General features: G+C 47.0%; 1 protein-coding gene across 3 annotated transcripts; it reads left to right on the forward strand.

Annotated features, from left to right (window-relative positions):
• Positions 1-6,959: 6,959 nt before the first annotated feature.
• Positions 6,960-51,673, forward strand: PDGFRA (platelet derived growth factor receptor alpha). 3 transcript variants are annotated; one of them, XM_080927778.1, is made up of 23 exons: positions 6,960-7,093; positions 16,711-16,768; positions 18,133-18,450; positions 22,551-22,811; positions 23,626-23,756; positions 24,912-25,083; positions 25,170-25,359; positions 27,810-27,925; positions 29,335-29,461; positions 31,021-31,214; positions 31,941-32,035; positions 32,234-32,366; positions 34,140-34,244; positions 34,982-35,092; positions 35,284-35,437; positions 36,411-36,577; positions 39,377-39,492; positions 39,806-39,928; positions 41,739-41,850; positions 43,632-43,731; positions 43,837-43,942; positions 47,784-48,025; positions 50,144-51,673. In XM_080927778.1, the coding sequence occupies exons 2-23, from the start codon at positions 16,723-16,725 to the stop codon at positions 50,289-50,291; spliced, it is 3,267 nt and encodes a 1,088-aa protein (XP_080783904.1). In that variant the 5' UTR covers positions 6,960-7,093; positions 16,711-16,722; the 3' UTR covers positions 50,292-51,673. The 3 variants fall into 3 exon arrangements, with proteins under 3 accessions (XP_080783904.1, XP_080783905.1, XP_080783903.1); XM_080927779.1 differs by lacking the exon at positions 6,960-7,093 and adding an exon at positions 8,248-8,288; XM_080927777.1 differs by lacking the exon at positions 6,960-7,093 and adding an exon at positions 10,799-10,922.
• The last annotated feature ends 19,619 nt before the right edge of the window (positions 51,674-71,292 follow it).

Consider the following 71,292-nt stretch of genomic DNA (forward strand, 5'->3'; position numbering starts at 1 on the left):
ACCCTCCCCTCCCCCAGCAGCATCCTCCCCTCCCCCAGCAGCACCCTCCCCTAGCAGCACCCTCCCCCAGCAGCACCCTCCCCCAGCAGCACCCTCCCCCAGCAGCACCCTCCCTCAGCAGCACTCTCCCCCAGCAGCACTCTCCCCTCCCCCAGCAGCACCCTCCCCTCCCCCAGCAGCACCCTCCCTTCCCCCAGCCTACAAAAAGGACGAGAGAGAACCAGTATATACATTTTGTTATCTATTCTGCTTTTCTTTTGTGTTATACTTACTTTCCAAAGATAAAGAAGCGGGCACAATGGTGTATGCCTGAGATCTCTGGTCTTAGGAGGTCACTAAAATCACAAGTTGGAGGTCAGTCTCGAATACATATTGAGCCCCTGTGTAAAAGAAACAAAAAAAAAGGGGGGGGGGAGAGAAAGAAAGGAAGGAAAAAAGAAAGAAAAGAAAAATCAAACTAGTAAACAACTCCCTCCACTTAAACAACGAGGAAACCTGAAGAGAGAAAAGGAAGTCACGGGGAAGAAGCAGAGGGCCAGCAAGCGCGCGCTCAGTGACAGCTCAATCTGTAAAACTCTGCAGAAAGTGTAACAGCGACAGGGCCAGATCAACGGCGGCCTGGCACGCTGTGGGTGCCGCTCTCCGTGGGTGCAGCTCTCTGTGGGTGCAGCTCTCTGTGGGTGCAGCTCTCTGTGGGTGCAGCTCTCTGTGGGTACAGCTCTCTGTGGGTGCAGCTCTCTGTGGGTGCAGCTCTCTGTGGGTACAGCTCTCTGTGGGTACAGCTCTCTGTGGGTGCAGCTCTCTGTGGGTGCAGCTCTCTGTGGGTGCTGCTCTCTCATCTCCAGTTCCTTGTGTTTGTTTTCTGAGTGAACGAGGGGGGCTGTGTCTGGAGTTACAGTGAGTGAACGGCTTCTGATTTAGGTCAGTTCGGATCAAGTGGGGGCTGTAACAGAAAACTTCAGAATAAAGGTTTTAAGATATTATTTGTGTCTGCAACCTTTTAGGTCTGGGTGGGCTTGGGGCTGTGACATTCAGGGAGCCCCTCCTATTAGTTTTATCACAGAGGATTGTTTGAGTTCTCAGGGTGGCCTCAGTCCACAGCCCATTGGAAACCTTAAGTCACATCTTTTTGTTTTGTTCGTTTTTTCACAGACAGGAGAAAGGTATGAGAAAAGTGTGCCATCTACTTTGAAGGACACCCAGCATGTCCTTTTGGCTAGAACTCTTCTTCAGGGTCAGATCTAACTGGAAGCTGAGTCCTTGAAAAGGAGATAAGAGGAAACACACAAACACCTGAGCCTCCAGAAACTATTACCCGGGAAGAGAAAAAGGAGAAAGTTAAGTGGAGGGGAAATATGCAACCTTTGTCCCTGGAACCAGGCATCTAATTTTCTATCCCAGAAAGTGAGCCTTGTCTGTCTCCCCAGGGTGTGGGTGTGGCCATCAGAAAGCTAGAACTCAGTAACCTTAGGACAAAGATCTTGTAAAACCCTGCTGTGGGCCAGCCCAGTGGGTCAGCTGAAAATAAAGATGTGGACACAAATGTCCATTTAAAAGTAGGGGTGAAGGAGAAGCAATTTCCTCCCCTTCCCCAAGTCATGTAATAGCTTAAAGTGTTCCCATTTCATAGAATCTTAGTTTCTCTCAGCTGGTGCTGCCGGGGCTTATCTTGTTGAACCTGGGTAGGAAGTACAGCCATATTCAAATGATCCCATTGTCTGGACCTGTATCTAAAATGTTCCGGAGATAAAGACTGGGGGGGGGTGGTTTCTTCCTTAATGGCTTCTTCTGAAAAAGAAGTCCCCCTCTCCAGATATGTCCAAAGTTCTACCTTAGAATTTTCTGTTACTTCTTTTCCTAAAGTCTCTTAAATAATCCTGTGTAAAAGTGATTTAGTCAGGGCTGGGGGCTGAAGAGGTGGCTTAGAGGTTAGGAGTAGTGGCTGCTCTCCCGGAGGGCCCAGGTTCAAGTCCCAGCACCCACAGTGTGGATCATAACTATCTGTAACTCCAGTTCCAGGAAATCTGATGCCTTCTTCTGGCCTCTGTCTGCACCAAGCATGCATACATAGTGCTTCTACATGCGTGCAGCAGGCAAAGCTTTCATACATATAAAAATAAATAAAATCGTAAAAAAACATCCTGACTTCATCAGGTTTGATCCGAGCTGACTCCTGCCTTCCAGTGAAGGCTTAAGCATGTGACTCCCTCTCTGAGGCCTCTCACTGCCAGAGGCATTTCCTCTTTGCTGGCCTGAAGTGGTACCCTCCCTCACCTTCAGCTAGGCTTCAACAGTTCCTCCCTCATCAATCTGACATATTCTTTTTTGTTTTTATCTATCTATCTATCTATATCTATCTATCTATCTATCTATCTATCTATCTATCTATCTATCTATCATCTATCTATCTTTGAGATTATCTATTATCTATCCACCTATCTATGATCTATCTCTATCAAGACAGAGTCTCCTGTAGCCCAGGATGGCCTTAAACTTGCTGTGTATTCATAGAAGCTTGCCTCAAATCCATGGACAGCACATAGTCTACAGAGGGCTAATTTTGCAGATGTGAATCACTGTGTCCAGCCTAGAAACCCTCTAAGATCCTTGTTCATTCCCAGAAGGACTCTAGCGATTTCTAGTCACTTCATGCCTCTTCTGCTGAGCCCCCGGAGATTTCTCAGTGAGAGCTTGTTCCTTTCCACAGGAAAGCCCTGCCTCAACACCGGTTTGCTTTTCAGCTACTGAGTATGGGGCATGAGACTAGCTCCAACAGGCCTCTGCTGTTCCATTAATCCTGGGAAGGCAGACTTGAGACCTTCCTGCTCTGGCACAGAGCTGGAGACATCTTCTGGTTTAGTAAGACTCCATTGTAAAAGCCTTATAGGAGTTATAGGCCACACACTGGAATGTATTTATTTTGGATTTTTTTTCCCCCAATCGATCCAAACAGCCAGTTCGACTGGTTCTTCGTTTCACAGGCTTTGTCTGCCCAAAGCGCAAACAAACAAACAAACGAACAACAGAACACCTCACAAGACCCTGCCCCACTCCTGGGACTTGCCGAGGACAAGGCTTTCTTCAGAGGCGGCTGACCAGCCCTCCTCCGAAGCCACAGCTGTGCGCTGGGAAGCTGGATGGAGGAGGCCCCTAATAAAGAGCAGACCTCCCAATCGCCTTCCCTCCCCCACCTCTCACATGGCGTTTCAAATTAAAAGTTAACTAAAAACCGAAGGCCTAAGGAGATGGAGAGTGTAGTGGGGCATCCCTAGAAGGAGGAGGCTGGTCTCTCTGCAGAAGAAGATTCTGGAAGACCACATTCCCTGTCCCGCCCATCCACAGCTCTTCTGAGAGCAGAGGAGAGCTGGTGGCCCTCGTCGTCTGGGGTGTACTAAGGAGACCAGCTCTTATCTTTAGTCAGGGCCTTGTATTAGGAACACTAGAGAGAATGCCCGGGGCCACAGTCTCAGGGAACTGCTTTCCACACACCCCTGGAAATCTCACGAGGCCCTCCAGGGTAGGAGTAAGCTAGCCACGGCCCGCTGAGGAAGTGGTACAAGTCCTGGAGAGAGGGTTACTAGTTATACAAGCCGTGTGGATTCTGCAGAGCGCCTTTCCCTCTTCTTGCAAGAGTGGGCTACCCCGAGGCTCTGGCCGCTTTGGGGTTGGGGTGGAGCCCTGCTGCCTCTTCTCGCTGGGACTCCAACATCTGGTGGCCCGCTTCCCCAGCCTGCTCCAGGCTCCCCAGCCCTGGGAGGAACCTCCTCCCGATGCGATCAGGAGTTAAAGGGGCAGTCAAAGGCCTTTTCTTTTGCTATAGACCAAATGTCCCTTTATTTTCAAACAAGAAACCAGACTCCCCTGCCCCCCCCCCCCCGCATCTCGTCTCATGCGTTGTTAACTTAATTTGAAAGAAATTAACAAGTTTGTTTGAATGTGAATTTTCACAGGTGACGACTTTGATGGCTGTAACTGGTCTTCAGCAGGAAGACTTGACTTCTCCAAGGAAGGTAGAATTAGTGGGCAGTGCGGACAAGCAGCGGGCAAGGCCAGGCATTGGAGCAGGACGTTCTGATTCTAGGGTGCATGGCAGAATGTGTTTCCCGTCAGTGACCATTTTGATGTGGTTGTCAAAAGTTCAGGGGGGGGGGGGACTAAATTCTCTAGAAGTCAGCGCCTCTTTATACCCTTGTGCAGTGTTTCTGGTCACCCGCAGGCCATGGGGCGTAAGGCCAGGGTACGAACTGTGGGCCCCTTCCATCTGATTCCCCATAGTTCCTGGCCTCGCATGAGTTGGGCCTCCTCTGGTCCCAGCTGCTGAGCAAACCTCAGTCTCCAGGGGAAAAGACAAAGGGCTGACGACCACAACCTGAGTGCAAGTTGGGTTCTTGACCCAGTCACCCAAGCAGAAAGCCATTCCGTTAGGCTCACCGAGTGACTTGGTGCCCCCACGACACCAGGGACGGAATGTTCAGGAAGGGAAGAAAAGACCTGGCCAGGCACTGGTTCTTGCCTTCTTCGGCTCGGCTCGGAGACCACCCAGGACCCGAGGCGTCGAGGGAGCAATCTGGAAGGATTTTGGAACAACCTGGCAAGAGCTAGGCTGCCCCCCTCCCCTGACACCCTGCGCTGAGTGACGGCCACAGACCGGACCTTTCCTACAGCCCCAGAGAGTGGAAAGCGGAAAATGAGATTCAAACCCGCCTATGAGCCTGGGAGGGCGGGGTCAGGACCTGGTTTCAGAATCCAACCGCCTGGGCTCACAGGCCTCCTGGCCGGAGGTTGCTTCAGACCACTGCGTTTATTTTGCTTTTGCAGGGAAGGCAGATGCTTCGCTGAGTCCCGACTCAGCGAGATCTTCGCCCAACCGTTTGCTTGCCTGCTCCACCCCCTACTGGGGCACTATCCCTGGAGACAGCTCTCCAGGCCTTTAAACCTTAGGGGATGTCACACATGGAAACCTTTAGCAAATGTTTGTTAATGATCATAACAAAGACATCATTTAAATTAGGCAGGTAATTACTACCAGAAAAGCAACTGGGTGCTCCGATACCCCTCCATTTCTGCACTTTAAACTCCCGGGGAGTTACTGCCCCAGGATACCCGGGCCTGCCGGCTTTTCGGACCCCTTTAAAAAAACTGCTCCGAAATGAACTGTGAAGTTACCATTTGTGGGAGGAGAAGCCAGGGGCCCTGCTTGAGAGAGAGAGACTGGTGGGGTAGAGCTGCTAGGGGTGTTTGCAAAGCAGACCCTCTGCAGGATCTCAGCCTCGGCTTCGCCCTCCTTGGGTATCTGCTACAAAAACCTACATCTTGACTTGCTTTTAACAGCAGCTGAGAGCTCTCCACCCCTGCTCCTTGTGTTTGTGTGTGTGTGTGTGTGTGTGTGTGTGTGTGTGTGTGTGTGTGTGTGTGTGTGTAAGCACGCTCGCAGGAGCCGTTAGCATCCTGTTCATTATCTACAAACATTACGGTATCCTGCTAGCATTCCGAACAAGGGGCTGTTCATACATTTCGCCTTCAATGATTTCCTGAAGGAACATGTGGAAGTAATAGCAAGCAGGGTAGTCACCCGAGCTGAAGAGACACCAGAGGCGGGCGTGCAGAAGGGCGGAGGAGAATTGGGGCTCGCAGCCCAGATCCTGGCATCCTCTTCCCGAATCTGACACCCGCAGGGTCCGGGTCCGGTCCCATTTAGGCATAGCACTGGCATTTCAGGGAATCTGCAGCGACTCACCCCAGCCTCAGGTCTACTATCCTGGTGAATTAACCAACGGTTATTCCACGTTCAGTTACCACTTGGCCACCTTGTTCATTTTAATTGTGATGTGTGAGATGAAGGTGTGTGTGTGTGTGTGTGTTGGGGGGGGGGGGGTAAAGGACTTCTCTCATCTTCTCAACCAAAAGCATTCAAAAATAGAGCGCAAGTCGAAGGTCCTCCCTTCCCCCACCCGCTCTGGGAAGGTCTGGTTCCTGGAGTGTCAGCGCCCCCTTTCCCTCGCCAGCAGAATCGCCGTGTCCCAGCCGACTGGCTGGGTATCTTGAGTTCCCTGGTTTTGTAGCTCAAACATCCCGAAAGCTTTCCTAGGGTACGTCGCGTGGGACCCACTCGGAAGGGTGGAATTTAGGAGGGTCAAAACTACTTCTGCTATCAAGATGCAGAGTCACGCCTAGCCCGAGCCTTTTCATATGAAGATAGAAGACGCGAGGACCAGATAACTCCGAAAACAAAGGCAGGACCAGATAAGTGGCTTCAAAGGGATAAAGGTCGTTCTCCGGGAGACCATCCCAAAGGTACGCCGAGCAACCGTTATTTGCAAACCATCTTACATCCAGCCTTTCAAAAACTCGTCATCTTCCTATTAGACTCCACCGTTTCCTAATCCCATTAAAGAATTAGCAACCACTCGGCACTTTCCCTTGAAGATCCCCCCCCCCCCCAGTTCTCCCCAGGGCCATATTTCTAGCGGGAGCCCGGGACTGTCTATAGAAGGGATAATTTGAATTCTAGATTTATATTCGTTTTAGAAATAAGCATCAATTGTACGTGTATTTTTTTTTTTTTTTGGAAGAGAATACAAAACAATAGCACACCCCCACCCCCATTGGGAAGTCAACTCATTTTGGAAACGATGGCCATTTGTAGTTTCATGAAACCTCTTTCCCTGCAGAACGTCAACACCTCCCCCTTCATCCACCCCCACCCCATCTGGTTTGCTGCCCCCCCCCCCGTTGTTGTTGAGGTCTGGGTGTTGGGACTGGCCCCCCTGATTGCATAAGAGCAAAAAAGCAAAGGAGAGGTCTGAGCCTGAGAGATTCAGAGAGCAAGGAGTCCGAGGGAAACTTTTATTTTGAAGAGACCAAGGGGGGGGGGGACTTCATTTCCTGACAGCTATTTACTTTGAGCAAATGATTAGTTTTAGGAGGATGGACTATAACATTGAATCAATTACAAAATGCGGGTTTTGAGCCCATTACTGCTGGATCTTGAGGGAGAGAAACAAACAGAGGAGCTGCGGGCGAGGACTGGAGGCTTGGGGTTTACTTTTTACTCCGGGTATCGGCTTTTCCTAGCAAATTGACATAGGAGAAGGTAAGGGAGAGGGGGAAAAGCGACTTTTGTTTCTAAAGAAGGTCCCCGATCATAACTTGGGGCTGGAAGAAGTTAAGTAACTTCAACTTTTGGGCAACGAGGAAAACAAAAACAAAAACAAAACAGTTGGATTCAGTTGTGTGTCCAGAAAGTAACTTAAGCTGAGAAAACTTCACTGGGCTGGGGGGTAACCGTTAGAGAGTCAAAGATGAAAAAAAAAAAAAAAAAAAAAAAGATTCCAGACCTATTTTTAAAAGCAATGTTTTTCTACACAGTCCTATAGCTTCCCAAAGAAATTGTTAGGCTTACATTTTTGAGGTTTTTCTCCTGGGTGGGGGCGGCATTCGTGCTTACTGGGACGAACACCAAGTAACACTGGGGGTGGATGTAGCGGCGTTTGGCCTCTTGGCAGTGGGTCACGGAAGAAGACAGGTTTTTAATGAGTATTTTCATTCGTCGCCCGCGGTTTGGCGGGACTACGCTGTAGCGCGAAGCTGGGGAGGGGGGTACACCAGGAGAATTGGGAGGGGGTAGAAAGGAGGCTCCGAGTGGGGCGCGGGAAAGGGCTAGGGGGAAAAATAGGGAGGTGTGAAGGGCTCGGCTGGAGGAGGTCGGACCTCGGATGCCGGCTGGGTGCACTCGGCGCCAGTCGATCCCTGGTAATTACTGGACGGCGCTGCTGCTGGAAACATCTGGGGCCAGACTTGAGCGCGGCAGTGGCGGCTGCAGCACCAAGAGAGGGGCGCGCGGGCGAGGGGGTGCCTGCCCCGAGGGTTCCGGAGAGTTGGGAGCGAATTACGTGGGTGCCAGAAGCCCCGGGGCCCGAATCCGCTGTGCGCTCGCATCGCGCGCCTCTCACCGGGGCGATGCAGGCGGCGGCGCGGACGAGCGAGCTGAAATAATGACAAACACATTTGGCCCAGAGTGAAGAAGGCGTCCTGGCCTTGCATTCCAGCAACTGGGATTTGAGGAATTTCGAACTGCACTCCGAGGGGCCCTCATTGTGCTCCGTAGTCCCCACCCCCATTCTGTTCGCCTGCCTCTCCAGTGGAGTCTTTTTTTCAGGGCTGGGGGGGGGGGGTGCTGGCTGTCGCTTAGTCCTGGCTGCAAGCTGCAAAGAGGCAAGATCCCTGGCTAGGAGCTGACCTCTTGGGTAGAAATCGGGACAATTCTGAAAGAACAGACGTGGGTGCAGGTAAGCAGAAATGTTAAGAGGCCGACCACTCTTGCCTCCTGCCTACGGAACTTTGGTTGCCTCTCTGCCCTGGGATGGTGGGTGCGTGGCACTGGCCGCTTGAACGCAACGTTCAGTATCCTGTAAGGCTCCGGAGTGGTCTCCGCACAGCCTTCGCTCCCTCACCGTTACCCCCTTGGAAATCGGTTTATACAGGAGAGACTAGCTACCTTCGCCAAACTCCAGCCGGCCGGGAAAGCAGGCGGCCCGTTCACTTGGCTTTGAAGCTTCTGGGGTCGGTGATTCTTTCTGTTTGGAAGGGGTGCGGGCTAGTCTGCAGAGTAAGGCAGTGTGGCTCGGCCCGGGTCTGCGGCAGGACTAAGCCAGAGCCTCGCAGCCAGGTGTGCAGGAGTTGCCAGTGACTTGGCGACCGGCCGTGGCGAGAAAGGAAGTGCTGGCCCGTTTGTCTGCTTTGGGGCGCTCTTGCAGGACCCGCGCTTAGAAGCTCCCAGCTCTGCTAAGACCTCTAGATGGAAGGAAAATGCCTGGAAGACCTTGGTCACTCAGCACCCTCCCCGCGCGAGGGTGTGCGTGGGGGAACCCAAGCTGGGGAGGGGGCGTGGGTGGCACTTTTTAAGTCTGGACTGCCCAGCATCGGACAGAGCTGCCCAGAAAAGCCCCAGGCTGGGCGGTGTGGGAAACGGTTTTTTTGGCTTCGTGGCGGAATTGCTCAATGTTTTGGACTGAATTGCTTCGGATCAATCTTAGGCAGCCTTGAGGAGCCGAGGAGGCCTCTAGTGTCAACCCGCACTGTAGTTCGCAGCCACACAGCACCAGATTGAACACCCAAAGTCGCAGAAGAGGCGCGGGGCTGAGGGCGCTCCTTGGGGTGCCCTTTTGCTGCCGTCGCACTGGCGTTTACATAACCTCTCCTTGTGCTCGGATTTTCCCCGGACCGAGGTTTTCCATCTTCTTCCTTTCAGCCTCTTTCTTTCCAAACTCTCCTTGATGAGGACTCCTTGGATTCCCCAATAGGAGTGTGTGTGTGTGTGTGTGTGTGTGTGTGTGTGTGTGTGTGTGTGTGTTTGTTTGTGTGTGTGTGTGTGTGTTTGTGTGTGTGTGTGTGTGTGTGTGTGTGTGTGTGTGCGCGCGCGCGCGCCCCTGCCCGTGACACACCAGTTGATTTGCCTCTGTTCAGTTCTGCTTCGGGACTTTCGCAGAGGTCCCGTTTTTTTTTTTTTTTTTTATAAAGCTCGCGGGAGAGAGAAGGGCCAACACAGCCCAAACGTCACTAGTTACTGTCCTTCGTTTCCTTTAGTCTGCAGACCCCCAGGGATTAGACTCAGAACCTGGCCTCCCAGTTCTGGGCCCAGGGGCTTCTTCTGTCTTCCTGGGCGCGGGCTGGGAGAGATGCAGGGGGAGGGGCTTCAGGCCGAGCTTCCAGCTGCAAACGCGTCAGGCGCCGAGGCGGGCGGGCGGGATTTCTGCCTCCTGGGGACAGGACCTAGACTGCGCGCGACCTGGGGACGTGGTGACCAGCCCTCTGCCTGCTGACCTGGAAGGGTGGGACCCCCTCTGGCCTTCAGTGAGTAGCATTCAGGTTAAAGGTAGTTGAGCGGAGAGTGGCAGTTCTAGACGAAGGGCTGAAAGCTGGATAGGTGACTCAAAGGTGAGAGGTTCTGCGACAGTCCGGCCCCTAACTGTTGGGCTGGCCAGAGGCATAGGCCTTGGGGAGGAGCAGTGGAGGGGGTCTTGTAGGATAGTACTTATGTGCGATGCTGACACCGGCAAGCAGCGTTTCCTGACTGCATTCGGACCCGCGGCCTCCTCGGTGCGTGCTTTTTGTTTTGTGTTTTGTTTTCCTGAAGTAGTTCAGTGTCCTTTTGTTTTAAACTGAAGGGCGAACCACGAATAGGAGCTGGGAAATTAGACGGTAGGAGGGGATAAAAGAAAGCCACAGGGCTTGGGGACTCTCTTCCTTCTACTTCAGTTCCCTTCCTCCCGGGAGGTAGAGGAGCTAGAGGCTTGAAGGGGAGCAGGGATGCCCAGGGACAGGGCAACAAAGGGGCAAGGTGGGCGCTCCAGACCCCCATCCAGAACTTGGTCCAGTCTTCGGCGTTGCGGGCGGCGCTGCCTGGCCTGCAGGAGGCGCTGTGGTTCGCCTGTAACCCTAAACCTGGCCCCCTCCCTCTACCCTGCCCAGTCTCCTCTCAGGTCGCAGTCGAAAACAATGCAAACGCGGAGCACCGAGCCTGGGGCGCGGCGGCCTCCGCAGCCCTGAGCTGGGAGGGCAGGGGCTTGGGCTGGGGATCGCCGGGTAGATCCGTGTCGCCTCGTATCTGGTGGCGATCCCTTGGTGCGGGGAATTGAGGGAGACAGTGGTAGAGAGGGTGTGTGTGGGAGGGGAGACAGAAAGAGAGAGAGAGAGAGAGAGAGAGAGAGAGAGAGAGAGAGAGAGAGAGAGAGAGAGAGAGCAGACAGACTGACGGACGGACGGACAGACACAGAGACACAGAGAGACAAGAGACACCCAGAGAGAAGGGGCGATCGGGATCCGGAGAGTGCTAGCGCCGAACCTGCGGGAGAGACAGCCCCAGTGCGCCCAGCGCTGTAGGGGACCAGGAGCCTGAGCTGCGAGCGCAGCCGGAGCCACGGGTAAGATCAGCGGGGTTGCCGCGCCCTCTAGTGGCTCCCGTAGCGCGACCCTTGTCCCAGGAGCCCTGGGCGGGCGAGCGGTCCCCCCAGCCGGGAGCCGGGTACGCCCGAATTTGGGTTCAGCTGGGTCGCTCTTGAGTTTCCCTGCTGGCACTGCGTTGGCACAGAGACGTGGACGAGGGTGGGCTGAGGGTCCGGGTTTGAGCTGGAGAGTTGGGGTGTCTTAATCCAGCAGAGGGTGGTGGGATTCCGGATCCAGCGAGATCTTGGGGGATGGGGGATGGGGTGGGGGACAGTCGCCGGCTTGTGCGTTCCGGGCAGGCTCAAGCTCCCTCGGCTTGTTGCCGTTTGTTTTACGACCCGGCGTTACCGAGCGATGGCAATCGTCCTTTCAAACCAGCCAGGTTGCAGGGACCCTGCGGGGGCGGATTTACGAGCGGCGAGAACGGAAAGGCGTTGTGGTTTCTCTTGGCAGGGTCCAGGTAATCTTCTTGCCTGGAGGGGTGGAGAGTCAAAGGTCTTCCCTCCGCCCCACCCCCAAACCCAAGTGACCAGTCCTGCAACGTCTTTGAGGCCTAGTCAACAGCGCTAACTTTCTGGCTTTTAAGGCACAGCTGCGTCGCGGTCCCTCCCTGGGCAGTGGTGATGATAATTATGATGATGGTGATGCTGGCGTTACTTTTGTTCCTCGCCGAATTCTCTTGAGGTCCCCAAAGAAATTTAGCATTTTAGACAGGAGTTTTGATATTTCTGCTTCCACGCCTCGGAGTTCAACTGCAAGTCATCACGAAACGTAAAAGTAAAATTTGATCTAAGATACTGAAAAAGTTGGGACATTTTTTAAAGCCAGAATTGGTTTCGATGGCGCCTGCAGCTCAGAGACTGCCAAGGACACTGGTTCTTGAACCAACACTGCCATCTGCTGTCTATTCTGAAGAACTGCATATGCCTCTGAGTGGGCTTGGCAAATTCCAAACAAGTATTGGTAGGAGGGAAGTTGCTTCCTGCTCCTCTCCCTCTCCATTTCATTCCTCTCTCCTTCCCTCCCCCTCTCTCTTTTTCTCTCTCAAACTTTTGAATTTTAGTTCAGGTGATGGGTGTTTTTTGATTATGTATATACGAGTCTTGTGCATGCCTAGTGTCTAAGGCCAAAAGAGGGTGTCAGGTTCCTGAGTCTGAGCTGCTGGGCGGGCGCTGGGACTTGAACCCAGAGAACACTCAGTGACCTTAACCACTGTGCTTTCCCTCCATCTCCCCTTTGCTCTAGAGGAGCACAAAGATGATTTTACTATTTTATTCTTTCCTGTGAGCCTGCAACAGTCACTGGAAGAACAGGTTGTATTTTTCAGACATTTGTGTAGTTTCTAACTTGTTGCTGTGTTGTTGTTGTTGTTGTTGTTGGTGGTGGTGTGTGTGGTCTAGATATCAAATTGAGACCCCCCAAATGCTCAGTAAGCACTGACTGGCTGAGCTACATCAAGCCTTAATTGCTATTCCTTTACACTTACATAATGAATAGTGTTTATGTGAGCAGACCTGTAAGAAAGGGGACAGAGATTTTTTCCTTCTGTAAACCCAGTGTGGGCTGGGTGACTTCAAGTCACTGACTGATTTTTCTATTCATTTAGTGACAATCTGAAGGAAGTGTTACTTCATTCTTTCATATATCTGGTGTAAAGAGACCAGAAAAAGGCCAATGAACCCAGGCTGTCCCTTAAAATACTTGTCTGTAAAAGTGTCTCTGCCCCTTATTGGAACATCTAATAGTAGGCCCTGGCAGATCAAAACACCACAGATCCTGGTGGGATACAGGTCCTGGAAAATATAATTTGGGCTAGAGGGTGCAGAACTGGCCACCATTGCAGACCCGCATTTAAGCTACCCGTTCTGAGACTGACTAAAGAGAGAGGAAAACCAAAACAAAAACCGAGATGTGTTATTTTCGTAGTTAGAATTAACTTAGGAGAACTGCAATTAAGCAAACCTGGGAAATCTGAGTCTTGAAGGGCCTCCGTGGCTCTGGGGCTGAGAGCCTCCCGTGGTCTTTAATTGGGACAGGGTGGGGTGGATTTCATTGCCCAGTGGTTGAGCGCGTCAGGGTTCCTGAGCAGCTGAATCCCAAAGTTTCACCCTTACTGTCAGGGAAACTGGCCCCAGCCTCAGGGAATGGTAGCTCTTCTGGAAGAAAGTGTGCGTCCTGCTTACCTTCCAACCTTCCAGTCTTCCAACTCCGGTAAGAGACTCACCTTCGGGACTTTTCAGTTTTTCGGTGGGATAACTATGAAGGTGCATTCCTCTGCAGCAGGAGATCTTGAGTTCAAGGCCAACCTGGGCTACGTCGTGCCTATGGAAGAAGTAGAAAGGGAGGGAAGGGAGAAGGGAGGGAGGGGAAGGGGGTGGGAGGAGACAGTGGCCACAATCAGTTTGACTTCTGTGTTTTAGGACTGTACGTGTTAGTTAAAGTTGCAGAATTGTCACAGCGATACCAGCTGGAGGCTTACATCCTTTTCCCCACTGGGCAGAAGGTATCTAACCTCGTCTACATCTTAGGACTCTGCTGTAAAAGCCAAAGAGCACCAGGCACTTTGAAACGGTCTATGCTAGAGGACACAGGGAGGCAAGCCGGCAAGCCTGTGATGGTCGGTTTCAAGTTAGAGACAAGACCTAAGTTCAAAGGGTGGACAGAGTGTCAGAGTTGGAATGAGAATCTAGGCTGATGTGATGCGTATGTCTTCTGAGAAGAAATGAAAGCAACAGGTTGGAGCTGTCCCGTGGCCCCTGAGAGTGAGCAGGGAAGCAATCTCACATTCTGGCTTGTTTCTCCAACTGTGACTTGTTTTTTAATCTGTGAACACGGAAGCAGGAGACTGATGTCCAGCGTGGAATCAGCATGGAAGCAAGAAACAATATTTATCTATCTATTTATTTGTGATTAAAGTCTCTGGGGCCGGAGAGATGGCTCAGAGGTTAAGAGCACTGACTGCTCTTCCAGAGGGTCTGAGTTCAATTCCCAGCAACCATATGGTGGCTCACAGCCATCTGTAATGAGATCTGAAACCCTCTTCCGGTGTGTACTCAAGAGGAACAGTGTACTCATATTCATTATATAAATACATCTTTAAAAAAGAGTCTCTTAGAGCCCAGGCTAGCCTTTTGGCTCTATTTCACTATGCCCGACTAATAAGTGACTTAATTTAAAAAATACGTTTATGTACTTATTATATACTTATTATCTGTGTGTGTGCTGCAGTGCATGTGGAGGCCCGAGGACCGTGTGTGGGACCATTTGAGTCTTGGAGCTCTAACTCAGCTCAGGGAATCAGGGAATCAGCGTCAGTACCCTCCAGGCTATCTCACCAGCCCCATCAATGACTTTTAAACACAAAATCTGTCATTCCTCCTTGCAAAGTGTTTCGGGCCCCATCTCACCAGCTTACAGTGGTGTTACCAGCCTCGGATTTTGTAACCTCGGCTTCTTCCATCCGTACATCTGACCTGTGGATGTGCCCGAATGCTAACTAAAGAATAGTACTTGCAGGGTGGGAAAGCACCAATAAAACCAGGACTCCCTTCCGGAGACCTTCGGTAGAGCAACCACGGGGAGTCTCTTTCTCCCCCTTGTACTCTCTGTCTCACAGGGACAGAGTAATTCATGGCTGGGTTGTCTGCATCTCAGATGAGTAACGGTATGCACCTTCATAAATACGCCCGGCTTTTCTGGCCAGGCAACTGCCGCTATCGGAGTCTGGAGTTGGAAATCTTAAGCAAACACATGTGGACATTCGAATCATTATCACTCTCTCAGAGGCCCTGTTTTCACGGCCCGCTTTGAACACCAGTAAATCAGCATCCCTGGCAACAAGTCCACCGTATCTGGACACACAGAAGGAAGCTTGCTGGAGCCTGGCTGGGGCAGAGCTTTCTTCAGACACTGCCCTGCCGTGGACTGAGTTCTTTCTCTTGAGCTCAGTGGGGCTTGAAAGAGCCATAGCTGCTGGTCCTGGCTGGGGAGCTACAGGATGGGCATGTGATAAAACCCCAGCCGGCAAGCTGGCGCTGGGAGCCGCTTTGGAGCTGGCCAAGTGGATTATCGGTGGGAGGCTGATGCTTGTGTGTACAAACACACAGGCCCTTACTGCTAATTGTGGTAAATCAGGCAACCAGCCTGGCTCCGGGGCCTCTTGTGGCTGTCACCACAGCAGTTTGGAAACCCTACATCCTCCGGCACCTGCCAACATCCTCAGAGACCGTTAAGCCAGGCAGCATCTTTCTAAGTGCATTTGGTTCACAACCCTTCAATTAGGTTTTCTAATTGTGGTGTGCAGAAAAGGGAAGGGGTCAGGGGCAGGTTGTATTAGGAAAGAGTGGGTGCAGAAAGGCTAACCTTCCCCAGATCCCTGGGAATTGCTCGCCTGACAGTCTACCGAAATTGGTGAGCTCCAGGTTCAGACAGGAAACTTGCCTCAAAAAGAGAATAAGTGTAGAATGATTGTCAACCCCTGGCTTCCACATACACCTGTATACACACACACACACACACACACACACACACATACACACACATACACACAGACACATGCATATATACACACACAGATGCACGCATGTACACACAGAGACACACACAGACACACACACACTCTCACTCCTGGATCCGCCTCTGGTTATGTATTTTTGAATCATTTGCTAAACTTCTGAGCTTCACAATAAGAAACTGAGGGAGTGGATGGAGGCTCCCTGTGCAGAGATATCTAAGAAGGAGCCTTTCTATTCCCCAGAATTTGGTCTGCAGAGACCTTGACAATGTGATGTTTTCCTCACCTCCCAACTGATGAAATTTCAAGTGTACGCCCGCCATGCTGGGCCTCTCCTCCTTTCTCTTTACTGTCCCTTTGTTCACATGCCTGTCCTGGGCTTTCCAAGCTTCTAACAGCCTAGCCGTACATCCAGGTCCCACAAGAACACAAGTCTCTGTCTCACAGAGGCTGCCCTAAGCATGGGCTACCTCGAAACCACTCTTTATTGCCAAATTGTTTGTTCCAGCCTAAGGGGCTTCTATCTATACTATATCTATCTATATCTATATCTACATCTACATCTACATCTAGATATATCTATATCTCTATCTCTATCTCTATCTCTATCTCTATCTCTATCTCTATCTCTATCTCTATCTCTATCTCTATATCTATATATCTCTATCTCTATCTCTATCTATATCTATATCATCTATATATATACATACATACTGTAGCTGTCTTCAGACACACCAGATGAGGGCATCAGACCTCATTACAGATGGTTGTGAGCCACCATGTGGTTGCTGGGATTTGAACTCAGGACCTTTGGAAGAGCAGTCAGTGCTCTTAACTGCTGAGCCATCTCTCCAGCACTGCTGAGCCATCTCTCCAGTCCCGGAACTTTTCTGAAAGTATGAAGATTCAAACTGCTGATGGGCTGTGACCTGAAGCAATAGATAGCCCACATGAAGCAAGGGACAGCCCACGTGAAGCCCACTGCTCCAGCTTAGCTGCCAAGAAAGTCCATAACATTTATTCCTCCCCCTTCCCTCTGTGGAGACAGACTCTGCAGACCCTGGATGACTTCCAGGCTTCACCACACTCTTTGGTACTTTCCTTGTAGCCGTCTGACTATTAGCTCTCAGCCTTAAGCTGGGGCATGCTTCTCCTGGTGGTACTGTTAAGGCTTCCCATTGAGGGAGAACCCGTCTCATCAGTGGGTTTCTGTTTAGCTAACGCTGTTTATGTTTGTCTTTTGTCTTTTGCAGTTTTCAGGAGCTATGGGGACCTCCCAGGCCTTTCTGGTCCTCAGCTGTCTTTTCACAGGTACGTACCCTCACACACGTCCTTGTTCCCCTAAACTCACTGTTCCAGGGAGCCAAGGTCTACACTCCGTGTGCCTCTCACTTGCACATAGGTCCAAAGGGGAAGAAATCAACAGTTCCTTAGGATGACCAGGAACGTATAGTGTGCCTTTTGCTAAACGTCACCAGTTCCATTTCAAAACAAACACTTGGTCAGTGGTCTAAGCGTATGAATAATCTTAACATCGACGTGCTATATAAACTTGATACTATCTTCTCGCTCTGTCTGGGATGGGCTTATAGCAAAGGAGTAGGAGATCAATTTGAGCATGTTCAAATAGAATAACATCTCGGCATCTTTTATCTGGCTCAGTGACTCAAACCTATAATCCCAGCCACTTGAGAGGCTGTGTGTAGCCGGAAGGTCATAAATTCACAATGTGCCGGGGCTATATAGTGAGACCCTGCTTTTTTTAAAAAAAAAAAAAACAATGAAAAGAGGTTTGGGGAGATGCTCAGTGGTAGAGCCTGGTACTTGGTAGACTTTATCCACGTGCTTATGTGTTGCAGACATGACTCTAATGTTAGGCACCGAGGGAAACTAGAGACCATTAATGAATAATTAAGTCAGAGTGTGTCTCCCCTTTCTCTGTAGACCAGGGAAGCTAGACTGAAATGGGAAGCCCGGAGATTAGTTTCGAGCCCCTCCCTGCCTGCATTTTATTTATTATTTGTGAATTTGAACCCATGCCTTCCTGCTTTGGCTTTTGGAAATCATTAAGGAGAGATGCCGTTCCAGAGGGCGGCCGTGAGGAAAGACGTGGTTCTTAAGTGAGCCCAGATCTGCTCTGTGATTTGTTCGGCCTCCCTCCCTGTGCCTCTTCTCACATCCTGCCCACTTTAAAAAAAGAGAGAAAGAAAGAAAGGAAGGAAGGAAGAAAGAAAGAGAGAGAGAGAGAAAGAAAGGAAGGAAGGAAGGAAGGAAGAAAGAAAGAAAGAAAGAAAGAAAACAAGGGAAGCTTTTGCAGGGCATGTGCATGATAAAGAACCCATATGTGCCTGAACCCAGACCGCACTGGGATATTTTATGATTACACACGAGAGTGTGAAATATGGAATTGGAATCAGATGCCCTTTATCCGTTTGAGTGTTGGGAGGGGTGAATGGCGGGCATTTGGCGGGGCTGTTGAGGCCGTTGGAACACTTGCTGCCCTCAGCAGATGCGGTGGCTGTTATAATGGGGGGCCTTTCATGGGCATCCAGAGCAACGGAGTTTCACGTAGAAATGGCCGTTGCTCACAGAAGCCGCCACTGTGGCTGCTCTCCGTGTTCTGGAGAAGCCCTCCTTTCTGGCCCACCCTGTTCAATGGCTGCTGCTTTCTACAGGGCCGAGCCTTATCCTCTGCCAGCTCTTACTACCCTCCATCCTTCCAAATGAGAACGAGAAGATTGTGCAGCTGAATTCGTCCTTTTCTCTGACATGCTTTGGGGAGAGTGAAGTGAGCTGGCAGCACCCCATGTCTGAAGAAGAGGACCCCAACGTGGAAATCAGAACGGAGGAGAACAACAGCAGCCTCTTTGTCACGGTGCTGGAAGTGGCCAACGCCTCAGCGGCACACACCGGATGGTACACTTGCTATTACAACCACACTCAGACCGAGGAGAGCGAGGTGGAAGGCAGGCACATTTACATCTACGTCCCAGGTGAGTGGCGGGGCTCGCCTGGACCACGCAGCGTCACCGTGTTAAGTTCATGAAACATGAGGAATTCATAAATGTTTGTTGCAAAGAAACTACAAGGTAGAGAACATAGGTTCCCCCCCAGTCTTTCTCTGTTTCTGTGGCTCTGTCTCTTTCTCACTCTGTCTGTCTCTGTGTCTCTCTGTCTTTGTGTGTCTCTGTTTTTGTATCTTTCTCACTCTGTCTCTGTGCCTCTGTTTCTGTGTCTCTTTCTCTCTGTCTCTCTCTGTCTGTCTTTGTGTCTCTTTCTCTCTGTGTCTCTTTCTGTCTGTTTCTGTCTCTCTCTGTCTGTCTCTGTCTCTTTCTCACTCTGTCTTTGTGTCTCTGTGTCTCTGTCTGTCTCTGTGTCTCTGTCTCTGACTCTTTCTCACTCTGTCTCTGTGTCTCTGTGTCTCTGTCTCTGTGTCTCTTTGTCTGTCTCTGTGTCTCTGTCTCTGCCTGTCTCTGTATCTCTGTCTCTGACTCTTTCTCACTCTGTCTCTGTGTCTCTGTGTCTCTGTCTCTGTGTCTCTTTGTCTGTCTCTGTGTCTCTGTCTCTGTCTGTCTCTGTATCTCTGTCTCTGACTCTTTCTCACTCTGTCTCTGTGTCTCTGTCTCTGTGTCTCTTTGTCTGTCTCTGTGTCTCTGTCTCTGTCTGTCTGTCTGTCTGTCTCTCCCTCTCCCTCCGTTCATAAGACACACTAGTGTCCTGCTCTCTCCCTGTGCCTGACTCTCACTGGAACTCTCACTGAGCCTAGAGCTGGGTCAGCAGCCGGCAAACTCAAGCTGTCCTCCTGCCTCCACCTTCCACTGCGTTAAGGGTATATATAGATTTTTTTTTTAACATGGGTCTCTGGGATTTGAGCTCCGGTACTCACATGTTTACAGGAAGTGCTCGTACTCACTGGGCCTTGTCCTTAGCTCTATGTCTGCCCGTCTGCCTGCCTGTCTGTCTGTCTGTCTTTGGTTCTTGAGCCTCTTGCTGTCTTAGAACTCGCCATGTAGTGCAGGCTGGCTTCCAGCTCCGAGCTCTCCTATGGCTTCCATCTTCTGACGGCTAGGAGTAAAAAGCATGAGGATGCTTAGCTTGCTGGTTTTGTTTTTAAGATAAGGTCTCCTAGTGTAGACCAGACTGGCTCTGAACTTACTGTTCTCTGACCTCCCAGAATTGTGCGCATTTGTTACCAGATTCAGGTACTTTGTTTGGTCGTTGCTTTTGAGATGAGGGCTTAGTATGTTTCCCAGGCTATCCTCAGACTGCTGGGTTCAACTAGTCCTCCTGCCTCAGCCTCTCAAGTGGCAGAGACCACCCACGTTAGGACCAGCAAAATACACAAATTAAATATAGATCATTTGCTCGTTCAAATCAAGAAAAACTCGGGAGGCTTGGAGAGATGGTTCTGGTTTGGAGAGCATTTGCAGCACTTTGACCTAGGCTTGGTTCCTAGGACTCACAGAGATGCATCTGTTATTCCTGCTGTAGGAGATGAGAGCCCTCTTCTGGCCTCTACCGGCACTGCATACATGTAATGTACCTACATACATCCAGCCAGAATACTCACGCACACACAAAACAAACAAATGCATGTTATTTAAAAAAGAAAGACTTGTAGCTAGAGATATAACTGTGGCAGAATGCTTTTCTAGCATATGGAAGGCTGTATGTAGATTCTACCCAGAGAAATGTTTATTGTCAATGTCCGGGCTTTATTGATTTTGAAAGGTCTTTATTGTGGCATGTCTTTTATTGGGATGGTGCAGAAAACAAAAAAATCAAACGTCATTCTATTTGGTTCAGTCAAGTGCTAACAGGCGTACCAGGCACCATGTCTTGTGTAGGATGCAGGGTTAATGGGCAGGCCTTGCTTTGGACCCTCACAGTTCACTAGGGTAGATTCCAAGTAGCCACTAAGATGCAAATCCACTTTTGACAAGTGAGAAGGGATTCCTTTGACCTTTGTCATTAACACGTAGGGGAGTTTCTGTGACAATGATGTGACCGTGTGTCTACTGAGAAGCAGACGCCAAGACAGAAGTTACACGCACTGGTTTTATTGGTTGTATAAGGGGCAAGACCCAGGAAAGGAATGGGAGTGTCCTGCACGTTCCTGCTGGACTCCATTAGAAGACTTAGTACTGCCTTCTTACCTGTGGACCTCAGGTGACCTCAGTCACCGACAGGAGGCATTACTGGGAGTGTGACTTCAGGTTCTGAGGGTTACAGGGCTCAGCTTTAGACAGTTAAGCCCTCTGCGGTGGGAGGGATGTGCTTTCTCCAAAATCCAGGCTTAGCCGGAGGCTGGAGCTGCCCTGGTGTGTTAACCTTTGCCAGTCTGCGGCTGTCAGTACCGGTTCCTCGAGTTGTCTCCTGACATGAGCAGCTGTACAAAGAAGGGCCCTGGTGTGACCTGTGGGTAGTATTTGGTAGCCGGGACTGTTGGTCTTAGAAAGGAGAGCCCACAGGAAGCGGAAGGGACTCGGCCCATCTGTCTGGGCCTGAAACGGATGCTCACCTGTTTGAGCCCGTTGCGGAAAGGGTTTGGAACTCTGATCACAAATTAGAACGATGGGAGTTTATGTTGTTGGGGGAAGAAAATGATACAGGAAACACAGCTCTGGAATTACAGGCGGACTGCCATTTATACCCTGCTTTTATTCCATGTACATGGATGGCAGGGATCTGAACTCTGGTCCTCACAGCATGGCAAGCATTTTACTTCTCTCCAGCTCTGGAATGTCTTTTCTAACCATAGAAGATTTTGTTGTGAAAAGGGCAGATGTTTAGAGTGTCACTTTAATGCTATACATTGATGGTGATGAAACTATGACGATGGTGATGATGATGATGATGATGGTGGTGGTGGTGGTGATGATGATGATGATGACACATAGGTTCCCTTCAGTGAGATTTTTCTAACCCTCGGGGGGGGGGGGGCTTTCTTCATGCTGCGAACAGATGGAATATGGGCTCCTTAAAAGTGGCTCTTGAGGTTTCAGTCTGTCTTTCCCCCCCCACCTCCGGTACAGACATGACCCAGCACTCTCCTGTGTTGTTCTACGGGACCTTCTCCTGGGCAGTTATAAAGCTGGTGCTGCAGACTCTTAGAACTTCTTACCACAGCAGCTCCACCAAAGACGCTTTGCAAAGAAAGGCTTCTACCTGTGGGCTGATCTCTGCTGGGCACCAAGCCGGGGTCTTTGGATAGCTGAGTGCACATTCTGACTCTGCTCTTTGCACCCTCCCTCCCCCGCCTGTCGACTTGGGCTTTTCTTTATTGCTTGGGAGGTATTTGTGCTACATGTCGGTGATACCAGCTATAGTCACTAGGGGTTGCTAAGGCAGCTCACATGGTAAGAAGTATGGCTGCACAAGGAAGTAGATCCCCATGATCCAGCTCTAGGCAGGTAAAGCCAAGGGGTTTGATGGATCGAGAGTTCAAGGTCAGTAAGACCACTCTGGGCCATTAGCATGTTCTACTCTGGACAGGGAAATACAGCAAGACCGAATCTTAAGCAAAAGCAAATGCAGTAAGTGTGCAAAATAACAAACAAACAAACAAAAGAGACAAGGACTATAACTGGTCTCTTAATTTTCAAAACCTTTTCTTAGAAGATTTATTTATTTTATATATGTAAACACACTGTCGCCATCTTTAGACATATCAGAAGAGGGCACTGGACTTTGTTAAAAATGGTTGTGAGCCACCATGTGGTTGCTGGGAATCGAACTCAGGACCTCTGGAAGATCAATCGGTGCTCTTAACCACTGAGCCATCTCTCCAGCCCCAAACTTTTAAAATTTTGCTTGGGTGTCCTGGCTGGTGTTTCTAATTCTTCCCAGCATTCGGTGTAGTTTGATTTTTAAAGTTACTTTTTTCCTTGTCAAGAAAATTGCCAGGCCAATTCAGTCGTCGAGAATTTGTCTAGCCCACGTGACCCTATGAGATGTATTCCTAGTTCCACCAACACGTTGATGATGATGAAGAAGAGGATGATGATGATAAAGGAACATTTTTCACCTGTATATGTGTGTAAACATGAAATGGAACCCTAATAGATTCTTCTTTCTCTTTTTAAAACCACAGACCCAGACATGGCCTTTGTGCCTCTCGGGTTGACAGACTCTTTAGTCATTGTGGAAGAGGACGATTCTGCCATTATACCTTGTCGCACCACAGACCCCGAGACTCAAGTCACCTTGCACAATAATGGGAGGCTGGTGCTTGCCTCCTATGACAGCAGGCAGGGCTTCAACGGGACCTTCAGTGTGGGGCCTTACATCTGCGAGGCCACCGTCAAAGGGAGGACATTCAAGACTGGCGAGTTTAACGTGTATGCCTTGAAAGGTACTTTCACCTCTTGAAATGAGAGCAACAGGGTTTTTAATTTGACTTTTGCCTCTTCCTTCACTATACAACGTGGCTGACCTCTGTAGCTGTAATAAAGCAGGCTTAAAAAACACTACAGGCCAAACTTGCTTCTACGTGTAAGATTGCATGCTTCCTGAAAAAAATACCACAAGGAATTCTTTATTGCATAAGCCTCTTACTCTTTGGGTCGCATTCTTGACCATACAGCCCTAAGAAACAAACATACACACCCCAGGGGTTTGGAGTCCTAGCCTAATTTCAGTAACTTAAGAATTAAACGATTTTAGTTTTGAAGGAAGACTATAGTTAGAGAGGCCCAACCGCTTCCCTTTGATGTGAGGGGTTCACTTGACCGGCAAAGTCTCTCATTTGAGGGGGGTTGCTGTGGCAGATTTTAGGGAGGATTTTACATGGACTTGGAACAAAAGCAAGAAAATGTCACTTGCCTCTTATGCTGGGATACTGAAGGTACTAAGAATGACTGAGGGTTCAGTATGAACTGCCAGGGCCTGAAGGTGGTCTGAAAGAGTGCAGTCTGTGGTCATACAGCCCAGGCACGGTGATGCTCTGGTTAAAATAGACTGCGTTTTGCTGCTGTTGTTCTTTGGTATTTCTGCCATATCCCAAGTTGTATAAGACTCCAAATCCAGGCTCCTTAGGCGTTCCAGTTTTAGCCTCGGTCACTCTAGTTTGGACACGATTTTTCATCATTTTTGATGAGCCCGACTCAGCTACAGGTTTTACTCTGAGATCCTAACTGTGGTGTACTTTCTGCGCCATCTCACTGCAGCAACATCGGAGCTGAATCTGGAGATGGACGCACAGCAAACTGTGTACAAGGCGGGAGAAACGATCGTGGTGACCTGTGCCGTCTTCAACAACGAGGTCGTTGACCTGCAGTGGACTTACCCTGGAGAAGTGGTAGGTACCCCCCGCTACGGAGCTCACAGAACCGGCACAACAGGACCTACCTGTACAGTCTACATCCCAGAGGTGTTTCTCATGGATGGGCACAGCCCTGAAATTCTCCAGGCCTGACCTTCCCTTCAGGGCAGTGAACACATTCAACTCCAGGACTTTGAATTTCTTCTCAATCAGGGAGAAAAAAATTCATGAGCACAAAGAGACATGCTCCCCTTGAAAAGGCAGAAATAAATAGATTGTTTTGCAGTATTGATGACTGACTTGGAGCCTTACGGGTGCTGAGCATGTGATTCACTGCTAAGTTTCTGCCTTAGCCCAGAGCTTTCATTTCTGCTTGCCTTTTGGTTTTGTGGGGCTCACTCTGTACCCCAGGCTGGCCTAGAACTTGCTACATAGCTCAGGCTGGCTTCATCCTCAGGGGAGTAACCCTGCTTCAGCTTACCACGTGCTGGGGTTAGAGCTGTGAGCCACCACACTTATAAAATCATCTTAAAACATGACTTTTTACAGGGTCTGGAGTTACTTTCACTTCTTGTTATCGCATATGAGCTGAATACAATAATGAAGGTTTTATGGTGTTTTCACACACACACACACACACACACGCACACACACACACACACACGCACGCACACACACACAGTTATGTTCATCCACCATTAATGCTGCTCTCTTGCCCCACCCCCACCCATGTCAGCCGATTCCTTTCTTCTTTGAAGCCAGTCCCCTTCTTTCTTTCATGCCTTTTTACGATTCGTATGTGGCCCAATTAGCTTAATTAAAGTGACTTCTAGGAGGATGGGCAAAGAGCATGGGTCACTTACCAGGGTCTCCATCACCGAAGAGAATGTCTCCCCTAGCAACCGTTAGCTGCTGACAAATTGTCAGGGAGAACTGGGGCCTCGTTGGCTTCTCCCCCTCTACATTCTTATCTTTATTTCTATTCTTCAGGTTCTGTGTTTTAGAGCATCCATAGGCTCCCAGCAAAACCACAGAGTACACCAGTTTCCTACGTAGCCCGTGTTCCACATTTGCTTAGCCCGCCAGTTGCCAAGTCTCCCGTGGAGTGCACACCCACACTCACAAACCCTACCTCAGGGCTCCCTCTGGAAGGACCTTTTCACGTGACCATTTTCTCATACGCTACTGCAGAGAAACAAAGGCGTAACCATGCTGGAGGAGATCAAACTCCCGTCCATCAAACTGGTGTACACTTTGACCGTCCCCAAGGCCACGGTGAAGGACAGTGGAGATTATGAATGTGCTGCCCGTCAGGCCACTAAAGAGGTCAAGGAGATGAAGAGAGTCACCATTTCTGTTCACGGTACCTACTGTTCTCTTAGATCGCAGTGCTTGGTTGGGATGCGCACGTCCGCTGTGGTTATTAAATGGGCGCTCTTGCTTTCACAGAGAGAGGCTTCGTTGAGATCAAGCCCACCTTTGGCCAGCTGGAAACTGTCAACTTGCATCAAGTCACAGAGTTTGTGGTGGAGGTGCAGGCCTACCCGGCCCCCAGGATATCCTGGCTGAAGGACAACTTGACGCTGATTGAGAATCTCACCGAGATCACCACGGACATACAGAAGAGCCAGGAAACAAGGTAATGGGAGCCCTTCGAAAGTCACGTCTGAGAGCCTCAGGGTCGCACCTGAGCGGAGACGTCCTGACAGTCATAGCTTCATCACACTTTGATGATGATATTACAGGCTGACGGGAATAAGTCAAATGAGAAGAAAGGACTGAAATGTCCTGTCCCCCAGTGAAGGACAGCAGACTGCTTCTAGCTAAAGGTGAAGGAAAGATGGGGACTCGGATGTGCTTGGGTTCAGCAGAGTTCACAATGGTCCTCATAGTCTAGCAGACATAGGAACTGATCCCACTCGTGAGGTAATTCGCAAGTCACCAAGTGTCATTGTTTAGAGTGCATCTGTCCCCATCCAAGATTCCATGGAGATAAGACAGGGGTCTCCTTAGATCTGACTGTGGTGACGGTGATGGTGACAGTGCATGGGTGGTGGTGGTGGCGGTGGTGGTTGGTGGTGGTGGCAGTGGTGGTGGCAGTGACGGTAATGGTGACGGTGACAGTGACAGTGACAGTGACAGTGCATGGGTGGTGGTGGTGGTTGTGATGGTGACGGTGACAGTGCATGGGTGGCGGTGGTGGTGGTGGTGGTGGCGGTGACGGTGATGGTGGTGACGGTGCATGGGCGATGGTGCAGGTTGCTCTCATCTCACCATGCCACTGCTTTCCTGCACTCCTGGTGTCGTTGGTCAACCCTGTGTCTCTTGTGTCCCTTGAATGCTCAGCAAGCACTCTACCATTGGCACTACAATTTCTCTTGGAGTTTTTGAGCTATGGGTAGAACTCAGGAGTCAGAGGGTGCATTTATTTTATTTTATTTTTTAGAGACAGGGTCAGCTTCTGTAGCCCAGGCTGACCTTAAACTCTCAACAATCCTCCTGCCTCACAGCCTCTAGGGTTATGGGTGCGAACCGCTGTGCCATTTAAAGTAGCTATGGCCGTGGTTCCCGTTGTTGTTGTTATTACTGTTGTTGTTAATAGTTTGTTTTCGGGGACAGGGTCTTGCTATGCAGTCATGCCTGGCCTCAAACTCATACTGATCCTCAGGCCTCAGCTTTCGCGTGCTAGGAGACACGGGGTCCTCCTGGCACAGCTGACATTTCACGGGTGTCTGAGCAGGAATCCCAGGCGGCAGTGAACAGTGCTGGCAAGGCGTGTTTGTCAGGGGCGTGGTGTGGCAAGCTGCTCATTGCTGAGGTTTCCGTTCGTGGGTGGGTCAGGCAGCACAGGGTGAGCCGAGTAGCTGCCTGCCTGGCGCTTAAACCCGGTGAGCCTGCTGCCTGCTTGGCTAAACGAATGTAGGCTGTGAATGGTCTGGATCAATTGGCCATCGGCGGCTGTAGATCCTGAAGCCAATCCAATGGTGGGCAGAGAAAGCTGATGTATCCTGCTCTTCTATAGGTCCTGCACTTGCAGGGTCCACTGAAGCCTATAGAATGCTCTCCCACGTTTAATATCATGCAGTGAATCTCAGAATGAGGGCTCTCTGTGTCTGGTTATTATATTTTATATGTATGGAAGTAGAGTCCAATAATTTCTACAATTTTGTTCCATCCCAGATGCTTGTGTGTATTGGGCTGTTTTATAATAAAATGAAAAGCCAAATGTGAAGATATTGTATTTAAACACACACACACACACACACACACACACACACACACACACACACACACACAAAGTCACGCAGCACTTGCAGGCACACACCTGTGCATCTGAGGGACAATTTGGGGGAATAAATTGTTGCATTATACCTTGTTGAAGCAGGGGCTCTCTGGTTTCTCTTGGCTCTGCCGCTGAGCTGAACACTGTAAAGTAGCTGTTCTGGGAGCTTTGAGGCAATTCTCCTGTGTTTTTTCTTCCATCTCATGACAGGAGTGTTGGGTTTGGAGAAGGCACCACTGCATCTGACATTTCATATGGGTTCCACTTTTTACCAACTTAATGTTCTCATTTTAAAAGTCTTTTCTTATTTTCATTTAGTAATGAGGTCTTGCAGGGCAGCGGAGACACACGTCTTTAATCCAGGCACTTGGGGAGGCAGAGGCAGGAGGATCTCTGTCAGTTTGAGACCAGCCTGGTCTACAGAGGGAGTTCCAAAATAGCCAGAGATACAGTGAAACAGTGTCTTTAAAGACAAGACAAAACAAACAAACAAAACACCACACATACACACACACACACACACCACACACACACACACACACACACACACACACACACACACACAGAAATGAGGTCTTGCCAGAATAGCTACCAGAGATGGCTTATGCCAAAATATTTGGTTTTTAATTGAGTCTATGAGTAAGGCCTTCAATGGGTAGAAACTTGATCAAATTTTAGAAAAGACATTGCTGTTGACGAAAGATTTTTTTTTAAGAAATAAAGTTCCAATCATAAAATGAAGCTGCTTAAACAATTGGTGCTTATTTAGTCCTTACTTATTTAAAACAAACTTCTTGTCTCTTCAGGTATCAAAGCAAGTTAAAGCTGATTCGGGCTAAGGAAGAAGACAGTGGTCTCTATACCATTATAGTTCAGAATGATGATGACATGAAAAGTTACACGTTTGAGCTGTCTACTCTAGGTATGTAGAGATCATGTAAAGGCTGTGCCTTCTCATGGATGACTCCCCCGAAGGTACCTTGGTTCTTTTCTCCAAAGCCTTGGAAGAAAAGCAAGACCTTGGGGTAGAGGTTGGGACTGGGCCTCATACTTGTCAGAGCTGTGTTGTTGTGCCTGGAAATTCAGGTCCATTTGGAACATTCCTCATCCAAAACTCTGAAATGCTCCAAAATCTGAAACTTTGTTTTTTGAATCAGGGGAAGAGTCAAGATAGAATCTACATATGTAGCCCAGGCTAGCCTCGAGATAGCAATACTCCTGCCTTAGCTTTCCAAGTGCTGAGATTCCAGACAGGTGCCACCACAACTAGCTCAGAATCTGAAGCATTTTGAGTGTTCACAGTGACAGGTCAGAAAATATTCAGGCATATAAAAATATTGTGTAAAATTACCACCTGGCTATGTATATAAGATGCATGTGAGAGATAAATGAATTATGTACTTGGGCTGAGTCCTTCGGAAAGACATCTCATTAGGACCCAATTTCTGAAAAGGTCTGAAATCTAAAACACTTCTGGAGATAAGTTCTGAGGAAAATTTTAAATTAACATATGTATTATATAGTTTAAATTTTTATTTGGTTTTTAAAAATATTTAATATTTATTTTTAATATTTATTTTTAACACCTATTTGGTCTTATGTAGTTTAAATTATTATTTACTTTAAAGTATATAAAGGTAAACTAAAAATTATATTTTCCAGCTTCCACATTATTATTATTATTATTACTACTACTACTACTATTATTATTATTATTTTGTATTTTGGTAATGGGATCCCATGTTTTAAAAACAAATCAAGGGTCTGGAGAGACAGCTCCATGGTTCAGAACACTTGCTGTTCTTGCAGAGGACTGGGGTTCAGGTTCCAGCACCCACATGGTGGCTCACAACCATCCCTAACTCCAGGTCCAGGGCATCTGATGTCTTCTTCTGAACTCTGCAAATACCAGACACGAATGTGGTGCACACACACATGTGCCAGCAAAATGCTTGCCTGTCTCTAACTTGACTACAAATTGATGAAAAGGTCTTTAAATCTGAGGATGTCCCCCAAATGCATTTGAGCGAAGGCTGCTTTTGTTAAATCCATTGGTCAGGTCCCAAATGCAAAGAGAGCTGGGGGATCTCCCTTGTCTTCCACATGGGAGGACCGCAGGCACTTCTTACCTCCCGCACACAGGTTTGAGTCACCCAGCCACAAAACCCCCAACACTGACACTGCAGCAGCCAACTGAGTGGATCTGTTTAAGCTGGACTTGTTTCTTTCTGTCTCACACAACTGATCCTCAGAGGGCCATTTCTGAGCTCATGGGGACATTCCTGGAGGGACAAGAACTACTCAGCCCTGACTTCTCCTTTCCTCTCCCAGTTCCTGCATCTATTCTGGAGCTTGTGGATGACCACCATGGCTCTGGCGGGGGCCAGACTGTGAGGTGCACAGCTGAAGGCACCCCTCTTCCCGACATCGAGTGGATGATCTGCAAGGATATTAAAAAGTATGGAAAGCAGATGTTCCCTATTCTTGTGTGGTCAGAATGTTTCTTCCATGACATAAAAGGCCTCAAGTGCACTCTATTTCTTTGGTTGACCTCTTTTTGTGTTTGTGATCCTTCCTCAACCCAAAGTTCATATTACTCACAAACTATACAATAGGTTTCTGAAAGTGGATTCCATCTCTTGGTGTGTTGTGTGCACACAGGCATGCGTGTCCTCAAAGGGCCTTTATTTTTCTATTTTATTCTCCATTGTTTTCTTATTTATCTCTTTTTCTCTCTCTTTTAGTATAGAATAGTTTATTCAGGGCATGGGGAGGGGAGGGGCGTTAAGAGGGTAGTAGAGGCAGAGAGAGAGAAGAGAGGAGTAGAGAAGCAGAGGCCAGCCATGAGCACGTGGGGGAGAGGGAATGGAGAGAGAAGGGACAAAGGGGTAAAGGCAAGAGAAGAGAGATGAGATCAAGAGTAAGAGATTTCTTTTTTAAAATGGTCTCTAAAGTGAAGACAAGAAGAATTGTAAGAACCATTCTTGTTTATAGATTTTAACTGTATATAATTATTTAACTGTAGATAATTATATATATATATATATATATATATATATATATAATATATCAGTCCTGTTGTGAGACAAGGTCTCACTCACGGTACAGCCCATGCTGACCTCAAACATAATAACATCCTCTTGCTTTTCTCCCTGAGGAGTTTTGGGGTGACGGGTGGGTACTGCCACCCCTGCCCAGTTCACATTTCTAATTTTTACCATAAACGTTGCTTCAGTGGCCAGGCTGGCAATGCAAACAGAACGGAGAGCCATGTCCACATGACTGTATATGCCCACTTGTTCCTTGGAAGCCAGGAGAGGGCACTGGATGCCCTGAAGGTGAAGTAACAGGTGGCTGTGAGCATCCTAATAGGGGTGCTGGGAGCCAGATGTGGGTTCTCCATAAGAACAGTGTGGACTCTTCATTGCTGAGCCATCTCTCTAGCTTCTCCTCTACTTTCGTAGGTAGGCCCATGAACTGTGTGCTCACACTTCTTCCCATGGCAACTAGCTGTTTTCCGAAGGCCTTGAGTGTGTCTCTGCTGAATGTGAACCTTTCTTTTGCTCTCCTGTGGAGTCACTTGAGTGCTGGGATCTTTGGGTGTAGTGTAATGATTTACTCCAGAAGACAATTGCAGCCCTAGGACCCCTAAGAAGCTCTTCCTGGGGGTGGAGGATGAGGAGGGAGGGTATTTGTGAAGGACTCGGAGATTTATTTGCATTGTTAAACATATCGGATGCATTCTTCTCAGTTCGCTCACAGGTCCAAGATTTGAGATAGGTAGTTATATTTTGTGGACTTTATCTGCCTCCTCCACAAACCATTAGCTTTGGTTATCCATGCGAGGTTATCCCTCTTGAGCAGGCGTGAATAAATTTTAATGTGAACATGCACAGTAAAACGAGAAAGCTAACCCGTGCTAACCCCAAAATATGTGCAAGGTCAGCAATGTGGAAGGGTCACTGGTTGCCGTGACTCCTGGTAATCAGGTCTTCATTTCTACCACATCCTCTCTAGATGTAATAATGACACGTCTTGGACAGTTTTGGCCAGCAATGTCTCGAATATCATCACAGAGTTCCATCGCCGAGGCAGGAGTACGGTGGAGGGGCGAGTGTCCTTCGCCAAAGTGGAAGAGACCGTTGCAGTTCGGTGCCTAGCAAAGAATGACCTTGGCATTGGGAACCGAGAGCTGAAGCTGGTGGCTCCCAGTGAGTTTCTCAGTAGGCAGGACACCTCCAGGTCACCAGCCAAGCCCTGCCTTCCTCAGGTGGGATGTGGAATCCCAGACGGCTCACATAGTAACAAAGGTTCCAAGACAGAAGTTCAGCCCCGTCTGCACCTGAGGCACTGGTCTTACTGCCAGGACCTTTTGTTCGCACGCACGGACCCCAGCTGCATTGGCAGAGCTGCGGACATCTTTCCTTGTCATTTGGGGTATAGCTACTAAGCCTCTGTAGTCTGAGCGCTGGCATGTAGGGGTAACGGATGAGGAAGGAAGGAGCTTTTGTCGCTCCTCCTCAGGACAGCTGGGTCAGGTTTGAGTCAGAAGCAAAGAAAGGAAAGGAAATCAAGGGAGAGAGAGACAAAAGGCAAAATTCACCTTTACCGCGAAACTTATGAGGTAGATGTTTCTGCAAATAAAGTCACTCCCCACTTATTTCCAGTCTTCACTGTCTGTACTCAGATCGTCCAAAAGGAGATCCTTGGGATGTCTTTGGAGAAGTGTTTTGTCCCAGGGAAAAACTACGTTTAATTACAAGAGTACAAGTGTTTGAGAGATGGTATAGGCCACCCCTAAAGTGACCCGGGAATCCCCACCATCAGGGAGATAGCCCCACTTGGTTTCTTTGTGCCCCCTCCCCCCTCTCCAACTTATCCTGCCTTCCACGAATAACTGAGGAAATTCTCTACTGTGTCTCTGTCTTGTCCCTCAGCTCTGAGATCTGAACTCACGGTGGCAGCAGCGGTGCTGGTGCTGTTGGTGATTGTCATTGTCTCTCTCATTGTCCTGGTTGTCATTTGGAAGCAGGTGAGTCTTTGGGACCATTAGAATGAGAACGGCAGCACCTTTCCGTGTTTGCTTCAGAGACGGGGTTTGGTAATTCCGTGGGTGGTGGACGGTGTTAGGTACTTTATGGTGGACAACCATGATGAACCTTCCTGGGTCCAGTCACTTGGGTTTCCTTGAGACTGGTAGTTCACCAGTTACCTGCCCCGGTCATTACAGAAACCACGGTATGAAATTCGCTGGAGGGTCATTGAGTCAATCAGCCCAGATGGACACGAGTACATTTATGTGGACCCCATGCAGCTGCCTTACGACTCCAGGTGGGAATTCCCGAGAGATGGACTAGTGCTTGGTAAGTTCCCTTGAGGGCAACCTCCCAGGACCTCAGCATCACCTACATAGCTTCCTAGTTATAGATCTGGGACAGAGTTGGGGACTTGGACTCCACTCATAGGGTTGGACATGGTGGCTCACACTGACTAGCCTGGGCTACGTGGACATCTTGAGCATGAGCTTGTTGGGGTTGAGACGGGGAAGTCAAAGGTCATGAAGCAATGTCGTCTTTGTAAGGCCACAGACTCTATTCCCAGAACTAAAAGAGGGTTAGTCAGTGGGCATAGACCTATAGTTTTGGAAGCAGCAGGATCCTGAGTTCAGTGTCATCCTGGGTTTTGGGCCAGCCTTGGCTACATGAGACGCCTTTAGCAAAATGCCAAAAGGAAAGAAACTCTCGGCCTGGCAGAGATGATGCAATGGAAAACTGAAATGCATTTCCATAACTAAAGAGGACTGGGTGAGGCATGAGAGAGCCCAGCAGGCATCTCGAGGGCTCATGAAATCCTTCTTTACTTGTATGTAATATGGATGTAAAAATGTATGCTGGTGTTGTGAGGCATGCCTCTAACTCCAGGGAGGCAGAAGAACTGGGAGTTCAAGGTCAACCTTAACTACACAGAGATTTGAGACCAGCCTGAGCTACACGAGATCCTGTCTCAAAACTCCCAAAACAACCACCTTTCATATCTATGTGTGTATGTGTGTGTGTGGGCATGTATGCAATACACACACACACACACACACACACACTTTAAAGCAAAACATATAAAAAGGGAATTAGCCCTTTGAGGCTATGTCAGAATCAGTGACCTCACAGATGCAGTTTTTACTTGTCTGTCTGATTCCAAAGTACATCAGAGCTAGGAGCTTACAGCCACTGAAGCTGAAGGCGAGCAAAGCTTCCCTGCCTACTCCTGTGCTTCTTTATTATATTTTCCACCACCGTCTCCCAGAAAGGCTTAAAGAGCTCAGAGACGTTAGAAAGAAATAAAATGGGTTGGTGGGGGCTGGGTGAGGAGGTGGGGACCAGGGAGTAACAGAGCCCCTGCTGTGAATCACATTGTCCCTGTCCTCTTGGCCAAGTCTCTAGGGGCACAGCACCTTTCTAGGCACGAATGCCGGAGGTACAGACTGGAAGAGCGGGCATGTCCACTCTTGGCATCTTTCTGTGCTGGACTGACCATGACCAGACTGGCTTCCTGGAACCATCCCCCTTCCCCACTTAGACCTCAGTCTCTTTAAGAGTGGAGACAACAGCTCTGATTTCTTTGTCTCTCCACACAAAGAAGGGCTGTGCTGTCATGTCCAGGGACCTTCCTTTATGGTAGCGAAGACCAGTTCAAGTTTTCAGTTGTGTATTCCTCAGAACCAGTGGCATTTGGAATACGGAAGATTTCCAGTGGTTAAGGATTTGCTCTTGCAAAGGTTGCCTCTGTGTGCATGTGAGAAACAGAAGGGTAGAGAAACAGGGGGTTTGGGTAGAAGCCACGGAGGCAAGTTGCACAGGAGCCCAGGGCCTGGCAGGAGCCCATGCTCACACCAGGGAGGGCTGCACTCTCCCCTCTCATCTGTGTTTTCCTTTCCATTGCAAATGCTATTTGACAAAAGCAATTACACTAATTTCCTTCCCTGTGGGCTCAATCCTTTCCTGACATGATGACTTGGAGGAATAATTAGGCTTACTCAATACAGGAAAAACACACACCCAGCTGTACACCCTTGTGCTCTGGCCTCTGCCAGGAAAGCTGAGGAGCCCGGCGCTGATGTTGACGGCTCTGTTTGCCCACAGGTCGGATCTTGGGATCCGGTGCATTTGGAAAGGTGGTTGAAGGCACAGCTTATGGATTAAGCAGGTCCCAGCCTGTAATGAAGGTGGCTGTGAAGATGCTCAAACGTAAGTGTTTCTTCCCAGGGATACTTTGAACGTAGAGATACTAAATAATCCGATAGTAAAATTGAATTTAATATTATACTGCGATTCTTTGGACTCTAGGTTTTATGTGGATTTAGGATTAGTTCCTCCTCACCACCTACCAAATTAGGTTCCTTTTGCTCTTATCCCTCATTGTTAAAAATCAGACGCTCTCATTTTTAGTGACCTTTTTTTCCCTTAATCGTAAGGACTAGAGACTATGGGGCTGTCAAGTAGCTCAGAGGATAAAGTGCTTTCTTTGCAAACATGAGGATCTGGATTCTGATTCCCCCAGCATCCATACAGGAAGGCAGAGTGGTGGTATGCTCCCGTGGCCCCAGCACTATAGGGAGGCAGAAGATAGGTAGATGAAGGAAGCTCATTGTGGGTCAGCTAGGTTATTCAACTTGGGCAAGCTCTCAATTTCAGGGAGAAACCCTGACTCAAAATATAAGATGTGGGAACAGTTGAAGAAGCTATCCTAATGTCAGCCTCTGGCCTCCATGTGTGTTTGTAGGCAAGAGCATTCACACACACACACACACACACACACACACACACACACCACGTACACACATGATTAGAATATCTCGTGTTCTTCCTTTAGACACTTGGTAAGTAAATAATATTGAATCACAAGGTCAGTTTTTCTGAGGCGTGTTTCTGAGAATCAGGGGTAGGGCATTCAGTTGTACTGAGATCTGGGTTTACTTCAACAGCCACAGCCAGGTCCAGTGAAAAGCAAGCTCTTATGTCTGAGCTGAAGATAATGACTCACTTGGGACCACATTTGAACATTGTGAATTTGCTGGGAGCCTGCACCAAGTCAGGTAGGCTCCCTGTCCTGGGTTTGAGGGGGTGCTGGGAATACCCTCTGTTGTGGAGACTCTTTTGAGAAACTCAGGCAGAGTTTCCCCTCTCTGCACCCCAACATGCCTCCTGAGTATAAAGCTCATAAGTGGAGAACATCATGGCTTCTTTTTGTTCTCCATTTTTATACCTGACTGTTTGGTCCCCACAGGCCCCATTTACATCATAACAGAATATTGCTTCTATGGGGATTTGGTCAACTATTTGCATAAGAACAGAGATAGCTTCATGAGCCGACACCCAGAGAAGCCAAAGAAAGACCTGGACATCTTTGGATTGAATCCTGCGGATGAGAGCACAAGGAGGTAAATCTTGAGGGGAGCACGTGTATCCTTGTCACGGCCTCGTACATGGAGAAAAGTCTGTCCCGACAGACTCCAGGCCTGTAGATTCTAGGCCAGCACCAGATGCCACAAGGCTGTGAGCCTACCTAGTCACCCGTGTCAGTGTGGATGGGTATATACCTGCAGAGCACCACATGGGAAGGATGTACTGATAGATTTGAATGGTGGGGGGGGGGATCCTTCTGAGAGCCCTTTTCTTCTTTGTATGTGATTTCTCTGGACATGCCAATACTGCTCTGGCGAGGGATGTCACTTGTCCCTACCATTAAAACTTCCAAGTGGCTTTAAAGACCCCTGAGAGTACAAGGACCTCCCACGCTACTGAATTACTTAATGGGCTCCAAATGGGTGTTTAGTTTATTGAGCCATATGGCCACATGGCCAGTGAACCCTCAGGGGACAATGACTTTCTTCCTGTCATGAACTTTTCAACTGTTCAGTGTAGCAGACTAAGAACATTTTTGTGCATTTATGAGAACGTAACCCCACTCCGACTTCCCTGTGGCTCTTGGGGATGTCTCTGCCCCTTGTGAGGATGTGTAGAAGACAGAGAAGTAAAACATGGTGACATGCACAGTCATGGTGACTACCTTTTGGGGATCCCAATTGGTCCTATAGTGTTTCCGTTCTATTTAGATAGTATTGGTTTTACGAATTCTTGCTTACTCCTGGATGGACTTTTCTCTTCCATGTCATCAGAATCCTCCTCTTCTTGGTGCACCCGGGTTTGAGAGGACCCACGGATTTATGTCTGATTAATGTTCATCTGTCTGTCCGGACCACCCCATGTGCACTGTGCACATGGGAATTGTTTATGCCCATCCCGAGCCCTTGATGCCTCCTTCCATTAATGGCACACTGTAGGTACCCAAATTAGCACGTGCTTTGTTGTCTACCGAGCGAAATTTCTTTCTATTTTTTTTTTTTTTTACAGTTATGTGATTTTATCTTTTGAAAACAATGGCGACTACATGGACATGAAGCAAGCTGATGCCACACAATATGTCCCCATGCTTGAAAGGAAAGAGGTTTCTAAATACTCTGACATCCAGAGATCGCTGTATGACCGGCCAGCCTCCTATAAGAAGAAATCCATGCTAGGTAAACGTTTCTGTGCTCATTCTGGTCAATATGGTCTTTCTGTGGTTTAACTTGTTGCTCAGAGGAAGGGAGATCGGGATGACTGGTCCATCTGTACATCTCTCAGTGCGGGGGCTGCACAGCTGGGCCTAGTTATCTTTCTGTAGATCTGTGCTCTGTGAGCGAGACACGGGGCTGCTGATGTAACCCAATGGAACATTGCTTGCCCGGTGTGCACACGGTTCTTTCTCTGTTGTAAAAATAAGAATCGGGAATGAAGACAGACCTAATGTAATTCATTTCTCACATGTCACATGTAGTTGCTTTAAATAAATAATTCATTGTGCCACGATGGTTGTTGCTTGTTACCATGTCTTTTGTTAAAAAGTGGAGGTGGTGATAAATTGGTGTTTCCTTAGTGGCCAAACTGAAAGTTGGCCCTCACATTGTTTCCTCATGGCTTTCCCCCTGTGAGCTCCGTAATCCCGGCTTTTAGCTTTCCTAACGGACAAGTTGTGACAGTCGCTGCAGACGAGGAGACAGTTTGAGGTTGCATTTCTCTGACAAGCGTTTCTGTTAACTTCTGTTTGAAAGCAGCCCCTTCTGTTTTGAAAACTGTGCGAGGGGATGAGTTCATTTGTAAACTCCATGGTGCCATGGGTATTGTCACCCCAGATGGGCCACCTCACGCCTGCTCTGGGGTGGACACTTCGGGGCTCTTGCTTAACCACACACTGGAAGTGAGCAGTGCCTATACAGGTCTGAGCTTTTCCTGTGATTCTGACTTTGGGGGGTGGGGTTGGGCCTCTCATCAGCTGCTGTAAAAATGTTCTGCACCATAGAGATTATTTTGAAAAGTTTCTGACATGCTCTGAATGCTTTCAGGCTTCTTAAGTGAAAGGTACAATCCATTAGAAAGAGTATGCGCTTGTTTTGCAAACTTAGTATGTATCATCTTTTCCATATCTGCAGCTCTATTCACTTTACGTTGCCAAATGGGTGAACTTCCAAACCCTTCGTAAAGTTTCTCCAATGAGAGGGGTTGGAACAGTGCTTCCTTTCCACTCCCAAATGGTTAAAAATAGTTTACATTGATTTCCCGGGCAGAGCTGGTGAACTTGGCACCGGAGAGACGGGACCTGAGTCATGCTCCGCCTGGGTCCTGCTGGCAGGCAGACCACAGTTTTCTGGCCTTCCCATAGCTGGTTGGAAAAAATATGAATGGCTGAAGCCACTCATCAGTGGCCTGTGAACCGTCAAAAAGTATTGAGAAATGCTGGCCTAGATCGCCTGCCTCAAAACCCATAGGGTCCTTGTGGAGGGGATGGTGGGAACAGTGGACAGGTTACAAGGGGAGGTTGATGACTTATCATGAGCACTGTCCTGGAGTATGGCTGCCTGGTCTGTTCGGTCAGGTGATTTAACTGGCAAATTATACACAAAGCAAAAAAGAGAAGAAAGCAAACCTCAAATTCATCATGGATGATTTTAGTGTGAGTGTGTGTGTGTGTGTGTGTGTGTGTGTGTGTGTAAGTGTGTGAGTGTTTGTAAGTGTATGTGTGAGTGTGTGTAAGTGTGTTTGTGTGTGTGAGAGAGTGTGTGTGTATGTGTGTGTAAGTGTGTGAGTGTTTGTAAGTGTATGTGTGAGTGTGTATGTAAGTGTGTGTTTGTGTGTGAGAGTGTGTGTGTGTGCGTGTATGTGTGTGTAAGTGTGTGTTTATGTGTATGTAAGTGTGTGTGAGTGTGTGAGTGTGTGTGAGTGTGTATGTGTGTATAAGTGTGTGAGTGTGTGTAAGTGTGTGCGTGTATGTGTGTGTAAGTGTGTGTGTATGTGTATGTAAGTGTGTGTAAGTGTGTGTGAGTGTGTGAGTGTGTGTGAGTGTGTATGTGTGTATAAGTGTGTGAGTGTGTGTAAGTGTGTGTGAGTGTGTATGTGTGTATAAGTGTGTGAGTGTGTGTGTAAGTGTGTGTTTGTGTATTTGTGTGTGTGTGTGTGTGAGAGAGAGAGAGAGAGACAGAGAGAGAGAGAGAGAGAGAGAGAGAGACAGAGAGAGAGAGTCCAAGATGGCTGAGGTGATGTGTCTATGTGGAAAGTGAAATCCAAGGACAAAAGACAATTTGTCTGTGAGAGTCCATGGAAGAGGTTGGTTTGACTAATCGTTATGTGTCTAATCATCCCCCTCCCCCACCAGGTATGTGTTTGTGCGAGCAGGATGAATATTGCTTATCTGAAATGCTTGGAACTGAATGTGTTTTGAATTTTTTTCAGATTTTGGAATATTTGCATATACATTATGAGATATCTCGGGTTTGGGAGCCAAATCTAAGTACAAATTCATGTCTGTTTCACGCACACCTCAGACACATAGCTGACAGTAATTTTATACAATATTTTTTAAATGTGCTTATGTTTTGACTGTGATCTGTCACACGAAGTCTGGCGTGGGGATACTTTTACCATCATACTGGTGCTAAATAAGTTTTGGATATTTGAAGCATTTTCGATTCAGGATTTTGGGTTGGGAATGCTTAACCTGTGCATATTTCTTTTGGAAGAAAAAACTATTATTTTTTTCTCTCTATTTTTATAGTACTAAGGGTTGAAATGTGTGCCCCGTGCCTCCAGGGCAAATGTTCTGTCACATCCACAGGTTCCTTTGTATAGTTTCTGTACCCGGTAACGTGAACCATTATGACAAAATGCTTTCAGAGGAGATCTTTGGACAAGCTTCTGGAGCCTGCTAGAGCAGAGGGGATGTCTGGAGGCTAGAACGTTCCGTGCTCTCACCTAACACCAACATATCTGACTCCTTTCCACAGACTCAGAAGTCAAAAACCTCCTTTCAGACGATGAGTCCGAGGGTCTGACTTTGCTGGATTTATTGAGTTTCACCTATCAAGTTGCCCGAGGAATGGAATTTTTGGCTTCGAAAAATGTAAGTTCGAGGCACAGAGACCTCTTCAGACCCAGCCAGAGCTTCAGAGGGAGGGGCCTGGAAAGAACGCCTAGGAGGAAGGTCTTAGAGCCTGAGTAACAGTGGCTTCTCAGTTTAGCCGACCTGTCAATTCCCCAGATAGGCTGACATCACTGCCTTTCTCCAGTACCCACTGTTCCTCAGGAGGAGTCAGGGAGGGAGGGCAAGGTCTTCCTGCCAGGGCACCTTTTAAGTGCCCATCATGGACTGGCCACTCTTGCAAGAATGCTGCCACCTGGCCTCAGCTGAAGTGACTTCTTTCCTTCCCATGCAGTGTGTCCACCGGGACCTGGCTGCCCGCAACGTCCTTCTGGCCCAAGGGAAAATTGTGAAGATCTGTGACTTTGGGCTGGCCAGAGACATCATGCACGATTCCAACTACGTGTCAAAAGGCAGCGTACGTTCCCTCCATCCTTGACCCTAACCTCTGAAGTCCTCATATTTCTTAGTGCAGGAGTCAGTCATCCAGTGGTTCCTGAGGTCTCAGTAGAAAGCTTAGGTTTAACAGTTAGCCAGCCTGGTATCAGCTTCACCGTATACTGGGGCTGCTGTTTGGCCAAGTTTCCTGTCTATTTCATACTTAGTTTCTCTGTTTGTAGCTTCAATCATTTCCTCAGTTGCTACAAGGGAATAATTTAGGTAATTCACATGGTGCCGTAGACAATACTTGACATACAGAAGTTCACTGCTTGAGAAGAGCTTTGCTGCTCTTCCAGAGGCTCTGGATACAGTTTCCAGTCAGCACACGGTAGCTCACAACTACAGGCCTAGGGATCTGATGCCTCCTTTTGGCTTCCGATCCACGTGGTATTCAGACATTGCAGACCCATATATGCAAAATTAGGAAAAAGCAATTAGACACACCCGGTAAGTTCTAATAACTCAAGTCTATACACGAATATAGAAACATTCCTTTCCAGGGAGATCTCTGGTTTTTAAGCTTTTACCAGATTCCGGCAGGCGAGTTTAACCTGGAGAACATCAAGACTGATATAAACAGAATGGCACCGTTTCTCTGGCGACAATTTCATTGTCTACTTGACCTCTCCATCCCTTCAGCCTATAAGCACAAGAGTAGCTTAGGGCACATCTGTCACCCATTGGTACAACTATATGTCACTCTGCTCCACTGGTGTAAGACAGCTTACAGAGCTGCAACCTCTGCTTAGAGAGGGACAGTGACCTCTGTCCATCCCCTGTGCCCCAGACTCATGCTCAATGAATATAGCCGTGGTTCCTCCCAGGCACAATGAACGAGTTACTAAACTTGGGTAGAAATGATTTCTTACCCAAGGTTATGAATGTCTACTGTTTCTTCATAGTCTGGGGAAAGGGGTGGGGGGGAGAAGGATGCTATCTAGCACGGCAGATGCTGTGTTATATATCTGCCCAGACTTAGTATGTCACCTGAAGTTTGGACCATTTGTGTAAGAGACACTCTTTGCGAAAGAGACTCTTTTGAGTGTCTTGTCTTTTGGTGATGGGAAATTACCATTTATTTCTTATAGCCTGGAAACTGACACTGGTTTCCAGGATGCTGTATCTATTCTTAGTTTTGTTCTTTGGGTCACCTGAAAATGGGGATGGGGAGGGGACTGGTCTGGTCAAAGGTCACACTTTATTGGTAAATTGAAGGTTACATATTTTTAGTGTATGATTCCTTCAGAAGATATGAGAAGTGACGTTTGACCATTCCTTGTCCGTTATTATTAAGAATCTACACAGTGAGACTAGGGAGAGAGAGCTTATGGGTAAGTTGAGTTTGAGCTCCAGAACTTAATATACAAACAAAAGCCTAACTTAGTGGCCAGTGCTTGTAACGTCTGTGCTGGGGAGGCAGAGGCAGACCCTTGGAGCTCCTTGGCTAGGCAGCCTAGCTGAATTGGTTTGTCCCAGGTCAGTGAGAGAAAAAACCAAACCCTAGGTGGACTGTATCCTGAGGAAAACAGCAGAGGTCTTTGGTCTCCACATGCACACACATGCAGCAAGCACTTGCATTCACATGAACACACACACATACACACACACAGAAATACACACGCACACACAATCTACCTAGTTGCCGGTGAACGGTAAACACATGAAAGACAGGATGAAGGCAAGATTTTTAATGCACTATTCCCCAGCCCAGGGAGAGACTCTTTGTTTCTACTTCTGCAGACATTAGGGCATAGCCTTGGCTGAATCTCCTCTCTCCCTCCCTGTAGACTTTCCTGCCTGTGAAGTGGATGGCCCCGGAGAGTATCTTCGACAACCTCTACACCACGCTGAGTGACGTCTGGTCTTACGGAATTCTTCTCTGGGAAATCTTTTCCCTTGGTAAGAGCTGGACGGCGATTGTGTCTCATTCTGAATAACACTAGAAGAGACGTGTGTCTGTCCCAGATCCAGGATGACGTGTGGAGTGCTAACCTGTCACTCCACAGGTTCCCCCTGCCATGACAGCATAGGCTGAGTGGATCCAGAAGGGGTCTCTCTTTGGGCTGCTTCCTCACCGCTGGCCACCATCACTCTGGTTGTACCAGAGTCATTTGTCCCCATGGGAAGTGTTTCTGATGACATTTTGTCTTTTTGTTTGGGATTCGATTAGTGAGTTCACCAATAGTTCCCTCTCCCTTTTTGGTTTGTTTGTTTGTTTATTTGTTTTTTACTTAAAAAAGCAATAGGTTCCTGCCCAGGAAAAGGCTGGAATAGGCAGGCCTTATTTTACAAGAATATATTTTCTTCATTTTTAAAAAACACCACCAAAGGAAACCTATTAGCTTCCATGAGCTGGTCACATCTGGAGAGTTCCCTTGTGGCCTTGGGCTAAGAGCTTGAGCCATCCTGCAGACTCCAGTCCCAGCACGGGGCAGCTGTGAGCCTGGTACCCAGGGATAAGCGACCAGCTCCACAGCATGCAAGAAAACCCAACGAGACCCTCAAAGCAAAAGGCAACCAAGATATTAGTTTAAAAAGAAAGGCAGATACCACCAGAAGTGGTAACCAGGGGCTGAGAGCACAGGGTGCCCCTCAGAGACCATTGGCTAGTGCGGGGCGAAGGCCTTGGGCAGCTCAGCACATGTCTCAGGAAAGTCTTAGGGGAGTCACATGGCTCATCCACATAGTGTGTCCTCAGCACCTGAGACAGAATAGAGATGTGCCTGATCCAGGCCACAGTGTACAAAGTCCATTCATTCAGTTGTGTTATACACACACACACACACACACACATACACATACATACATACACATATATACAATACACACATATATGCATATACATATATACATGAACAACCTAAATGGCTATAGCCTGTCTGTTTCTTCTCCCTTACTTGATGATGAATGATGCCCAGGTCAAAGGTGACATGGCAGTGAACCCACAGGATGTATAACTCCACATCTCAAAGGGGAAAAACGTCTTTAGTGTTTGGTCACTTGTCATTAGAGCCTGAACAAATAGGTGCCTGCTGCCAAGGGAGGGTTGTGAGGGAGTGGTGAGGTTTGACTGGACTTTGGGATGTACAGATTACACACTTATAGGTAAACCCTGCAAGCTGTAATGGGGGTTCAGAGGAAGGACAAAGGAGGCTTGGGGTGGTTTTGGAAGCTTCATAGAGGGAGCTGAACCCGACTTGACCTTGGCTGCTCCACGCATGCTACCTTACAGCTCTCCTTTTGTTGAGCCCTTCTGTGCCCTTAAAACAGCAGACTATGGCATTCCAGGTCCTAGCTTTGACTTGAGCTGTAATTAGGAGAACACTTCTGAAGATGATAGTCTTTAGTGATATTCTCTGCCTCGTTCATGTGTTTGTGTTTAGATGTGGTTGTTAGAAACACTATCAAGTGCATTAGTGAATTTTGTTCTAAAGTTGCCCAAGATGTTTGGATTTGATTAACCAAGACTGCTATAATTATATAAATATATATAGTTATATGCATACATCCATACATATCTACACACACACACACACACACACACACACACACACACACACACATAGTTTGAGGAGTCCTCTGGAGTTAAGAAGACTTTGAAAGAATCAGGCCATCAGGGCTTTGGTGATGTGATACAGTTAAAAACCCTCTGTCATCCGGTTATCTCTTTTGGCTCGTAGGCGGCACACCCTACCCTGGCATGATGGTTGATTCTACTTTCTACAATAAGATCAAGAGTGGATACCGGATGGCCAAACCTGACCACGCCACCAGTGAAGTGTAAGCTTCCTCCCTGCCCATGGGCCCATGTCCATGCTCCGGGGTCTTCGGGGTGGCTGACATCTACAGGCACACCCATATTTACTCTGAGCCCTGCCTCTGCAGCTATGAGATTATGGTGCAGTGCTGGAACAGCGAACCCGAGAAGAGACCCTCCTTCTACCACCTCAGCGAGATAGTGGAGAATCTGCTGCCTGGACAATACAAAAAGGTTGGTTTGAGCCTGGGACAGTCAGTGGGCGGGAGGACTCAGACAAGGAGGAGAGAGTGACTAACAGTTACACCGACAAAGCAGAGCTCTTCTGCACTGTTTGAAAGGATCACTTTCAATGGAGGACACAGATTGTGTGATCTTGTGACCATGGCTTTAGGGAGTGCTCTATAGAACCCCAGGAGCACTGAAGAACGAGAGCCCTCCCCTGCCACGGGGCTCTCTTTTCAGCTTACATGCAAGACACCTGTAGGCACTTGATTCTGCAGTTATTAGAGTATCTGAAGCTACAGCGCAGTTAGAACTGTCGGGACATCTGAGGTCATTGAATTGCTCATTTGAATGCACTTGAATCTGTTTGAAACTGGCTTTTACCAGCTGACTGGAGGGGACGAGCCCAGCTGTGATCTGTTACTCCAGCTGGTTTTCCGTGGCTCAGAAAGCACTGTCCAAAGGAACAAATGTAATTTCACGGACCTATGCAGGCTCTGTAAATGAACCGGGCAATTTTCTGCCAAGGCCTTGAGAAGGGATGCCACACACTCTCGTGTAAGAAATCTCGTCTCAGACTGGGCACCGCAGACTGACCCATTTCTCTTCCTTCTTGGGAGGCAACATCAGACGTTTGGCCCAGAGCCTCCCATTATTTGAGCTGAAAGTCCAGTGTGGCACTTTTGATTGCCCTTGAGCCGATTTCACATCTTGTACGGGATGCTGGGAGTGGGTAGGAATACTTCACCTCGGTCAGTGGAAGATTCTCTGTGGGAAGGAAGAGGAAGAGACTACTGCTCAAACTAAGGGCTTTCCATTTCTGTCTGTTGTGGTCAGTGCCGTGCTATACACAGTCTATGGTGTGTTGACTAAGGGTGTGTACATCAGGGGGTATAGCTAAGTCATGTGGTAATTTACTTTTAGGTTTTTTTTTTTTTTTTGCATTGTTTTGGTTTTTTGATACCTGGTTGTGTAGCCCTGGCTGTCCTAGAACTCACTCGGAAGACCAAGCTGGCCTCGAACTCATAGAAATTCACCTGCCTCTGCCTCCAGAGTGCTGGGATTAAAGATGTTTATTATGATGCCCAATTTGCTTTAGGCTTAAAAAAAAAGATTTATTTATTTAATGTATGTGGGCACACTGTGGGTGTATTCAGACACACCAGAAGGGGGCATCAGATCCCATTACAGAGGGTTGTGAGCCACCATGTGGTTGCTGGGAACTGAACTCTGGACTTCTGGAAGAGTAGTCAGTGCTCTTAACTGCTGAGCCATCTCGCCAACCCCCAGGCTTTTTTTTTTTTTTTTAAAGGAATCTAACCTCCACACAGACTTTCAGTATGGACGTACAGCCCTGCCCCAACACAACCTTATCATTATTTATTTATTTGTTGTTATTTTCTGGATGATAGCCAATTACGTTGAGTAGCCTTTCTTTTTCTCCAGTGGCTAAGGATGTCGAATACTTTCCCAAGGATGTATCAGATATTTATACCTATTCTTTTGAAAGCTAAATGTTCAGTTTATTAGCCAATTGATTGATTGAATATTGTGTGTGTGTGTGTGTGTGTGTGTGTGTGTGTGTATGTGTTTGCTGTTCTTTATATAGCCTGCATACTAATCCATTGTCTGATGTGTATTTATATATTTGGCAGAGCTTTCTCCCTCAATTGTTCACATTTTTGTGACTGTTTCCTTTGCAAACAAAACACAACACAAAACTCAAAAAACAAAACACAAAAGCTTTATTATTTCTTCTCTCCTTTATTATTGTTTTGTTTTGCTTCTTTTTTGAGACAGGGTCTCACTTTGTATCTCTAGCTGACCTGGAACTTGCTAGGTAGATCTCACAGAGATCCTCCTTTCTCTTTCTCCCTAGTATTGGGGTCCACCATACCTGGATGTTTATTTATTGTTTTAGACAAGGTCTCAGTATGTGGCTGCGGCTGGCCTGGAAGTCTCTAAGTAGACCTCGCTGACCTCTGCAAAGATCTGCTTGCCTCTGTTTCCTGGATTAAAGGTGTGTGTCACCACACCCAGCCTTGTACATCTTATTTGGTCCTATTTGTCAGTTTTTTATGTGTGTGTGAGAGACAGGGTCTCACTGTGTAGCCTTGGCTGGCTTGGAACTCATGACGTAGACCAGGCTGGCCTTGAACACAAAAAGATCCTCCTGTCTTTGAGTGTTGGGATTAATGGCAGATACCACTTGCCCAGACCTGCTTGTTAATTCTTGATCATTTCCTGTGCTTTTGGAGTCTGACTCAGAAAGTTCTTATCTGTGTCTGCATTTGCAATGATTTCTTCTAGAAGCCTCAAAGCTTTAAGTCTTACATTCAGGGCTCTGATTCGTTTGGAACTGAGTTCTGTGTGAGGTGAGGCAGATCATCTAGCTCCATATTCTTCTAGTTTTCCAAGTTGTTAGATAGGCTGTCTTCAGTGTCACTTTGGCCTCCCTGTGTCAGATAAGTGCCTATGTCTGTGTGCTTATTTCCGAATCCTCCGTCCTGTTCTGTTGATATATTTATTTATCGTTATATGGTTATCAACTATATATGTGTAATATATATTTAGTATATGATAAACTATGGCTCTGTCACATGGTTGAGGTCAGCTCTTATGAATCTGGGGATTATGATATTTCTAGCATTGCTCTAGCTATTTGGGGTCTTCTGCTTTATATGAATTTTAGAATTGCTTTTCTAGTTCTGTAAAAGAAATATTGAAACTTGATGGGGATTGTGTTGAAACCAGGCTCAGAAAGGCAAGCACTATGTTTCTTCTAAATGCAGAAGCTAATTTAAAATTATGTGTGTATACATATATATATACACACACACACACGTGTATTTATTTATCTAAATATTGATTTTGTTTAAAATTTTTACTTGTGTGTGCATATGCCTTCTTGTACACACACACACACACACACACACACACACACACACACACACACACCACATGTGTGTGGGTGTCTATGGGGGCCAGAAGTAAGTGGGCACAGTAATTCTTAGAACTGGAATTATACAAGGTCATGAGCCACCTAATGCCGGTACCGGGAACTGAACCTGTCCTCTGCAAGAGCAACAAATGCTCTTAAACACCGAGCCATCTATCCAGCCCCTATATGCACATTTATACCTGCACATGCACATACACAAACAAGAAAGGGAATCACGAGAAGGAACGAGGAGATCCTGAAGGTTGGGGGGTGGAGAGAGTCATGGAATATATGTGGTGAAAAAGCAGACAGAGCTGTCTGGGGCAAAGAGGGGGATCAGCCAGAGGGAAACAGGGGACACAAGCAAGGGTCGTGGGGAAGGGGAGGCAGTGACAGATGTGTAAACTCATTATGTTGTAGTAAACTGAACAGATCACACACACACACACACACACACACACACACACACACACACACACACACAGAGGAAAGTAGGATTTTTCACATCAAAAGTCAGACTTCCCCTAACACTGAGAGCTCAGGAAATGTGCTCGGAATGGTGCTTCCAGTCTAAACCGTCTCTGCTCATTCATTCTACGGGTCCTGCGTCAGCCCTGGAGGGACTCAGTGGTGGGTCCCTAGTCCCCATGCTTGTCCTGCGTGGGAGTGTTAAGCACCTCATGGCAGCTACAGACCCAGGGAAAGGCTCTTTGTGTCTGAAGTCTCACCAGGAGTCCTGCAGTCACTGGCTGTCCCTGTTTCGAGTCCTACTTTTCTTCCTGGTGGGTGTTATTGGCACAGGACTCTCCCTTAGTTCTCCTTGTGCAAATCGCATGTTCTAAATGTCTACATTGATTTTTATAGTTTGTCACCAACACCCGATTAAATGCAATAAACCAATACTTTCAGAGCTATGAAAAGATTCACCTGGACTTCTTAAAGAGTGACCATCCGGCTGTGGCACGCATGCGTGTGGACTCTGACAATGCGTACATCGGTGTCACTTACAAAAATGAAGAGGACAAGCTGAAGGACTGGGAAGGTGGTCTGGACGAACAGAGACTGAGTGCAGACAGTGGCTACATCATTCCCCTGCCAGACATTGACCCTGCTCCAGAGGAGGAAGACCTGGGCAAGAGGAACAGACACAGGTAACTATGGCCCCTTCCCCCATGTTAGCCTGCGGGGGGGGGGGGGGCTCAGGGAGACCGAGGCCACTGGGGATGTAAACCGAGCTTGGCCAACAGGTGCATAGTTCCAGGGGAGGTCAAGAAGGTTTGACCTTCCTTCCTGTGACATCCTTCATGTGACTCTGCGGTGTCCTTCCACTCTTGAGTGAGTGCTTCTCTGGTGAACAGTCTCTGATCTGAGTCCTTAGATCATTTGGGAGCCAAAGCTGTGATGTCTGGTATGCAAAGCTCCTCTGTGAGCTCCTCTAACAGAGCTGAGGAACATATTGAGCGAGGCAGGGTTGGGATGTGAGATGCTCCACCAACTAGCCCTGCATGCAATTCAGAATGATCTGGAGGACTTTTCAACTGCTGATTCATAGGCTCACCTAGTCTGTGTGTCTGTCCCTCCTTCCTCTGGTGGGCCGCCTTCTCCTGTTTTGTGTCAGGCACAGGGAAGCAAACTCACAAAGGGGAAGCCTGTGTTCTATCCACCTGCAGATGATGGTCAAGTTTGAGTGACTCTCACACGGACAGGGCAGATAGTGACCCAAGACAGAATAAGGAAAGACAGCAGGAATCTAGTGAAGGGAGAAGAACAGTGGACAGTTCTGGCAGGCTAGGGAATTTAGGGATAGTACATATAAAAGTTTTGTTTTAAAAAATGTTTCTCATTTAAAAAAATTATTCTCACAGGAATAATGTGAGAGTTCACCTACCAATTAGTAGATACAGGAGTTGACATTTGCCTCATTCTCTTTATCCAGCTTGGTGTCACATATATGAACACACACACACACACACACACACACACACACACACACACACACACTTTTCTCATTCAGTGACTCAAAGCTAAATAGAAAACACCAGGATAATTCACCCCTAGTATTCTTCCATCTTCTATGTACTTCCTAAGAATAAAAACATTCATGCCATGTTTTTCATGATGACATGGCAGAAAGTTAGAGTTGGAGACAGAATTCACATTGCCCACATCTGAGGACATAGGTACTGAAAGAAAAAAGAAAAGCAGAAAAGGAAACCAACAACTGCTCTCAGATCTCATTTCATACCCAGGTTTTATTAAAATTCACATACCAGTTTGAACAATAACTGCTAGTTTATTGATCTCTTTCTGTGTTTATAGTTATCAGATTATTATCATAGTTAATCATCTCGGCAGGTATATTGTCAGACATTACTGCCATGCCCTTTTTAGCATTGTTTAGTTTTATGTTCCACAGAGTTCTTCCTTATTTTTATTTTTTTATGTACATTTTATTTTTGAGATTATATTTACGTGTGTGTACAGATATGCACTCCTAAGTATGTGAATGCAACCTACTCATTCTGTATGATGTTACCCGAATGTATGTGTACATTTTCAGGGCTGATCATTTTGTACTGGATAACCAGTTTGGTGTATCCTTCCCTGGGGAAGACCCTTTCTCTGCTTCTCAACCTTCATTCGTTATCTGTAGCTCTTAGTCTAGAAGACAGGCTACCTCAGCTCCTTGCTTACACATTAACGTACTTTTGGTGCCTTTCTGGAGTAGGTCTTGTTGGAGTGGCTTCTGGTATGTCCTTGTATAGGTGGGCAAATGAGCTTTTTTCTTCTGTCTTCACCTGGGCCTTTAGACCCAGAGGGGTGGGGCTAACGAGGGGGCGGGGCTAGCAAGGGGCGGGGTCTGGCAGGAAGTGAGCGAAGTGTGAGACCCCCATCCTCCTGCTTCCTACATTCTCAGTATCTCTTGATTGGCTGTTGCTTATTCTCTCCCCTGATAGGATGAATAGGAAAAGTAGAAACCCATTGTGTCTTGTTCGCAATGCCCAGAAAAAAAAAGTATTGGCAGGAAAGGAAGCAAGAAGAGTTGCTCCGATGGCTCTGTCTTGGTTTTGTGTTAGCTCTCTCCGTGCAGCAATGACCAGTGAGTGACCGGCTGGCTCCATGGCAAACTGGTCATGCTCAGCTGCACGTGCTTCAACAGGAAAGGGCCTTGTACAAAGAGTCCCGTTGCTTCGGGCGACCACTCTGAAAATGCAGCCCCGGAAGTCAGTCTGTCCGTGACCTTAGACTTTGCTTTTCAATCCCATCAGCTCCCAGACTTCAGAAGAGAGTGCCATCGAGACAGGATCCAGTAGCTCCACCTTCATCAAGAGAGAGGATGAGACCATCGAGGACATCGACATGATGGATGATATTGGGATAGATCCCTCGGACCTGGTGGAGGACAGCTTCCTGTAACTGCAGGTTCGGGGTATCATCTATTCTGGGAGCCTCCTCGGGATCCCCTTAAGAAAACCACTTCATTGCAATGCAAAGGTTGAGAAGAGGACTTGGGTAATGTGGAGACAGAAGTTCCCAGCCAAGGGCCTTGGGAAGTCTCTGTGAATGACTGGGATACTTGGATTGAACTTTGTCCGTGTTGCCTCTTGCAATGTGTCAGTAGCATCTCAGCGGGCGTGTGAGCTTTGGGAATGGATGGACAAGGGGATAACTGGCCACAGAAGATGGGCTTTGTGTTTCCAGGGCATTGGTGAGATTCCCACACGCTCAACTTGTACTGCAGACAACTCCAGCATTGTAATTATGTAAATAACTCTAACCGAGGATGTGTTTAGATCTGTGTTCACTCCTCTCTGGACCACTCAGTCCACCCATGTGCTTCTCCTCTCTTGGGATCCAGTTCCAGCTGCTGTTGAATTTTCTCATGAAGTACATGCAAAACCACTTTGAACTTTGGAAGGTACTGGAACCATTGTGTTTTACTGTCTTCTTAGTGTTAAAGAGGCAAAAAGATGAAGACTGAACAGCCTTGAGTAGTAGATTTGGGTCTTTTAGGAACCCAAGAACTCCTCTCTATCCTGTAATCTAATCTCATAACACTACTACTGTTAACCAAAATGCTAAATATGTAATCCGTAACCTGATTTCTTTACAGAGAAAGCACAATTAAAAACAAAACCCTTACTAAGTAGGTGACAAGTTTGGCAGTTTTTGACATTTGTATTAAGTAACATGTTTCTCAAGAAAATATAATAGGTTTAGTGGATTAAAGTTAGCAAGCGCTAGAGAGCAGAGTATAAATAGTGTTGTTCAGAAAGTCAGACCTTTCTGTTGTTGTGTTCTAAGCAGTTCCCCTAATCCAAGGCACTAAGAACAGTTAATCACCTCTGAAGTACTAGGATTAGAAACAAGCAAAGCAGAACCCCCGGGTGTCCTAAATGTCCTCAGTAGAAAGGCTTAAGCCTGAGCCCAATGTGACTTCTCATGCTGTGTGTGACCTTGTGGAAAAGAACCTTCCACAAAAAGGACTCAGATGGGCAGAAGTCTCTTTTATGACCAGGGATGACTTTGATGGATCCCACCCATACTTTTACATCTGTGACTTGCAAGGATACGTCAACATCAGCACCTCACTTTTCCTCTCTTGTCTCAAAGAGAAAGAGCTGGGAACCCTGAAACCACAGTGGCTCTGTGGAATGAAGGCAATTGTCGGCATGAGCGTGGCTCTTTCATTCCCACCGTTTGCAGCTACAGTTGCTGGCCTCAGTTGTTTCAGACCCCTGCCCCAGAGATTTGGAATCACAAGGTCTGATGGGAGCAGGAAGCTATGTATGTTTTCATTGGCTCCTTGGTGCTCTTGGGTAGTCAGTGTTCAGAAACACTGGCTTGGGTTACAGGGGGTTGCTGTGGGTGGGGTGGGGCAACTTTGAAATTTGGAACTGATCTGGGAGTCAACTATGCAAGAAGGCTACTATTTAAGTCAGTAACATGTCAATACCATGTATCCAGCAATTCCTACCCTTGGTCTAAGTTTCTAGGCTTAGCCGAAGCTGAGAAATCTTGGCTTGGGCACATCTCCCAGTTCTAGTCAATGTGGGTACCACTTCCCACTGGATGGAGGACCTGAGCTTGCTCACCTTAAAGCGTGTCCACAAATGATGCTCATCTGGTGTGTCAGGGCTTTGTCTAACCATCTCCATATTTGGCGGAGAAGATAAAAAGTTTTCTGGCTTTGGGAACTGTGGCCGGGAGAATGTCGCAAGCATCCAAACTGTCAAACTGGTTAGTGTGAGTTCATTGGCATTCTCTGCAATGTGTCTAATTGCTGACTCTGTATGAATGAAACATGGGCTATGATTACAGCAATCACTGTAGGTACTTCCAGCAGGTGATGCTTTGGAAGGCACAGAAGCAATAACTAGGTACTTGACTACCTACTGGCACAATCTCAATGCAAACCCCAACTTTCCCTTCTTGCAGTAAGTGTGAAGACTGAGCCAGATTGGCCAATTGAGAAACAAAGAAACCTGACTAGAGTCTTTTGAGCCACTTAGGCTTGAAACACACCCGTGTCTCTAGAATTGCAGCTCAAGCGGTCTGTTTACCACGCATCTGCACAACCTTGGTTCTGTTGGCTCTTTTTATACTCTGTCGCTTGGAGCCTTGCATGACACCATAAGGTTGGATGAAGCTTCTCAGTCCAACAGTTTCCCATCCTTACTAGTACTCGCCTCTGAGGTTAAATGGGAACACATCCATTTTGTTTTCTGAGACGGGGTCTCTCTATGTAGCCCTGGCTGCCCTGGAACTCACTGTGTAAACCAGGCTAAGCCTTGAACTCTCAGAGATCCATTGTCTCTGTCCCCTCAGTGCTGGGGTTACAGGCATGCACCACCACACTCAGCAGGGATGCATTTTTATTTTTAAACAGTGTTTTGACTGCATCCTGATTCGTTTTCTTTTCTGCCTCCTGCAGAGTCCCTGAAAGAAAATTTACCAATCTTTCCTGCCTTCTGTTTTTAATGATGACAATCAAAGCTGGCCCTAGGAACACAATTTGTGACTTTTCTAAATGATCAATGATGTCCTTAAGATGTGGTCTGCCAACCTGTACAAAATGGTCCTATATTTGTGAAGAGGGACGTAAGATAAAATGATGTTATACATCGATATGTGTATATCTGTTGCTATGTAGACTTGGAGGATACTGCCAAAACGTGTATGACAAGCTGTCTCACTGCCTTTGTTTATATTGTTTTAACTGTGATATTCCCGCAGGCACGTTAACTGTTGCACTTTTGAATGTCCAAAATTTATATTTTAGAAGTAATAAAGAGAAAAAAAAATACTTACCTGTTCCCAACATGGTGGTGTGGTAAATGTGTGAGAGCAACCAACTCCATAGGGAGGGTCTTCCATTACAAGATGGCTTCCAAATACCCCTATTCATGTTTTGTTTTAAAACGTGTAAATGGAGATCTTTATATTTCAATAAATGATTTATTATATATGATTTAAAGTGATGAAGTTCTACCAGTTCTTTCGTTTTCTTTATAGTTTGGTCAGAATCCCATTCAACCTCCTTCCTACAATTCAGCCTGTTGTTTGAGGCAGCATCTTGTATAGCTCAGGTTGGCACTGAGCTTTGTGATTCTCCTGCTTCGGCCTCCTAAGTGCTGGTATCATGGCCATCTAGTACAATGACCTGCTGCTTCTTTCCTCTTCCCCCTCCTCCCCCTCCTCCCCCTTCTTCCCTCTCCCCCTCCTCCCACTCCCCCTCTTTCCCCTCCTCCTTCCTATCCTCCCCCTCCTCCTCCATCTCCTCCCCCTCCTCCCTCTTTCCCTCTCCTTCCCCTCCTCCCTCTTTCCCCCCCCTTCCCCTCCTCCTTTACCTCTTTTTTTCCCTCCTCCCTCTCCTCCCTTCCCTGCCTCCTTTTCTGCATAGACTCACTAGTTAGCAGTTTTAGACTTAAAGGACAGTTGAGTGGAAACTGGAGGTCTCCCATATACCAATTGGCATCACACATGAGCAGCCCTTCCCGTCTCTATGGCAACCTATCAGAATGTACAAATGCTTGCTGCAAAGAGGAGCCTGCATCCATGCATCATCACCTGTGCTGTGCTTGAGCATTCTCTGTTAGGTGCAGATTTTATGTGCTTCACATTTGTCAGCTTCCCGGTATCATCATATAAATTAGTGCAGTTAACTAAAGGAGATTATTTTCTTAATAGTTGGAAAACAGGTCCCTGTTTCAGTATAACTCCTAATTTCAGACAACCAAATGACCTCTGGGTCAGACAGCCTTCATTCAGATCCAGGCCTGATCCTTGAGTATTGGCTCCACCTGGGTTCAGCTCAGGAAAGAGATAGATTCCTGGAAATAGTAACACTTCTGTCTAAACAGTAGCTACATAGTTACGTCCTTCAATGACAAACCTGCCTAATGTTTTTGTTTTTAATTATGGGGTTAAAGACTTCTAAGGGTATCTTTTTACACTTTTGAGTCTTGCAGTAAGCTTTTAAAGAATTTCTACAAAGGTAGGGAAGGCATCTCATAGGTGTAGAAACCAAGGACCTCAAGACCTCTAGAACAGCACTGGGGTTAGCAATTCCAAATAGGTAAATTCCACTATTATTGGCATAATGAGCCAAGAAGAAAGCAAGAGATACCAAGGATATCAGCATGCAGAAGTAGCTCGCTTGGATCCTTTGATATTTTCAAAGACAGGTGATAGACACATTCAGCCTGGAGAACTACTCTACGTGTTTGTAATCAGAGCCTTTCTCTTCAGGCTGAAACACACCAGTTCTAATAATGGCCGTTGTGGTTTTAATAGTGGCGTGCTTCATGAAAAGCAACTCAGGAAAATGGCCTACTAGATCAGAATCCCTCATAAGCTACGCAGTTTCCCTCAGGATAACAACAGAAATGTTTCATTATCTTCAACTCCAAATACACATAAAGGCTAAATCCAACTGCGTATAACGCTAGCAGTGTTTATAACAGAGATGGTTGTTTCATCCCATATTAAAATGTGTCTGAAGATATATGTATGCTCATAATTAGCAGTCTATATCATTCGGCCCCACCTGGAGATATAAATAGCATTCATGTCCTAAAACAGTGGATGTAACTTTCCAAATAAATTCATATGCAGTAACGGTCCGTCATTCATACTTTAGTTTCCATCCAAAGAGGAGAGCGAAGTCGAGGATGGGTGATCTCACACGGTAGGGCCTCATCTTTGCTTCCCCTGCCCCGATTCTGGTTTACAGGCTAATTGGAGTTTTTAAAGCTTTGCCACATTAGCCCGGCAGATGGCATTTTGCTTTATCATTGTTCATGGGTATTAATGACTTCCCTCTGGAGCTTGCGTATCCTGTCTATTCTGGATTTCATCACATTTCACGCCGACAGCTCCAAACAGAATCAGAACCAGGCTTCTCTCTGCGGAGCGTGGGCTGTATATTGGCTGGGCTGCAGAAGTTGGAGGCCTGATCAGGATGAAGCTGAAACGAAGGGAGGGTTTTGTGGGTCTGTGCTTGGCGACTCTGTCTCACGAGTGTTTTGTTTAGCTGGATCTCCCAATGGGCTCCCAGTTGAACCGGGTGTGTACAAAGCCATTTCCAGAGTGTATGCATCCTTCATGTCTGGGATGATAACACATCGTTTTTCCTCCCTCGAAGGACTGGGTTTGCTTTCCCAAGTGGAGAACATCATGCGAGCATGGTGCAATAGGCCAGCCACAGGAAGCCATTTTCAAAATTAATTCCCTCTAAGAATATTTATAATAGAACAGACTCCTCTTTGTGTAGTTGACCTCTAAAACGTGTAAGGCTAAATGAGGAAGCTGGCAGACTTTATTCTAGCCAGCTCAGGATCCTAGGGGACCATTAATGTCACATAGAAGAGCAGGACAGAATATCGTGCCCAGAGACCACAGGCCTTGCTCCGAGTAGTGAGAAGTGTAAGGTAGATTCCAGAGAGCTGCTCACTGAATGCTCCCGTCTAAGAGGAAGCTTTTCTGCCATGGGGGATACAGACAGACAGTGTGCCGAGGGCTGGCAGCTTTGTCTGCTCCAGATCCTGTCTTTGCTGTGGTTCCTGACCCTTCCATGCACCTACATGTCTGTCCAAACGTCCCTCCAGGTTTCAACTGTACTGAGCTGGGCGTTGGTGTAGGCCCTGGGATCCAGCAATTATCACAGATGATAAAACTGCTGTTTTTGTCTATAATGCCTCCCCGCACAGGACAGTGCTGTTTGAGATACAAAGATGGTGTCTTCCTCTGGGGCAGAGGCTGACAGGCTTGCTTGTAGCTCATTGTAAAGTCTGGAGTTTCTTTTTTAAAATAAGAGTGGCTTTTACTTTAGTGTGCGTGCGTGCGTGCGTGCGTGTGTGTGTGTGGGGGGGTATGGTGTGTGGACTGTGTGTGTGTTTGTGTGTGTGTGTGTGTGTGTGTTGCTTGATGTGGTGTATGTGTGGTATGATATGTGGAGTGTATGTATGTATGTATGTATGATGTGTATGTGTATGTATGTGTAGTGTGATATGGTATGTGTGGTGTGGTGTGTGTGTGTGGTGTGGTGTGTGTGTGTGGTATGGTATATGGAGTGTAGGTGTATGTGTATGATGTATATGTGTGGTGTGTGGTATGGTGTGTGGAGTGTGTGTGTCTGTGTGTGTTTGGTGTGGTGTGTGTGTGGTATGGTATGTGGAGTGTAGATGTGTGTGTGTATGATGTGTGTGTTGTATGGTGTGTAGAGTGTAGGTAGGTGTGTGTGGTGTGTGGAGTGCAGGTGTGTATATATATGTGTGTGTATGTGTGTGTGTGTGTGTGTGTGTGTGTGTGAGGTGTGTATGTGTAGGTATGTATATGTGAATATAGGTACCTGCAGAGGTCAGAAGTTTTGGATCCACTGAAGCTGAGGTTAGAGGCTATTGTGAGCTGCTCAGTATTACTGGAGCTGAAGTTAGAGGTCATTTTGAACCACTCAGTTGCATATGGTGGGAGATTGAACTTGGGTCCTCTGCAAGAGCAGAATACACTTTTAACTAACGACCCATCTCTTTAGCCCAAGACCTGCTGTATTAGTCAGGATTCTTAAGAATCACAGAACTTATGGAATGTTTCTACATATTAAGGGAATTTATTATAACGACCTACAGTCTGTGGTCCAACTAACGCAATGGGCAGCGATGATTGGGAAATCCAAGAGTCTAGTAGTTGCTCAGTCCTACGAGGCTAGGTGCTTCCGCTGGTCTTCTGTATAAGCTGGAATCCTGAAAAATTAGGTTCCAACAGATGTGCTGGCAGTAAGTGCAATCAGACAAAGAAGAGTGAGTTTCCCGTCTTCCAACGTCTGTATGTGGGCCTCTTGCTGAAGGTGTGGTCCAGATTAAAGGTGTGCACCATCATGCCTGGATTTGGAACTTGCTTTGTCCCAGGTTGGCTTTGAACTTGGATATCTGCTTGCTTCAGTCTCCTGGAATTAAAGGTATGTACCTTGCCTGGGCCTAAGTTTTTCAAGGCTACTATGCCTCAAGAATTCCATGTCCAGATCGGGGTCAGTAGCCCATGTTTTTCAGCCTCAAGATATGTCCCCCACTTCTGGATTGTAATTCATTCCAGATGTAGTCAAACTGACAATCAGGAATAGCCATCACACCTGGATCTCCTTTTTTGTTTTGTCTTTTTTTCTCTTTCCCCGAAGAAAGAGTTAACTCTGTGTAGCTTTGGCTATTCTGAAAATTGATTTGTAGATCAGGGTGGTCTCAAACTTACAGACACCTGCCTGCTTCTGTCTCCCCAGTGCTGAGATTAAAGGTGTGCACCACCATGCCGAGCTTGGACTTCTTAATGCTGTTATCTCTTAGTAGACACGGAGATCAGCACCCTCGTATGAATGTCAAACTGTCCAGCACCTCATGTAAGGCAGCGCAATATCTGCACACAACCTGTACATGATTTCCTGTGCACTTCAGTCACATCTAATGTGTGTACATACGTACCCACTGCAATGGAAGTGTAAACAGTGGTTGGACATTATCATTAGAGAACAGTAACAACACAGAAGTCCGTGCACACTTAGTGCAATACAACTTACCCAGAGCAAGAGGAGCCATGCTCATCCAGTGCTGAAGAGACTGTGTGTGTGTGTGTGTGTGTGTGTGTGCAAGCATGTGTGTGTTTGCTCACAAGTGCACGTGTGTGTGTCTGCAAAGGGGTGGAGGACTACTGAGGGAGACGCCTGTGTGTTTCTTTTTTATCTGGATTCAGGGTGTTGCTCAGCAAATCCTTTTTGGAACATTTCTGGATTTATCATCCTCAAAATGTTTTCCATCCATGTTTGCTTAGATCTGTATGTATGGAAAGCCTATAGATCCAGAGGGTGGACTGTATGCTGTATGCATATAATTTTTTAGTTTACTTACAAATATTTCACGTTTTTCTTTTCTTTTGTGTTTGAGCCAGGGTTTCACTATGTCGCCAGAGCTGGCCAGAAACTCACTAAGTGTCTCAGCCTCACACGTGCTCATAGCTATACAGTCACATTGGGCCAATGACATTTGAATGTGTGTTTTTAATTTCTATTTGTTACTACTTTATAGAACTGTAATTGACCTTATATTCTAACACTCTGTATCCCATGTGCAAATCCTTTAAAATCTCCATTTCGCACATATATTAAAACACATGTCTTAGTTAGAGTTTTACTGCTGTGAACAGACACCATGACCAAGGCAAGTCTTATAAAGGACAATATTTAATTGAGGCTGGCTTATAGGTTTACAGGCTCAGTCCATAATCATCAAGGCAGGAGCCTGGCAGCATGCAGGCAGACATGGTGCATGAGGAGCTGAGAGTTCTACATCTTCATCCGAAGGAAGCCAGGAACAGACAGAGCATCCTCAGGCAGCCAGGAGTGTCTCCAAGCCCACCCCCAGAGTGACACACTTCCTCCAACAAGGCACATCTTCTAATAGTGCCATTCTCTGGGACCAGCATATGCAAACCATCCCAACCCGGCATCTATTCTCCTGGGTCTGGCTTATTTCACATAACATCAAGATTACCAGTTGCACCCATTCGGGCTCAGATGTCCTGTTCTCATTGTTTTCGTGGCTGCACAAAAATTCCATCATTTGCATCTACCACATTCTCCTTCTTTACCTGTTGATGGATATCTAGGTCGGTTAATTTCCTGGCTTTTGTAAATAGTCCCAAAGCGCCTTGCACATGTTTTATGTTGCTGTTTCAGACAGGGTTTCTCTGTGTAGTCCTGGCTATCCTGGAACTTGCTCTGTAGACCAGGCTAGCCTTGAACTCACAGAGATCCACCTGCCTCTGCCTCCTAAGTGCTGGAATAAAAGGTGTGCTCCACTCTGCCCAACCTTGTCCCACTTTTACCATTACATTCTATTTTATTTATTCGGTGTCTTTCTGTCAGTCTCTTTGTGTGCCTTTGGAGGTCACAAGGTCACAGGAAGCCTGGATATTTGTTCTCTCCTCCCACTTTGTGGGTCCTGGGGATTGAACTCAGGTCATCTGTCTTGGCAGCAGGTGTATTTACCCACTGAGCCGTCCATCTCACTCATCCATTCTTGTATTGTCTCATTATATTGCCCAGGCTGTCCACAGACTCACAGCAGTTCGCCTACCCTACCATGTGCTGGGGCTATAGGCATGTGCCATCACACTTGAGTTAGATATTTGATCTAATTCTCCACTGAAACTACTTGGGTGGGCTGGAGAGGTGGCCCAGTGGTTAGAGCACTGGCTGCTCTTCCAGAGGTCCTGAGTTCAAATCTCAGCAACTACATGGTGGCTCACAACCATCTGTAATAAGATCTGATGCCCCCTTCTGGTGTGTCTGAAGACAGCTACAGTGTACTTATATATTATCTTTAAAAAAAACTACTTGGGCTTGAAAAGATTATACACAACTAAGGCATAAAATATATATTGGATATTCAGGATATTTATTCTTGAGGAAGATAAGGTAATTTGTATTTTCTTTAAAAATTGTCTTGCAAATTATTAGTGAGCATTACATTCCTGATAATCTTCATTCTTTCCTATTTTTTTTTTACTATCATATGGTCTGTGATATTGTCTTCCTGCCCATTTATGGTATTCACTACTGTTTGCTGTACTTTTTTTTCTTTTTTCTTATCTTTTTTTTGAGATAGGGACTTGATTAGGGACTTGAGATAGGCCCAATATAGTCTTAAACTTAAGGCAATCCTCCTGCCTCGACCCCTCATGTATTGCAAGTACAGGCGCATCTACCGTGCCTGACTTGCTGTCTTAGTTTTTAATTGGTAGTTATGACTTGAGGTTGATCAATTTTATGGATGATTTCAGCTTTGGCTTCACTGTTTCTCTACCACTCCCAGTTATTTGTTTCATTTCTGTTTATCTGACTTTTATTTTTTATTATTTCTTCTGCCCATTTCAGCTTAATTGACTCTTTTTGTCTTCTGACTTCTTAAGGTAGAGCTTCATTTATTTGAGATTATAATTCCCTCTAATACAGCAATTTATATATATAGATTTCTTTCTAAAGCATTATTTTAGCAACATCTTAAAAATCTTGGTTAAACACAGTACGAAAAATAATCCAAAGTATTATCACAATATAAAGGAAGACATGGGTTTCCGATAGGCTGGGAGGGATGGATGAAAAGCTTGAGGAACTGGGTGTTGAAGGTAGAGAAGAAGCCGAAAGAACAACTACGCCGGGATTCAGTGGTTGTCCTTCTCCTACGACGTGTATGTGTGGGTCTGGCAGTGAGAGCTCACAGGTCAGCATCTCTCGGAAAGGCAGGGGCAGCACCTGTCAGGCCGGGAACCAAAGGCAACGGTGAGGATAAGAAGCTGTTGGATGTCTGAAGTCTTCTTACTGCTCATCCCACTCCAAAGAGAATGGTGCTGCTTAAACACCTCAGGACGATGCTCCTCTCTGGAACCCTGGGGGCTGACGGGAACACAGGCAGAGAGGGTTGAAGTAGGGCAGCGGTCTGGTTATAGGTCTTCTATGGGTACAGGATACATCATCAGAGATTTTACCTAGGATTCTCCTACCTGGGTCTACATTCTTGACAGCCTTTTACTCCCTGAGTAATGAAGTTCTCTCTGACTCTCTCTCTCTCTCTTACACACACACACACACACACACACACACACACACACACACACACACACAGAGTGATATGTGAGAATATTGGCTCAGTGTTTTTCAAAAAAATCTATTTTATTTTGCGTGTGTGCATGCATGATGAAGCAAACCTTTACCTTCTTCACCTTGCCCTTCCAGTGCCTTCTTACCTGAAAAACACATCTCCCAGAGCGAAAGCAGCCATCTTTTGACTGTAAGGTTAATGCCTGTATGTTGACAATGGCAGTCCCAGGGACCTAGAAAGTTCCCTTGAAGTCATTCTTGCACGAGTGTTTTGGGCCTGATCAATGCACCTCCAGGTTCTTTGCGTGAGAAAAAGTACATGTTTAAGTGGCTCCGTGTTCTCTATCTCTTGACACAAACACGTTGATCAGCATGCCAACATTTCTGTGATCAGCAGTTGCATGGCAGGCCTATCATCCCTGACGTCCGAGGGCTGACCTCACTGGCTTTCCAAGAGGCTGGTCTCTTTTAGTCTTCCCCACCACTCACTGTTTTTCTCTCCTCTCTTCGCTGATCCTTTTCTTTTCCCAACCTCTATTCATGTCAGAGTGCAACAGTGCTCAGCCCTGGGTGTCCCCTGAATCCTACTCAGCTGACAACGGCTATTACAGCCTATATGCTGGCAACTTCTGGACATCAGTTTTCAACTCAGGCCCTGGGCCTTTCCCCAACTGCACATTCGTGTACCAGCTGCTTATACAACATCTTACTTAAGTGCCTCGGAACTAATCTAATTTCAGAACCTACCTCCTCCTGCCCTCCCGTTTGTTTGATGTGCCGCTGGTCCCCACCCTCTCCGTGGATAATAAATCTGATCCCCTAAGTGCCTGTGCTCCGGTCTGTCAAGATTTCCAATCTTTAAAAGTGCATCTGAGGTGAGCTAGAGTCAGGCCTGTTCTCACTGGCCTGGCTGTTTCCAGGGCACACGGACGGCTGTGTTACAGTCTCTGCCCCAGCATCTCCTTTGCTCGGTGTGTGGCCTTCTGTACCTGTGTTTGAGCAGTTCCCGCACTTCCTCCACATGTCTGCTCAGTGTTACCTTCTCAGAGAGCCAGCATGGCTGCTCTACTTACTATTGCTGTCTGCCCAATCTCCTCACCTACGTGTCCCCAATCCCAAACATTTCCTGTCCCATTAGCCCTTTGCACTCTCTCTTCTCTCTACTATGACCTTTATACAAACTGGATTGATTATTTAGCCCTGTAAAAAAACTTACACTAAATTTTTTTTTTGTGGGGGAGGTATGACATGGTACACACATGCATGTGTGCATGCATGTAAGTCAGAAGGAAACTGTGGGAATCAGTTCTCTTAGTCTATGATGTGTGTGTACTGGCTGGTTTTGTGTCAACTTGACACAAGCTGGAGTTATCACAGAGAAAGGAGCCTCAGTTGAGGAAATGCCTCCATGAGATCCATCTGTAAGGCATTTTCTCAACTAGTGGTCAAGGAGGGAGGGCTCAGCCCATTGTGGGTGGTGCCATCCGTGGGCTGGTAGACCTGGGTTCTATAAGAAAGCAGGCTGAGCAAGCCAGGGGAAGCAAGTCAGTAAGTAACATCCATCCATGGCCTCTGCATCAGCTCCTGCTTCCTGACCTGCTTGAGTTCCAGTCCTGACTTCCTTTGGTGATGAACAGCAATATGGAAGTGTAAGCTGAATAAAGCCTTTCCTCCCCAACTTGCTTGTTGGTCATGATGTTTGTGCAGGAATAGAAACCCTGACTAAGACAATGTGGGTTCCTGAGATTGAACTCTGGTCATCAGGCTTGGCAGCAGGTGACTTTACCTGCTGAGCTGTTCCACTGGTCTTCAGCACGCTTGTTGTTCCTGTCTGCTCCTGCTAGAGTGTAAGCTACACAGCGGCAGGACAGGTGCCCACTATGTTTGTTATTGTTTCCACGGTGCCGAGTACAACATCCAGTAAACATTTGCCACACGGTTGAATAAGATACCCAGAGGGCAAAGAGACTGGGAAGCTCCAGGGCCTCAGAGTGATAGCAACAGTCAAGTCTTTGGTAATGACTGAAGCAAAACTCAGTGTTGGCCTCAAAACTTCTGCCTACAAGAGAAGCATCTAAGGAAGTGCTCGACATCCCTAGTCATCAGGGAAATGCAAATCAAAACAACCCTGAGATTCCACCTCACACCAGTCAGAATGGTTAAGATTAAAAACTCAGGTGACAGCAGATGCTGGCTAGGATGTGGAGAAGGAGGAACACTTCTCCACTGTTGGTGGGGTTTTAAGCTGGTACAACCACTCTGGAAATCAGTGTGGCGGCTCCTCCCTCAGAAAATTGGTCATAGTACTACTTGAGGACCCATCTATACCACTCCAGGGCATATACCCAAAAGATGTTCCAACATACAAGGACACATGCTCCATTGTGTTTATAGCAGCCTTATTTATAATAGCCAGATGTCCTTCAACAGAGGAATGAATACAGAAATTGTAGCACATACACAGAATGGAGTATTACTCAGCTGTTAAAAACAATAGCTTCATGAAATTCTTAGGCAAATGGATTGAACTAGAAAATATCATCCTGAGTGAGGTAACTCAATCTCTCTCTCTCTCTCTCTCTCTCTCTCTCTCTCTCTCTCTCTCTCTCTCTCACACACACACACACACACACACACACACACACACACACACACAAACCACTCATGGTATGCTCTCACTAATAAGTGGTTTTAGCCCCAAAGCTTGGAATACCCAAGATACCATTCACAGACCACACGAAGCTCAAGAAGAAGGAAGACCAAAGTTTGGATGCTTTAGTCCTTCTTAGATGGGGGAACAAAAATATTCTCAGGAGGAAATACAGAGACAAAGTTTGAAACAGAGACAGAAGGAAAGGCAATCCAGAGACTGTCCCACCTGGACATCCAGCCCCTAAACAGCCACCAATCCCAGACAATATTGCTGATGCCAAGAAGTGCAAGCTGATAGGAGCCTGATATAGTTGTTTCCTGAGAGGCTCTGCCAAAGCCTGACAAATACTGAAGCTGATGCTCACAGCCAGCCATTGAACTGAGAACAGGGTCCCTAATGGAGGCGTTAGAGAAAGGATTGAAGGAGTTGGAGGGGTTTGCAACCCTATAAGAATAACAATACCAACCAACCAGAGCTCCCAGGGACTAAACCACTATCCAAAGAGTACACATGGATGGACCCGTGGCTCTAGCTGCACATATAGCAGAGGATGGCCTTGTTGGGCATCAATGGAAAGAGAAGCCCTTGGTTCTGCCAAGGCTTGATGTCTCAGTGTAGGGGAATGTCAGGGTGAGAAGGTGGGATGGCGTGGGTGGGTAGGTGAACACACTCACAGAAGCAGGGAGAGGGGGTGGAATAGGGAGTATGGAGGAGAATCCAGGAAAGGGGATAACATGTGAAATATAAATAAAATATATCCAATGATGATGATGATGATGATGATGATGATGATGATGATGATAACTTCTTCCTAGAGCATCAATCCAAAACACCTACTTACCAATGGCATTTTATTTTATGTTTTTCCTAAGAGAAAGGACAAAATGATGAGATTAGATGTTTGTGATACTATTAGCCGGACCAGATCTGAAAAATGATTCTCACATTTCAAAAGGGCTTCTTTTTGAATCCAGAAAAATAAAATAAAATCCACCAAAGTCACTAGCACACGAATCATCAGTGTATTTGTTAGTTTGAGTCAAGGTCTCCTGTAGTTAGGCTAGCTGAGGATGACCCTGAATTCTTAACCTTCCTGCCTCCATCCCTCAAGTGCTAGGTTCATAGGTGTGTACCATCTGCTTATCGTCAGATCTGATGGAAGAATTATGTACTTGGTTTTTAAGAAAACACAGCACGGCCTCCCTCATTTGAAAATTTTTGTTATGTATCAGATCTCACTGTGTAGTCGAGGGTGGCCTAGAACTTTCGATGTAGATCAAGTTGGCTTGGGATTGAGTGTTAGGATTGAAGACTGTGGTTTTTTTTTTTTTTTTTTTTTTTTTTATAGGTAAAAAAAAGTTCAGTGTCTTTTTTATTTTTAGACATAACATTTTAATGTATTTTTTGAGAAATTCATGCATATCTGTAATGTATTAATGAGCACATCAACCCTTATCACCCCTCCAACTCCCCCCTTCCGGTCCCCCAAGACACCCCCAACACATCCTCTCTAGTATTTCTTCTCTTAGTCTGGTAGTTTTTTTAGGACCATATTTAACAACTAAGCCCCACCCCCCAACTTACATTGTATTATGAAGAACTTCAAACATAGAGAAGGGTGAAAAGCTCACCAGCCAGATTCTGAAATAGACAATGACCACCTAGAACTGCTGTTCTCAATCTTCCCAATGCCGCCACCCCCAGTACAGTTCTTCATGCGGTGGGGATCCTGGCTATAAAACTATTTTCATTGCTACTTTAGAACTGTAATTTTGCTACTATTATGAATCACAGTGTAAATATTTTTGGAGAGAAAAGTTTGCCAGTGGAGTCGAGCCCCTCAGGTTGAGAAACATTGACCTAGAGTTTTATTGGCGCCTCTTATCCAAGTCTAGGTTGACCAAGGAGATGGAGAAGAACATCAGAGACAGGGCAGTGTCTGATCCCAGTTCTTCTGGAATGAAGCTCATGGGTGGTCTTGGGTGGTGACTGTTTTAATCAGGCCTGTGAACTTTTAGAACTTGGAGTAAAGTTTCAGAGTCCTCTTGGCTCACTGAGATGGCAAACTTGTTCTGCTCCTGGGTCCAGATAGCTTCAGTTCATCTTCAGACTCTGGGCTGCTAGCTTTTGATGGGAGCAACTTGGCCAGTGTGTGCAGAGAGGTGTGCTCCGCACGGAGCACCGCACACAGTGGTCTGTGTTTAGGGTATGTGGTGACTGAGTTCCAGCCTCTTGTTCAGGATGCTCTAGCCAGTGACTTTAGGGTGGAAGCTCTTCTTCCAGCTGTGAGGCAGGGGCGTGTCAACATTGACAGCTGTGGCCCTTCATTTTTGCACCTAGGAGCCTCAGCAGCTTCACCCTAGTCAGTATCCTGTTGTGATCTCTTATCCTTTAGAACCAAGTAGAGTTAGCAGAAAATGCTTTGGGAAATCTAGAATTGTCTCATGGGCCCCTTCAGTCACCATCATGTTCTCGTCCTTTGACTGACAGACCTTTCTTCTCAGCATCTTGAAACTGGGGCTTTCTGTGGAAATTCCTCATTTTTGAGTAACAATAGCGCTTCATAGCTGGAAAAGACCATTGTCTTTCATCTCACTTATTTTTTTAGTCCTGTATTATCTTCCCTTCCAAAACATTTATTCCGTTGTGTTTCCTAACCACTGTGCTGAGAAAAATACTGAGAGTCTAGTAGGGCAGTTTTTATAAACCGGCAACTGAGTTTAAACAGTGGCAGAATCGTTGAGCCCTAATTAGTCCTGAAACATTCTAACTAGGATCACTGTGAATTGAACTTGTGTATGTGTGCATGTGTGTGTGTGTGTGTGTGTGTGTGCGCGCGCGCTAGGGAGTCCTTCTGACTGACTCCCCACCCCCAAGAGTTTTGTATAGACTGCATTAGGCAAAACACAGCCAGTCTCATTTCTTGTAACCCTTTTGCTACAGAGCAGACCAGGAGAGCATTTGTAGGTTGTAGTCTATCAGGGACCATATTCAATGAGTATGGTCTCCTTGACTGTACTGTGCTCTTGAGAAGCCCATTCCGTTGGGAAAGGTCAGCAGCACATCAGACGGCTATCCACAGGAGTGAATGTGCTTATTGTGTGCAGATTCTCATCACTTTCAAAAACACTATTTAATTTATTCTTTGAAAATTCCATTCAATTATCAGTTTGTCTATCCATCTATCTTCTGTCTATCTTCTGTCTGTCTGCCTGTCTGTCTGTCTGTCTCTCCACTACTATCATAGCTATTAACTACCACTGTTATGGCATTAAAAAACAAAAATGATTTATGTTGGCCCTGCTGTTTCGTTGAGTCCCAGTGTTTGGGATGCAAATGTAGATGAATTTCTGATCTAGATAGTGAGCTAGCCTGGGCTACATAGTAAGCACCAGTCAGCTAGAGCTATGTAGTAAACTCCTGTTTTAAGAATATTACCTTAAAAATTTTAATTGTGTGTGTGTATGTGTGTGTCTGTGTGTACATGTGATTGCAGGTGCCTATAGAGGCCAGAAGAGTCGGGGTTCCAGGTATCTGTGTGTGGTCCCTGAAGTCAAGGGCAGCAAGCATTCTTAACCACTGAGTCAGCTCTCCAGGCCCCCAGTTGTTACATTTTATATAGGTTTTATGACATCACACAAAGTCATTCTGTTTTATTGTTACCTTACACGTGGTACTGGAAATCAAACACAGGACCTTGGCAGAGAAGGCATGGTGACAGGAACTGAGATGGCTGGTCATAGTGCAGAGTCAGGAAGTAGAGAGTAGACAGGAAGGGGGACTAGTCTATAGAACCTCAAGTCTCTCCCCGTACCCACTTTCTCCAGCCAGGCTCCACTTACCAAAATTGGACGGTCCTTCCCTGACAGCACCACCAGCTGGGGCCAAGTGCTCAAGCATGTGAGCCTATGAAGGGCTGTGGGATGCTTTCCTGTCACACAGTAAGTCCACATTGTAAATGTTTAAAAAAGGAGCTAGCTGTGGCTACACACTTGGGATTGGTTGCGGGGTCAGTAGTATGATTCTCAGGCACCGTGGGAAAGCTGCATAGCAGAGGAGTCTCAAACAACTTTGGTGGCAAGTATGGCCCTGGGTAGATGCTATACAGATTGTGATAACATTAAAACAAACAAACAAACAAACAATGTTGCGTGAAATATGTAAAACAGCATCCCATGCTAACGCCAGCCCACCAGTCCCCAGGGTCTGCATGGTCCCCATGTATGGAACACCCAACTCATGGTTCTTCTGCTGCGGATTCTGGTCGCATCCCCAGCCATCCACCCCCTGTGGTTAGCTGTTACAGATCCCTGTAACCCAGTAAAATGAAAACTCTAGAGGCTTGTAATTTATCAGTCAGATTTATATCAGTAAGTTCTCAACCCACAAAATGCCCACACAATGAACTCAGAGCCAATTGATATTGATATAAACTGCCCACCTAGATTGGATAAACAGTCCTGTAATTATCCATCCCTTATAATATATTCATAGCTACCTGTGGCTGGGCTGTCCTTCATCTTCCTTCCCCCCATCTCTCCCTATCTCTCCCACCTCTAAACCTCTCAGCCCGCCTTCTTTATCCACTGCCCAATCACTGGCTCTCGCCTTACCTCGTGCCTGCCCTCACCTGCACGTAGACAGCAATCCACCAAACCAAAGCCAACCAAACCAAACCCAACCAAAACAAACCAAACCAACAATAAAACAAAACAACCCAACACAACAACAAAAAACTGGGAAAGATGCAGTCAGAACAGGAGCCCACTTCCAGATACAAAGCTCTACGATGTGCTCGTATCTACGCCCCCCCAAACCCTTCTCTTCTGTCTCCCTCCACGGCCTTATTCCAGACTTCTTAAGCTGCTGTGGTGGTAGTTATCCGCTCTGCCCGAAGCTCCGTGTCTCGAGTGGAGGTCTGACCCAACCTGTGAAACTGTCAACGCCACTAGCAGGACTCCTTAAGGTGTGCCCCCTCCCCTCCCCCTCTGTCTCTGTATCTCTCTCCCTCTCCTTCTTTCCTTGTTCTCCACCTGCTTGTCTGCCTGTCTCTCTCTCTAACCAACTACTATACATTTATTTTATGAAACCTGCTTATAAGTATGTCATTCTCTTTCCGAAACCTTTCTATTGATTGTGAGTTTTACATCACGCACCTCAATGCCACTCATCCCCCCATTCCTTTGTATCTGCCCTATGTCCTGCAGTATCCCCCACAAAAATACAACAGTGTCACAGTGTGTCTCACAGTATGCTCTTTTATCTCATCTCTATTTACAAATGTTCATGCAATGCGTCTGGTTCAAGGCCTCTGACTTTTGTTACTCTAGCAATGCTGGGTCCTCACAGGGATTCCTCTTGGATGCCCTATTGTTACCCTGTGTCATGGAGACCCTGCAGCTTTGGGTCTTCAGGACCGGCCCTTTCACATGCTCCAGCAGTTCATAGATGAGGTAGATGCTGCCCTGGATCTAGGCCTAGGAGGTAGCTGAGTTGGTCCACCAGTCAGTGCTCCTGCACCCACACCACCAGGGTTAGATCACCCAGTGCCTCAGTCAGCAAGGGCAGGGCCAGCTCTCCTGTTCTCATGTCCTTGGGGGCCAGCTCAGCTGCAGCCACCACAAGAGACAGCTCTACTGGGCTGCCCAGTTGAGGTGTGGGACATGCTCTCCCAAATGCTGTCGATGGTGAGGGTCTGGGTCAGCTGTCCCACTCCAGTGACCTAGGAGTCTGCTCTCCCAAAGGTGGCAAGAATGAAGAAGGGGGGTTGGGCATCTCTCCCATGTCCATGCCATTGTACTCATGCCCTTGAGCTGTTCACCCATTATCCCACTACCAGGGCCAGCTCTACCGGCTACTCACTCTGCTTCCCCACAACCAGGGACAGTTGCCTAGGTGAGGTGTGGGGTCCATTCTCCCAAATGCTGCAGCCAGTGAGGAACAAGGCCAGCTTTGCATTGCCCTTGGATATCAATGTGGTCCCAGGTGGTGACCCAGACCAGGGATATCTGCGTGGTCTTTAGTGGTAATATGAGCCACAGATATTGACACAGAGCCCTGGTGCTGCATGGCTGCAGAGCCAGACATGGTCGTCAGTGGCAGTATGGGCTGCATATTCACCATAGACTCAGGTGGCAAGGTCATTCCTTTCTACTCTCATGTCTCCAGTCCTGCCTCCCTCATAATGCTCTGACCGTTCTGTTTCTCTCCCTGCCCCATCTCTCTAGCACACATTTGCACATTGTCGTGGCCTTGTGCCTTGGTGTCTTAGTTAGTGTGACTATGGTTATGACAAAACACTATGACCCCAAAGCAAGCTGTGCCAGGAAAGGGTGTATTTGGCTATCACGGTTCATCCTGTCCTCATAAATTACTAATTAATAAAATGTTGTATAGGATTGCCGACAGCCTGATCTTATGGAAGCATTTTCTCAGTGGAGGTTCCCTTCTCCTGATGACTATAGCTTGTGTCAAGTTGACATAAAACTACCCAGCACACTGTGTAGTCTGTCTTGATATATTAGCCCCAAGCCACCATATTAAAGCACATCCAACCAAACACAGCTCTATTTCTAGAATGATGATTGCCTTGAATATACTTCTTATGTTCAATGTCCCTTTATTTCCTTTACATCCCTCAACAGAACATCAAATGTCCTTCATGACAGAGAGACAGACAGGCAGATAGGCAGGCAGACAGACAGGCAGGATGGATATTTTAACTCGCTTGACTCGCATAAGCTGAAATTTACTGGTGTGCTGAAAACGGGCTCATTGATAATTCTTCTCATCACTGAGGAGCTCTAGCAAATTCCATTATATTCTTGTGTCTGGAACGAGGACAATGCATTTAGGGTATCAGAGGACCAGACATAATAGCTGGAAGTAGATGCTCATAGGTCCTGAATTGCAAATTGTTAAAAGTTCCACAAGGGGCTGCTAGAGAGCAACAGAAACTCCAAGAAGGTTGGAAAGTGTTCTCTTGGCCACATCCTAGTTTCCTTTGTCTGGGTGGGAAGTTGACGGTTCAGGTTCCCTCCTGTTGTGCTAACGTTTACTTAGTGGACCTGGCTTGTCTCTAATGCATTATTACACCGTCCCTTAAACCCCTCTCCACTGTTTAGGAGAAGCACTGGCAACGCTCTCCCAGCCTTCAGCTCCTTGAAGGTCATGATACAATGCTGTAGATGGGTGGGGAGGAGGAGTCGGGCTCAGGTCTGCACACTGGGTGAGCACAGCTTTATGTCAGGCCTTTGCCAAAGAATGTGGTGATATGTAGAAAGACTCAAGAACATGGCAGTGCTTCCAGGTTGACTAGAACCTGCAGGCCATCTTTGGGAGGGAGACCAGGCTGCAAGTCATCCTACAATTCATTGTTTGGGTCAGGAAACCTGGAGATAGAATTCTAGAAGACTTAGTAGGTTAAAGGGGACTCTAATAACATAATACACACACACACAAATGGGTAACTGTGCACATGTTCACATTTATATATGAATTCTTTCTCTGAAATTTTATGAAGGAACATTGTACTAAACAGGGATATGTACCCCACGCAGCTGAAACATCAGAGCTTTCCAAGTTCTGAAATCACTCAATTATTCTTACTAGATTGTAAT

The sequence above is a fragment of the Micromys minutus genome (genome assembly GCF_963924665.1).
Source record: "Micromys minutus genome assembly, chromosome: 1".
NCBI lineage: Eukaryota > Metazoa > Chordata > Mammalia > Rodentia > Muridae > Micromys > Micromys minutus.

What these genes read in the sequence shown, in the direction of transcription:
- PDGFRA (XM_080927778.1), top strand. Translation starts at nt 16,723, where the DNA reads ATGGGGACCTCCCAGGCCTTTCTGGTCCTCAGCTGTCTTTTCACAG. An exon ending in CAGAAGAGCCAGGAAACAAG is followed by an intron (nt 25,360 to 27,809) that starts GTAATGGGAGCC and finishes TTGTCTCTTCAG; the next exon opens with GTATCAAAGCAAGTTAAAGC. An exon ending in GCGGATGAGAGCACAAGGAG is followed by an intron (nt 35,438 to 36,410) that starts GTAAATCTTGAG and finishes TTTTTTTTACAG; the next exon opens with TTATGTGATTTTATCTTTTG.